Source organism: Nyctibius grandis, chromosome Z (genome assembly GCF_013368605.1).
Source record: "Nyctibius grandis isolate bNycGra1 chromosome Z, bNycGra1.pri, whole genome shotgun sequence".
In the NCBI taxonomy this organism is placed as follows: Eukaryota; Metazoa; Chordata; class Aves; order Nyctibiiformes; family Nyctibiidae; genus Nyctibius; species Nyctibius grandis.
Genome location: NC_090695.1, coordinates 97,737,108 through 97,808,362, shown reverse-complemented (window position 1 = coordinate 97,808,362; position 71,255 = coordinate 97,737,108). Strand labels below are relative to the sequence as shown.

General features: G+C 45.3%; 2 protein-coding genes across 2 annotated transcripts; both read right to left on the bottom strand.

Annotated features, from left to right (window-relative positions):
- Nucleotides 1-19,053: 19,053 nt before the first annotated feature.
- On the bottom strand, nt 19,054-26,037 carry C1QTNF8 (C1q and TNF related 8). Its single transcript, XM_068423562.1, has 3 exons — nt 26,029-26,037; nt 20,368-20,608; nt 19,054-19,601 (listed from the first exon to the last, which is right to left on the bottom strand). The coding sequence occupies exons 2-3, from the start codon at nt 20,591-20,593 to the stop codon at nt 19,054-19,056; spliced, it is 774 nt and encodes a 257-aa protein (XP_068279663.1). The 5' UTR covers nt 20,594-20,608; nt 26,029-26,037.
- Nucleotides 26,038-54,756: 28,719 nt separating this feature from the next.
- On the bottom strand, nt 54,757-67,189 carry TEKT4 (tektin 4). The gene is made up of 6 exons (XM_068423496.1): nt 66,646-67,189; nt 60,414-60,484; nt 58,735-58,878; nt 57,625-57,847; nt 56,473-56,627; nt 54,757-55,114 (listed from the first exon to the last, which is right to left on the bottom strand). Exons 1-6 carry the CDS (start codon nt 67,177-67,179, stop codon nt 54,901-54,903), a joined length of 1,341 nt encoding a protein of 446 aa, XP_068279597.1. The 5' UTR covers nt 67,180-67,189; the 3' UTR covers nt 54,757-54,900.
- Nucleotides 67,190-71,255: the final 4,066 nt, after the last annotated feature.

Below are 71,255 nucleotides of genomic sequence, written 5' to 3'. Positions count from 1 at the left end.
TACATCCATGCAAATCAGGAGCAGCAGGAAAACTATCTCGGACTTTCAAGAAAGGAGAATTTGGCTCTGAAGTCAGTGAAGGGGAGTTGATCACAGGAATTTTAGCAAAGTTTTTTGGGTTTGTGACAGGCAGGACTCATGGTCTGGCACTAACTTGGGTGCCAAATCCATCAGGTAGGGTAAAACCAAATGGGGGTCGTCCCATGAGACTTCAGCTCATAGAGACAACATGACTGCACCCAGAAGGAGGTGTAGCAGGAAAAGACAGAGGTGCAAATTGGTCTGGCATCATTGTAGCACCCTATCTAAAGCCTAAATTAGCCACCATGCAAGTACAGCCACACAAATCCAGCTTGGCTGGCCCATGAGAGTCGTTTTGCATTTCTGGGCAATATTGGTGTAACTACTGATTTACAGCACTATTTTTCACTAATATTAGTGAAAGTCCAGGTAGTGCTGAGCATGCTCATTGCTGTAGTGCCTGCGCACCAAGGACAGTGCTCCTTCGTGCTAGGAGCTGCACAAACACGGAGTGGGGCCCCTAAGCAGTGGGTGATGGAAGAAGCAGGGCACCCCAGGAGAGCAGAGCACTTAGCCAACATACAAAAGCATTTGGTCTTTACCTGAAAAAGATGTAAATGAGAGAGCACGGGATGAGGGATGGGGGATGGCAGCGAGACAGGCAGTTCTGGGGACTCCTGCGGCTTGTACACATTTCAGGTTTTCATCTTTCTTTCTGTGTCTCCACACAGCTTGTGATTAACATCAGTAACCTTCCGTCAGCTCATTCGGTATGTGCATAGTTTATGATGAGGCATGTCTTGAGATTCTAGGAAACAAAACAAAAATGCCTAAAGCCCTCTGCCTCGCAGCTGAACAGTGAGGGGGCTATTTTCCACAGAGATTTGTGAGAGGTGGTAGTGTCGGAGCCAACATTTTAACAATTCCCACCTTCTCCTGAGGACATTTGCAGACGTCAGGGGTTTGACTAATGGGGTGCAACTCAGCTGTCGTTTTGGGATGTGTCCCACTTACTCCAGCCTCCCCCTTAGTGTGTGCCTGCCTTTGCCCATCCACTCCTCCCACAGTGCTTCCCTGCACACTGGCCCTGGATTCTTTCTCCCTCCTATGCTCTACCTCATGATCCCAGATTTTGCTGCTCTGTAGGGAGGATAGGTTCCCATTCCAAAAATTCCCATTGAATTTTTTCCCAGTCCCTGCCGTTGCCGCCTCCCTGGCCCCAAGCAGTGCCATCCTACACCTCATCTTCACTGATCTCACCTAGGAATCCCCCAAACAGCCCATCCCTCCTGTTTTCTCTGATGTCTCTCTCTGACCTCTGGCAGCACAGGGATTTTGCAGCATCTGGGCACCAGATTTGGGGCAGGGAAGGCAATCCTTCCCTGCTGGCATTGCCAGAGTGAGCACATGGCTGCCGAAGGCAGTGTTACATGGTTCTAGATGATCACAAGTGGGAACTGAATTTGTAAATCCCTGAGTTTTGATATGTTTTTTGGTGTATATACCCAGCAGTGAAACCACAGACAGCTCAGCATCCATGGGAGACATCTGGAGAATGCAGTGGGTGGTTGGCCAGATGACGCCTGAAAACCCAGCTTGGAAGGAGCGACAGGGCTGTTTCACTGGCATTGGTGTGTAACTGCTGGTGGATTTTACCACCCACTTATCCTGGCTTGATTTATGAATTCAGCCAGGAACATCTTCTGCCTCGGAAAGAAAAAGGACTTTAATAAATTAAGATGTATGGGAAAGAATTAAAATCTGGCATTCCATTAGCAGAGCAAAGATTATTTCTCTCTTTCCTCCATAGAATTTGATCATATTTGGAATTAACCAAGAGAAGTTTTATCTGAAGGGAATAGTGAGACAGCTGAAAAATAGGCTGATAAAACTGAGATCAAAGCAGGGAGAGCAGGAGTCATGTCTGCCCTGTGCCCTTGTGTGTGCGTGGATGCTGGCTCGGTCTGTCCAGCCCTCAGAATCAATCAGGTTGGAAGAGCCCTCTGGGATCATTGAGTCCAACCATTGCCCTGACACCACCATGGCAACTAGACCAGGGCACTAAGTGCCATGTCCAGGCTTTTCTTAAACACCTCCAGAGATGGTGACTCCACCACCTCCCTGGGCAGCCCCTTCCAATGGCTAATGACCCTTGCTGAGAAGAAATGCTTCCTCATGTCCAACCTGAACCTCCCCTGGCAAAGCTTGAGGCTCGTGTGCGGCTGCCCCCCTCCAAGCCACAGTCTGAGGCTGGGGTGAGACCTGCCTGGCCAACCAGGCAGCAGCTGTGCTTGTGTGCCAGGGTTCCTCATTTTGCCATCCTTCCTACTGGCAATCACAGCCCCGGGGAAGCATCAGAAATCGACTGGCCTAACAGCCGTCTCCGTGTCAACCCGGAGTGTGGAGCTTTATTCCAAACCTGCTATCACCTGAGCTTTGAGTGCGCAAAGCTCTTGAGAAAACAGCTGCCTGTGAAAGGGCTGTGAGCACATTTGGGGGAACAAGAGGAAGAAAACAGCTTTTTCTCCCTTTTAATGTTTGCCTTCTAACAGAATAGGGAAATATAAGCAGGGTTCCCTCCGGCATAGCAATGTACCTGATACAATCCACTATTGCAGGAAGAAAACTCGTTCTTGCATTATCCTAATGGTGGAAACTGTCTGCCCCGCTTTGATTCACTTTCAGCCCTGTTTCCTCTGGTCCCCAGTCAACATTAATCTTAATTATGTCTCAGCTAACAAGCCTCTAAGAGTTTATTAAACAGGCTTTTGTGTTCCCTAATTGAAAATCTCAGCGCAAAGCGTTTCGGTGCTGCTTCTGACTCTCACGCTGCTTTGACAAATGGCTACGAGAGGCTGGCGGAGGGGAGAGGGGACGGGGGCACCGCTCCTAACGCCGCCGTTTTCCTCGCCAGCTGCTGCTGTGTCTGCAAGGGGAGCTGATGGGGAGAGCTGGGAAGTCGGTCTCAAACACAATGGTCCTCTTGGGAGGACAGTGGTATCTGAAACGCCACTCGTGGAAAGGCCTGATGTACGCACAGAGCCACACGCAACTGCTAAATGTCTCTGAAAAAGTAGGGCAGGACTGCCAAGGACTGTGCTGGGTTGGAGGGCTCTCTACATCATGAAATGTGTCCCAGATCATGTAGTTCCTGGCAGGAGCAGTGATGTCCTGCAGGGAGATGAAGCCTTTCTTCTAAGGATAGGAGATTTCTTCTCGATTGCATTTGCTGTGCCATTCCTTCAAGTCAGACCCAGTCTGACCCACAGGCATTCCCACAACTTCCCCCAGCTCCATCAACTCTCCTGCAACTTTGGCCTTTTGTACTTCTCTTCTTCTCATCCTTGGATCTATCTGCTGCAAGAATTTGCAAAGAAGGTTGGCCTGAAAAGGCATCATTTTGGATCCCAGTTTTGAACAGGAGCCAGACCTACCCCACGTCTACACCCACTACCCCTGGGTCAGGATTAGGGACCACAGTTACCAGAAAATAGATGTTCCAGCGAGGAGCCTGCCTGCCAACATTTTCGTTGATAATGTTGCAATGCATCATATTTAATGAGCAAATTTAGGGAAGCTTTCAATGCATCAGTTTTCAGATAAGACAGCCAAATGACCTTTCAACAAACAACCGTCTGGGGAATTCGGTTTCATAACGAATGCCTGTTCCCAGCTGGGGTTAGAGGAGGAAGCACAGTGGCAGTTGCAGCCAAGAGCACACGTAGGGTCTGCTTCCCACCCCCAGGGAGAATCCAGCCCCTGGGTTGGTCCTGTTGGGCTCTGAGGCACCATCTCCTCAGCGTGGCCCAGGTAAAGCAGTTCAGTGTAAATTTGGCAGCCCTTTTCCTGGCCAGGGCTTTTTTTCTGGGAGCAGCTCTGCTCCTGCAGGTCTCCCCCATGGCTCCTGCAGACCATCTGCCCCAGTGCCGTGCAGCCTTTGCCCCCCGGGATCCTCTCCTCATCCCAAGAAGCTTTTTCTCAGACTTGCATTGTGCCTTCAGAAGCTCCACTCGCTCTTTCCAAAGCCTATACACTGCTCTTGGGGAGACACGGGTTTCCCCAGCAGCTTAGCGGTGGATTTCTGAGGAGCCAGGCAAGCTGACAGCATCTCTGAACACATTTTATCAAAACATGTCATGTTTTGACAAAGACTGACAAATTCAGATGAAAATCTGTCCTCCCAGCCAGCCATTCCCAGAAAGCAAGAGGCAGAAGTGACACTCCCCAATGCCGTTATTTTTTTTTTACACATTTCAAATCCAGTCACTAAGCCTGAGGGACTGACTGACATTTGTAATAACTCGACAGACAATTCTTCAAATTAAAACTTCCTATTCAGCTTTAAATACTCCTTTCTTGGCCAACCCCTTGATTCATTAAAGTATTACAAATGTGAGCTCTCTAGCTGCGCTACTGAAAACAAACACCCACATGCACATGAAGGTCAAGGAAACCTTGCCCTGTGCCCATCTGACCTTCACAAGGTTGCAAAATATATTTGCTTGTTGCCATTCCTGTTTAAGTCCCCAGTTATGAATATTCATTGAGGTTCATGCAAACCTCTCAGTAAACAGATTTTCAACTGCTGGATACCAAAGTGCTTTGCTGAAGTACGTGTGCAGAAGTAAAACAAGCAACAGCTGGGGTAAAGGAGCACCTTTCTTAAGTGCATCCCTTTTTATTCCAATAAAAATGGGTATAAGTGAGGAGGAAAAGTCACATATTCAGTTTGTACAAGTGGCATTTGCAGGACGCAGCAATTCCAAACGGCAGCTTCCAGGGGGATATCTCAGAGGGGTCAGGACTGACCTGGGATTAATGTGCTTCTCCGATGACATCTGGCCTCCTGGGTTTCCAGGGTCACCAGTGGCTCCGCTGGCACCAGGATCTCTCTCTGGTTGCTCCCTCAGTGAGGCAATACCCAGGCGTGTATCTGAACTGTGGTCTGAGGCAGGAGTATATCCAGAGACTGATGGATTTACATCGGAGTAAGAGCAGAGCCTTATTTGTCCTCCTTCCCTCTTTGAGTTGCAGCTAAATGTAGCCTAACTCCCAAAATCAGTATTGCTTATGTGTGCCTTAATGCAAACCTCCCTGGGACTACCACAAGCCTAAGAGACCATCTGTTGACGCCAGATCTCTGTTCCCTGAGGCTTTGCGCACTCGTGGCCCCAGGGACTGGGTTGTCACTGGGATCCAAACGTTTCCTGCGATGTATGGTCCTGGCACAGCCTTCATACGTGCAGCAGCATCCTTAAAAATTGCAAGGCCATGTTTCTAGCATGTGCAGATGGTGCCTTTCCCCTGGTCCTCCGACCTGCCCATTACCTTCTGCAATCAGAAAGAAGGAAAAAGTTGCTCATTTTATACTACTGTGGTTTGTTCCCAGAATGGCTTATCCAGCTCCACCATCTCGGTTACCCGAAATGACTCAGTTGGTCACCTGAACCTCCACTTTGTTTTCATGTCACATTTATTCCTGCACATTTTTGTGTTGTTTGAATAACTCCATCTAAATCCAGCCTTGTTGCTATGAGATGGATGATGGTCTGGGGTTTCTGTGTTCTCTCTCTCTTTCCTGCTGTAATCTCGTAACACTTAATCCTCTGTATCTCTTCATCTTTCCCTGAAAAGTCACTAAAGGTGAAAGCTTTCTCTACTTGCTCTCTTACCATCTATACCTTGAGCCTTTAAGCTCTCCATCCAGGTTTCTGACCTCGAGCAAAGAGTCGTCCCAAACACCAGATGTGTCCTGTTCCCTTAGCTTACTCTCCATTTCCTAGGATGAACCTTTGGAGTTGCTTTAGTGTTTTGGTTTTTTCCAACACGGGTAATGGAAAGCAACAGCCCTTAAAAGCAGTGGGATGTACAGTCCTGTGCTCTGGTGATGTGAGGCCAACAGATAAGTTTGCATCTGAATTTAACTCAACAGCCCCTGTGCTGCAAACATACACAGCCCTGGACCTGCAGCTCGGCCGTGGGACCATCAGGGATAAGGGTTCCTCTATGCCTTTTCACATAGCTAGGCTGTCCCTCTGCCAGGCAGTCTAAGGTGCAAACTGTGGACCTGGTTTTTATACTCCTTGTGCAAGTGGAGAGTGTTTGAATGGGAGGTCCAGGTGTGCAGCCATCACTGGTCCAGAGCACTTGCTGCTGGTTGCCCCATCTTGAAACTCCAGAGGGAGATTTTGGGCTTCCCCTCACAGTGCTCCAGGGGCAAGTCCCACCATGCCTTTGTGGGGAGAATGTGGAGAAAAAAAAATTCCCTCACAGGATCTCAATTAACTTACGCTCTCCAGCTTTTCACAGCATAACATCCTCTTACCTTCTTGAAATTTGAAATAAAAGTGTGTTCCATCCCTGCCCTGGGAGTTAACAGCATTCCCTGAGAGCACAAACAAAACCAGGGTGGAGATGAAGGGCTCTTAGCAACACCACATAGAAGGTCCAAGGCTTCAGGAGTCCAGATACGTCATCCAAGTTCACCATCTCCCCAGCAGACAGCACCTTTCAGTCTGTGCTTGGCCATGATGTCTAGCCCGTGAACCTATAGCCACCACAAAATAATGAGGAGTGGGATCAACAGAAATATATTTACTCACATGAATATCACGACACATTGCACAGGCTCTTCCTTCTGTCTCAGATTGACACGTATCAGCCATGGCCATCACTAACACCTTGGGGCTGCAGCAGCTCTGCACAACAGGAGAGATGGTGCATGTCACACCCCGACTTCTCTGCAAAACCACTGCTTCAGACAAGCAGAACAAAGACAAGGTAGCACACACACCAGAGCAGTGCCATGTCACGGGAAGAAATGCTGGCTCTGAAGAGACGTGATGACAGCAGCTCCCATGGGCAGGGGGAATTAATTGTGCAGCTTCCAGAATTAATGCGATCATTCTGCTCTCCTGTTCGCACCGCTATCAGGGCTCACAGCACAGGCTGCAGCCACGTGTGTGAACCCAGTCCCATATGCCAGGTGATAGACAGAGGTCTGACGGGCCTCACATCTCAGCCTTGCAAATGTTTTATTTTCTGGCGTGCATGCGCCTGACTACTCCAGACAGGAATCATTGCATCTACACAGAACAAATTCATGTCACCAAATTGTATTTGGATTTCTCCGACACCTGTAAAATCTTACGTGGGGGAAATGTAATTGCATCACATTTCTGACCTGATGCAGCCATGATATAAAGGCAGAGCTGACCTGGAACATACAGACCAAGCCAAGCAATGTGAACAGGGGGTTTCTGCTCCCCTGAAATGGACAGTTTTATTGGCAGGGCAACATCAGCCCTGGTCCAGGCTGGGATTCTTGACCAGGTTCTGCAATGCCGGTAGCTGGCATGATAGATACCAGCTAAAACCAGCATGAATTTAGTCTCAAATCACTTCAGGCAGTTCATTTAGGTGAAATTCACTGCTGTGCAAGAGGCCAGAGTGCAGTCTATGAATGCCTCATGCCTCCCAATGGCAGACCTGGAGCTGGCTGCCTGCACGGGGGTGGATTTCATCCTTTGTGAATCCCTCGAGAAATTTTCCAATCGGATATTAAAACACCTCCGTATTGTTCAGCGAGCAGGAGCCAGCATTGTCAGAGATGCACTTAGCAAAGAGCATTTGCAATTTCCAGAGAGCACAAAAAAAGAGTGTGGAAAATGGAACTGTATGAAAAGCCCGTACACAAAGCTGGTTTTCTTCCTTTTTTCCCCTTTTCCAACCATCCTCCTTCCCCAGCCCTTAAAAGATGCAACTTGAAAGCTGAGGATGATCCTAATCATCTAATTAAAGTGCTGAAAAATTTCAAAGCACAACACCTCCTGCACATCAAGATGAAAAAAACATGATATTCTCAAGATTTCTGACCATGCGCCGCCAACTCTCCGATTCACTCTGGGACTGGGGAGACCTTAGTTTGAGCAAGATCATGATAAATCATCAAAAGTAACTGAGATACGTATGACACAGAGCTGAGAAGTTTAAATTCAGTCTGGCTGAGACAGAGTAGAGTGTGAAGTTGGCTTGGGGGTACGTATGTGTCCCCCAGTGCTGGGCACTAGGTGCTGTGGCAGCTCAGCTGGCCCAGCCTGGAGGGTGCTGCTGGTCCAGGCATGGGCTTCAGGTGGGCACAAAGTCCATGTTTCACGGGACAGCTCTCAACAGGCACTAGCTATTTTACTTTTAATGTGGCAAAAACAGAAAGGAAAAATGCAGGTTCTGCAAAATTTAGCTAAGAATTGCTCTGAACTGATTTCTTGATGTCGCACTGGTTAACCAGGCTCAGGACAGCTCGGCACACACCTGCACTTCTCACGTGGGCTCAGATCAGCATCGGGAATAACCTGCTCTGTTGTCAGCTGGGCTTAGCCGAATGGAGGGGGGGGCATGAATTACACTGTGAATGTTCCAGTTTGAACACTATTTTTTTTGTATTTTCATAAATCACAGAATCACAGAATCAATGAGGTTGGAAGAGCCCTCTGGGATCATCGAGTCCAACCATTGCCCTGACACCACCATGTCAACTAGACCATGGCACTAAGTCAGTGCAGCCTCTTTTGTGTCAAACACCTCATTTTAGCTGGGATGTTTTGTCCTGTTTGGCTGCACCACAGGTCTGAGTGTTAATAGCGACAAAGAATAACACTCGCTGTTATTAGTAAGTTCTCGTGAGTGGAAGCGTCAAGGTGAGAAGCACAAGAGGAGCTTGCATACACAGGCTTTCACTGATACTTTTCCAGTCAGACTGAAGTTCAGAGGGAAATGAAAGCACAGATTTGTGGCACTTGACAATTTAGCAAGTGTCATTTCCAGTAACAATCACAGCAGGTTCAAGAAGCCTGAAAGAAACCCTTCCCACAGCCCAAGGCTGGGAAAGCACCACTTTGCTCTGCGGCTTGTGACATGCTGTCATACCTGAAATCCTCTAAGGGCCTTTTTCTAGTAGTTCTGTGCATCAGGACTGACTTTGCACAAGCCACTCTGCACACAAAGTGGTGCTATATTTAATTGGGTTACAAACGCAAACACACAAACAAACTTGTTTTACTCGGCTGCTGGCTGAGGCTGCAACCCAGTAGCTGGGGATAAGAGACTACAGGACACTTCCCGAGGATCCGAAATAGATCCCAGGCAGAGATGAATTCTGCAATTAACTTCAATAATAGCAAGATCCTATTCACCTCAGAAATCACTTCGGACCAGTATTTTATCTAGTGCCACAGGGTATTGTTCAGTGTGAAACTAAAAGCATTTGGGGAATTTTATATCAAGTGCCATGGCCCTTTTTGCATTTTATAGACCTAATGCTTGACTTGCAAAGCCATTCTGCCTCTGATGAATGCTACCCAATAATAAAAGCTTTTGATATTTTCCTTTTCACTAGTATAGCAAAGAGACAGGCCATGAGTCAACGCAGTAATTCAGAGGCTGTTGCACCGCTGCGGGTTCAGCCTGCAGCACCGTCACAGCTTTTTCAACTTCACATGAGAGGAGCAGCCCCAATGTGCCCTGGGACAATGGCTCCTGCTGCAGGCGAATGGGCCACAGCAAATCAGGAGGGATGCCTGTGCCACTGCTGATTTTGGGGACAGATCACCTAGTTATTATTTATCCTGCCCATCACAGGGTTGTCCTGAGATGCTGCAGATTGACTTTGAGCTGCCCAATTCTCAATGAAGGCAGTGGGCGCTGAGGCTGAATAGCTTTTCATGGGCAGAAGAACGTTGCAGGCCATATGAAGGGGGCAAACTGCTCTGCCCAGAGCATCAGCAGGGAAGGAGCTTTTCAGCTTGACGGAGTATGTGGTGTGTGCCAGCTCTGAACACCCACAGCTTTCTTCCCCAAAGCCCCTAACAAATGACATCGCCAGTAATTAAGCAAATGCAGTTAGCGGTTTTATGGTTGATAAATTGTAAATGCTATTCTTAATGAGCAGAGAACTCAATTAGATGAGGTTAATATACCAAATAAATGCTATTTGCTCCACTTGAGAATCATCCAAGGTGAAACACCCCCGCGCTGGGAGATACTGAGCACAAAATACAACCGCACCAGAGACACTGATGATCAAACATTTGCTAACGTGCAAACCATTAGGAGATCTGTCACTAAATACCTAAAATCCCCAGGACACAATAACTTGAATCATCTCCAACAAGGGGCCAGGCCTGCTCAGTACAGGCAGTGCTGGCTCTACCACCCAGGCTCCATGAATTTGCTACATTCCAGCCAGGTTCCCACTGTCTGCTTGATTTTACTTCATTCTGGTCTCAGATGTATAGCTAGGGGAATGACTAGGGATTATATTGGGTTGAGTCACAACTTCTCCAAATATTTTAGCTGTGTAACCAGCAGCAGCCATTCCTCCAGCCTTCACAAACAGGAGCAGGGCTGGGGAGGAGTCCTTGACAAAATCCTGAGTGCACCAATACCCTTTCCTAGCCCTGGTCCACTTTCACTTTGGGTCTTCAGAGCACTAAACTCTTCTGTTTCTTAATGAGAGTTTATTTTAAGTGTCCCTGTTGTAGCATGGCGGAGAATAATTAAAGTTGTGTCCACTGTTAGAGCTAATGTTGTGCAAGGAACCTCTATGACTCAATGGTTGGACTTGATGATCCCAGAGGTCTCTTCCAACCTGGTTGATTCTGTGATTCTGTGACTCAACACAGTGGTTGTAGCATCCCAAATTACATATGCCTGGTAGGTTTTTTCATGTTTCCTGCATTACATACTCCTCCCAGCCCTGTATTTTCATTACCAGGAGAGGCTTACTCTCTCTCTACAATGTATAATAAAGCCAAGATGTGCAGCACCACTGCCAGACGGGCACAGAAAGTATGGCAAGAGAGAGCAAGGAGGAGCTGGCATCCACATCACCTATTCCAACAGTTCCTTTTGTATTTTGTTGGATCTTAAAAATAGCAGATGACAAGTTTTGCACAAAACAAGCATCACCGCGGCAGTGTTATGCTGCTGTCAGCTCATTTCTCCACCCTGGGGAACAACTGCCATTAGTGTGTGGTCTGAGGGAGCACTTCCTACAGAGAGGAGCAGGTTTCAGGGCCAGAACCTGTGTTTGTTCACAGTTGTGTGTTTTCAAAGCTTTTTACTGGAGTTTGAAAGTCTTGGCATTTTCCTTCCCTCTGGAGCACTTTGAGCTTTTCCCTCCTTGATTTTATTCAGGGCTGAAAGCAAAAGCAATGGGGATTCCTGCCCAGGCACTTCAGGGAAATTCTTCTCAACAGGATCCAGGCACCACAAATAAGAGTGGCAGACCCCCAAAAAGCAGGCAGACACTTTTTAATTCCCTGGATGCTAATGCTTCTCTGCACTTGCCATCCAAGATGGACACAGCAGTGTGTGATTTATACTTCACTGTACAGGTGCCTTTCAATCAATGGGAGAGTCAGAATTCCTCCTGGAAAAGGGATGAAAAGCACAGAGGAACAGAGGGAAGAACGACCTTGTCGAGTAAATTATTTGCATTCTTCCCTGCTTGGAAACAGTGTGATGTGATTCCCTGAGTATACGCAGGCAGCTGCTTGGCTGCTTGTGCAGTGCTGGCATTTTGCATCAGCAAAAACCCAAACCCAGTGGCGATTCCTCTGCTTCCCACAACAGAAGTTTTGCTCCTTAAATGGCCTTTCAGTGGCAAAGGCAGCAGGAGAAGATCTGCCACTTGCTCACACTGCAGCATTCAGGACTCCAGCAAAAAGGTGTCTGCTCACCCCACCACCGAGGGAGGAAGCAATTGCTTTGTGACTTGGCTTTAATGCAATTTTCCCTGGAAGAAAGGAGTTACAAATAGCATTAGGTTGTCATGCCCAACGTATGGCAGCAATTGTTGGGGTGCCCAGATCCTCTGCAGCAGCTTTTGGCTGGAGCATGACACAGAGCTGCTGTCAGGAGAACATCTGCTGGTTTGGGAGCTGGGAAGCAAAGCCCCCAGCACCGGATTGGCTCCACCACCTCACCCTCCCTGTTTGCCCATCCCTGAGCTGCAGCTGGTGCTGGCAGAGGGGATAAAGCTCTGCCCACGTTTCTGCTGTGGCCAAATCCAGCACTGCAAGGACAAGTAACCAGCTCTGAGCTCTCCCCACAAGAAGATAGGTCCTGCCCCCTTATAGTCACACAGTGTGTGAACTCTTACCCAGGGACTTCTAAGTGGCTGGTTAGGCAGAGGGCATATAAAATCTCACAAAATTAGGCAAAGACAAGGTGCCAAGGAGCCAGGTATTGTAAACTGGCAGAGAAAGCACACAGGTTTGCAGCTTCCAGGTGCTGTTGCTTGGACCTTTGCCATGAAAGCAAAAACCACCATGGAAAATGGGGGTGCAGGGGGAGAAAGAGGCATCCCCAGCTTCAGCAGGGATAGCCCCGGGGCACAGCATTGGAGCAAGGACAGGGAACCCCCCACCGTGTCCCAGCTCTCCCAAGGCAGGAGGACGAGGGGCTCCCCAGCCTGTCCCGGGGCACCCCGTGCTGCTCCGTCTGGAGCCCCAGCCCCATGGTTTAGGAAACACCATTCCCACCCTCCTACTCCAGCAGAACTAAAGGGCAGGGTGGGGAAGCAGACAGTGTTTGCACAGCCTGTGCAGGCCAAAGTCTCCAGCCTTTTAGCTCTGTATTGCTCCCTGGCTTGTAAGTGATTTCTATTTGTTTTAACACTTTCCTATTCTATCTGCCGCATTTTATCTGCTACTTTAAATCTTTGTTAGTGAATAGGTTCTTACTAGAATCATTAAGTTGCATTCAACTCATCCAAACGCAACCCATTAGCTTTATTTGTTGCCTGGTTTCCTTATCTGCATTGATGTTATCTGCCTGTTCCTGCTGTAAAATACAAGTTTCCTTATTGAGAGGAAGAAAGTTTGCCAAAGGCAGAGGTTCCTTTTGCTCTTACCCTGACCGACGGAGAAGGATGCTTCCAGAAAGCGAAGAGGGATGAGACCTCACCAGAAACAGTCTCCCTGCCCAAAAGAAGGCTGCAAGAAGATGGGATGCAGGATCTGATACCAGACCATTTAGTAAAAGTAAGCCTCAAAGTAGGCCCTAAAAGGCCTATTCTGTGTAACTTTTAGAAAGAATCAACCTTTCTTTCAGCAATTTTCCTTTCAGGAATGAGGAGGGTAATCAGACTTCCAAAAGCATCCAGCACATCCTCAGAGCAAACTGCTTAGCACCTAGACAGGTTTATAGCACAGCCTGCCCAAAGGCAGTGTGCCCAGCACAGGATCAAAGGAGCAACACTAACCTGCTGCTGGGGACAGGCGTGCTTGCTGTCAGGTCCCATTGTGAATATTTACAGGCAGAAAAAACACACGAAGAGCTAGACCTTCGGGGAATTTAACATTTTGAGCGAAAGTTGGCAGGATAGAGATTTTACCAGTCTCATTTGGCTGGGAAAAGCCTGATTCACATTAGCTCACAGCCCTTGCTAAGCTTCTGATGAGCCAGGAGAAATCTGTGATTACAGCAGTTACTAAAGGATGGCTTATTGCTGGAGGCCAAAACCAAACCAAGGAACTGGGCTATCTTTGAAGAGCACAGTTGAAAGGCTGAGCACAGAGCAGGATTTCAGGCTTAGCAACCCCAACCCTGGTTCAGAGAGCTGCTGCAAAGGAGGGAGCAGCAGCAGGAGAGCACAAGAGCCAGATTGCTTTAGTGGTTAGCACAGGGGACAGTGTCAGTCCTTCCAGCTCCTTTTCTCACCTGCTTTACTACTCATTACCATCATAGGGGTGCAAGCAAGGCAATTAACTGTGCTTCAGATTCACTGCTGAACCTACAGCAAGATGAAGACCTAATCTTCACCTGCTGCTCCATTTATTGAGAATTAGAAAGTGTGATAAGAAGGGCTCTCTGAAAGGAGATAACTTTTGCTTTGCAGCTCACCACAACAGTCTCAGAGAGTCAATGAACTAGTCCAGAAGTTTAATCACCTTAGGCAGGGCTGACAGCACAGAGCAGCAGGGTTTGACCAGCAGCAAGGATGCAGAAACAGAGAAATTAGAGAAAACAGGGAACACACAGAGGTTGTAGGTTCCTTGATGCTATTTGGCATCAAGAGCACTAAGCACCAGCCCAGTCCCCAGCCCTGCCAGGTATAGTGAGCTCTAATAGCAGTGTAAGAGCTATTAACCTGAACACTGGCTGTTTGTCACAGCCAGGACTATAAGGTCTTTAACATCTCTTTTAAGAGAATATTTCTGAGTAGTTACAGCAATACTTAAAGACCAAACAAAAAAAAAATATTAAAGCCTTTAAGAGCAAGGTCAGTGAAGAAGTTGCAGGACCAGCAATAGGAACAAAGAAAGCTTTTTGTAACAGCACCCTCACACTCAGTATTGCTACAGCTCATCACAGGCAAGAGAGAAGACATAAACACATTTAGAGCACTGTGAAATAAAGTAGTGCCTCCTCTAATTCTCTATTAAATACTAAATTAAAATTATCACTAATAATTTTGCACCAACACCTCACTCACTAAACCCACACAAAACTCACCTCTCCCAGCAAGTCCAAAAGCCACCCCCCCTTTCCTGCTGCCTTATATAGCCCCTCACCTTGTTAAGGCAGACTCAGGTGGGCTCCAATTAATTTGCTGCTTCTCCATATAAAGAGGAGTTCAGGCACCACCCTTAAATTCTGCTTCAGGAAAGGAAAAGGGGAGGGGAAGGAAAGTCTGTGCTATTTTTAAGCTTATAGGAGGAAAAGGGTCAGACTCTTTGAAATCAGATGCTTCTCTGTTTGAACTCAGAGAAGTGATTTTTTTAGGCTAAACTAAGGATTTTTTTCCTGTCTTATATATGCAAGGGTAAAAACAGGGAAAATGAGGAAAACTGAGTTATAGAGCAATTATATAGCTAAGTAAGGGCTCTGCAGAAATCCTACAAGTCATAGTGCAATTCTTTGTGTAGTGTAATTGTGTGAGGAAGGGGAGTGAATGAGCACATTGGGAAGTCATCAGACAGACCTAAGCACAGGATTTAATGGGGCTGATAGAGCCCAGTAATTACTGAGCTGTGCTGCAGGATTTCTTATGTGTGAGTTTGTGATATTGGAAGTTGCAGCTGAAGCATATTTAAAGCAATGTGAGAGCAGGCTTGGCTCAGTTTCTTTGTATGGGGTTTTTTAGTGGGAACTATTTCTTATGGCTTTTTTTGGGCTTTCCTCAAGGAAAAAAAAAAAGCTGAAACTTAAATCTACAGGAAGAAAAGTTTAAAGGGTCACTGTACAGCTATGTGGTACAGTGCTCTGCTCTAAGCCAGAGCTGCCCTTATTGCTCCTGGCAGATCCTAGGATGCCCTCGAAGGCTTCCTGGGATGGAGAGCTTCTTTCATGCTGCAGCCACTTGCAGAGTCTGTTTCTCCTTCTGCTTGAAGTGTTTTTTCCTTACATTGAACATAAATCTTGCCCTACCCCCAGTGGATATGGGCAGGTCATTTCCCTGCTCTCTTCCATTCATCACCTTTTTGGTACAGCACACTCTCCTTGTGGGGTGCTTTTCTAGGGCTCTGATGCCAAAGGAAGGAAGGAGTGGATGTCAGATGAGTTTACCTCCTCCCTATTGCAAAGTTTGGGCTAGTAAGTGTAAATCTTGTACAGCTTTGCAGTGAGAAAACAAAGGGTATGTTTTTTTAAAGTCTATTTTCATCTTCCTATGCCAACCAAAAGAGATTTTTGGGGGTTAGATGCTTCTCATCTGATGTTTTCCTTAATCTTTCTGTTATAGAAGGCTCCTGTTCTCTGTTTACAGCTCCTTGTATGTGATCTCAACAGGTTCCTCTGCTTCCCCTATTCCTGGCCCTGCCCCAAGGACAGGTAAGGTTCTTTTGGCAAATTGGTTTATTGGTGCCTTGTGCCATGGGGGCTTCATCTTCCACAAGGATCCTGGGGTGAGAGGGACCTACAGGAGAGCTAATGTTTCTTAATAAAATGCACCTGGGATTTAAGGCAGCTGAGGCAGTTTTGTCATTTCTATATAATACTGTTCACTGAAGGGTTTGGAAAAAAGATTCTAGCAGATCCCTGATGACTTGTTTCAAAGCATGAAATACAAAGTGCCAATTTAGGCAAATAATTGGAAAAACAAATACAAATTAAGTTTTTTCCTTTTCATTTAGATTTCAGCACTTAAACCTGCCACTTTCTTCTCTTCGAAAGAGAGTTTGAGAGGGTTTTTTTCAAAGTTTAGTTTCCAAGCCATATATTGCTGGGGGAAAAAAAAAGGATTTAAATTCTGTTCCTATAGGAGACACCCTGTCAGGCTGCCTGTATGTTGATGAGCAGATCTCAAATATTTGTGCTTTGGATTTGGCTCATTAAACTTCTCCAAACAGGGATGCTTGTCCCAGCCCTTGAAGTCGGAAAAAAATGATGGATGCATTGAACAGGTGGCAGTAGGAATGTCTTTGTAAATTAAGCTTTTTAGATATTTCATTTTTTTCCCCTCAAAGAACTCAGCAGGTTGAGGCTTCTAGTTCTTTTATGCTATAAATGTCTAATTTGAATAATGTGTGTGACCCAATAAACTTTTTTATTATTTGAAAGGTTATTCTGCACCTGAAACCAATGTGGCTTTAGTGATTTACCTGCTTATGCCACTGGCATATCAGTCATGAGCGTTCTGAGTGTATCCCATTGCTTCAATAATGAGACTATCCCTGACTGTGTGCCTGGGTGTTATGGAGATGTGCATATATAGTGATGTAGATGGATGGATTCTGCTTGCTTCCTGGTAGAAAGTAACTTTTCCAAAATCAGCATGGATTGAACATAAACACGTTCTGGGTGTGTTTTTTCCAGTGCTGGATTAAGCACTGTCAATAACCCAGCTGGGCATGACATTATAAGAGGGTTGGATCATTTTTTTTCTTTTTTAATTATAATGAACTACTCGATATATGAGGAATGTTAGACAGCCCTGTGACCACATGAGCCTCAGCAAATAATCCCTGCTCCACCACAGGCATCTCATGAGGTCCTCTGCCAGGGGTACCCTGCACCCAGAGTATGACTTTCTTCAGCCACAAAATGTAGGTCTGGGTGGGGAATCACTTAAAAGTAGGGACAAAGGAGGGGGGGGAAAAAAAAAGATTTTGAGCTCTCAAATGTGGTACATGGCTGGAAAAAACAGTTTGCAAATGCCTTCACTGTGTCTGGTGCAGTGGAAAGGTTTCTGCCTGTGCATGTGTTTGCTCAGGGCTGTCATCTCCCTGTGAGTGCTCTCAGTAGTAAGTGGTGTGCTGCAAATAACGCAATGGTTAGGGCTTTTACCATCACCCTAATGGAGACAGCTGATTAGGAAGCCTTTTTAGAAGGAGGGTGGGAAGGAAATGCTGTGCAATGGCCTGACCTAAGCAGCTGGACAGCTGACAGCAGGTCAGTGAAAGATCTGCATAAAATGCCCTTGGGTGTTTCTTTCACATTTCCCACTTTTCAGAGTTGCAGGCTGTGATGGAAGCAGGGGCAGACATGTTTCAAGGCTTGTAGACCCATTTTCATCATGCATTTACTTTGCAGATAGGTTACTTAAAAGTTCCTATCTTCACGAAGACTCTGAGCTCTCAAAGATTTGGTATTTATTTTACAGCAAGGGGTCATTAACATCCCTGTCTCCCCATCCTGATACTTGATGGTGGCTCTTTACTGGCCTGCAAGGAGAGGAGTTGGTGTCAGTCTGGTTTCTGGAGTCCTTTGGTATTAAAGTAACTAAAATTGCCACCTGAGACTGTTATATGGGACTGGATGTTCAGTCTACTGGTTTTAGCCCTGTACTGTGAAAAGGCATATGGAGATAAAATAAAACCATGGTACTCAGAGCAAGTGTACTCAAAGCAATACCTTTATTTCAGCTGCTTTTCCAAACAGCTGTGGATAGGCGAGGTACAGCAGTGAAGCAGTTTGCCTAGCAAGAACTTTTCATGTATCCTTCAAACAAATGGCTTGGGATGCAAAGAAGAGACTGGGGAATGGGCAAGGAGGAACTGGGGAAAACGATGTTTCTTGCTGCTGCATGTACCTTTCCACTCTTATGTCAATATTTTTTTAGGAAAAAAAGGAACCAAAGCCCCTAAAATATTTCTGCTTGCAGCAAAGCACCTTTTTTCTTTCCTGTTTTCTCCACTTTCCAGAAATGAGGGTGCTGTAAGATGGTAATTTTCAGACATGAGCATGGCCTCAAATTCCAGCTTGGCAATGAGCACTGTGAAATTAGATCTTGAGGCAGTGCCCAAAATTTTCCTTAAAAAGGGAAATACCCACATTCCCAGCCATGTTGGGTGTTTTGTGTGAGAAGTACTGCTAGCAGTACAGAAGTCTAGCAAAGTTATAGCATGTGTCTACAGCTGTACTTAAAACTATGTGCCTCTGAAAAAGCTTTGCCAGATCGATATGCTATTGTTTATCTACTCTAGCATTATGCTCTCAGAATGTAGTATTACATGAAATGGGATAAAAATGTAATTTAGGGTAAATGTACTGTGCAAAATATTGTTTTTAACATTGGTGCATTCTTGCCTACCTGAGTGGAGCAGACCTGGTGTAGGTGCTGGTGAGTGTGGGCTCTTATTAGCAATATTGCACATTGCAGAAATACCCAAGTATTGTCGTAGGAGTGATAACATTCCTTAACTAGCACCCAGATAATTGGAATCTGAAGAGGATCCTTAGATATAATTAAAATGTCTAAAGCACAGCAAAGAAGTTAAATTTTTGCTACGAACTTGGCAAACTCTTTAGAGATGTTACTGGGGATCTACAGAGGGCTGCAGAACTGGGACCTTTTGCGTGCGTCTTCTCCAGGGCACATAAGGTCTGAAGCCTTCTCAGTACTTGTGTAGCTTGCACCACCTTGAAACAGTCACCTCCATCCACACAGGTGTCCTTGGCATGGACAGACAACCCTGCCAGCAGGCCAGGAGGCCTGTAGTCCTTCCAAGTGGAACTAGACATATGCGTTTCTAAGAGGGAAGACACTAATGTATCTACCAAAGCTCTGAGCCTAAAGCTGATGAATGGCTACTCTACAGCTGGCTTGATTAAATGGCCATTGAAGATGATGTAAACATCAGACTCCTCACTATAAATGGCATTTTCTCGCTCCCGCTTGAACATCCTCACCCACACCTCCTCTCCTTCTTGCAGGTCCAGCATCAGGCTCTGGCTCTGCATGATGCTCCGATCGCTGGGCTGGGCATAGAGGATGGCCACCTCTTTCTCGTTCTTCATCAAGTGCAGGTAGGTCTCCTTGAAGTTCCAGGTGTGGACGTTGAGGCTGAAGTAGTAGATTCCTGCCACGTAGCAGAAGAACTTCCCGGAGAACATGTTGAAGTGCTTGTAGAGGTTCACGAACTCAGTGTCAAAAGTGACGTGCTGGAAGTAGTCGGAGCTATGAAGGGGTTTTCTCCGACCCACTGAGAAAGCAGCATAGAGCTGCTTGCAGGAGTGGCCTTGTGGGCCAGGCTGGCCTTTCTGTCCCTTCCGTCCATTAAAGCCACGTAGCCCTCTCTCTCCTTCCTTCCCAACTGCTCCAGGGTACCCCTTCTCTCCCATTTCACCCTTCTCACCTGTGAGCACAAAGGAAAACCTTGTCAAACATGAGCACATGAAGCCCAAGCTGCAGACACATCCTGCTGGAGACAACCAGAAAAGCAGCTGCTAAAACAGTGTTTTCCCAGCACAGACACCTGGAAGCATTGGTCAGACACCAGCACCTTCCTAATTCTCAGAAGGATAAAAATGCCAGGTGAAAGCTTGGCTCCACTGAGCTTGTAGTGCCAATGTTCAATGTCCCGTAGTGGAACTCCATGTCCTGACCAGGCCAATTACATAAATCCAATATTTATGAACCCAGCCCCTTCATGCAGAGGTTGGGGCAATAAAAGTTATTGGTTTTGCTGAGGTCTGATTTGGGCCTGGGAGAGGTGGTTGGGTTTGTCTGGTCTGCAAATCCCTGTTCACAGGACTCTTGGCACATCTCCTGTATTATGTGCTTAATTTTTGTTTGCTTGCCTTACTGAGACAAAAAATGTGAAATGGAAAGTGAGTGAGTGAATTTCTAATTCTACTGTTTAGTAATTCTGTGATAACATTTCATCTGGTTCTTAGCGTGACCTAACTTGAGCTTCTAGTGATTCTGGTTTTTGATGGATTAGGGCCTTTTGCCAACTCATCTCGCTTGCCCACATCTACAGCCTGTGCCATGTCACTCCTTGACCTTCTTTTGGGTAAATAAAGTGGATAATTTTCTTGGTGTAGGGAGGAGCACAGCTTGCAAAATGAGGGTGAGCAAGTAAGATAAAGGATGTTACCACCATAGACAGCTTTACCCACCTTTGAGGATGGTGATATCTATAGTGGGCTGGACTTTGGGTACCGAATAGGCAGGGTCGCTGCTCATCCTTGTGTATCGTGAGGAGACGATGGAGACGGGCTGCTCGGAAGGCCCGCAACACCGCACGCACGAGAGGCGCCGCGGTTCCCGTCTCGGCAGACCTTTTTCCAGCACGGCACCGACGTTCGCAGTGGACACCAAGAGCAGGAGAAACACAGCGCTCATCTTCAGCGAAGCCAGCTGGACCGAGCAAAGGAACAGAAATTATTAACACGGTGAATCAGATCAGAGCTTCTGATGGGCCATCTGTTAATGTTACCGCAAGGTGCATTTCTTGTGATTAATTATTAGCTTATCTCGTAGTGGCACCAGGAGACTCCAGGTAGGAAGGGTGCCCCGATGCGTACTGTTTACAAGCAATGGTAAAGGCAATCCCTGTCTCTCATAACCTACAGCTGAAATATCTGACTAGAGACACCAGGTAAACAAAAGAAAAAAAAACCAAACACAAACCCACAACCTGCTGAGATCAGAAGCTAAGGCTGAGATGCTTAAAGCTGTAGTAGCAAGTTCTGCTCTAGTCACACTTGCTGCCTGGCTGCTGTTGGAACAGCCCTTGCGAAAGGTGCTCGGTAAAAGACACCAAGTGTTGCCCTGTTGTTTGTTTGTTGCATTGCCATCCTGAAAAATCCAAAATCAGATACAGCAAATGAACCTTTATTTAAATATAGAGCCTAAACCTGATTTTTTTTTTTTTTGAGAAAAAACCTGAAGGGAAATGAAACTAAAAGAAATCAAAAGCATTTGTTTCTTTAGTCTCTGGCAGCATCTTGCTGGTAACCTCTTTCCAAGGTGATTTTGCCAAACAGTTTGAGGCTTTGACCATACCCATTTGCTCTTCCTAGCAGAATTTCTGTGTACACTTCCCATTTTTATTTTCCCATGTGCAGAATGGAAAGCCAAATAGCTGCAACAAACAGGCTGAACTGGGATTTGCTCTGCACAAATGCTAGAGGCCCTGAATACTGGGTGAAATGAACAGAGAGAAAATGTTTCAGGTGGTGCAAAGTAGGTGAGCTGAGCTCCACATCGTTGTCCTTCATAAGGAGAGATTTGGAGCTGGAGACAGGCAACTGCCTGCTCATACCATGTATAATTAGTGTCATTCTACTGATTGCAGTGGTGTTTCATACAAGACAGATTTTGGACCGATGCCTTTTTGGACCTTATCCAAAGTCCAATTAGTTGGATGGACTCTTGTTGACCTCAGGCTGGGAACAGCTTTTACAGCTCCTCTTCTGCAAGCTTTAATTCCTGGAATAGAGGTGGAAGGTAGTAGCTAGATGTCCTGGCTTTCAGAAAGAGCTCAGTGAACACACGGGTCCCATCTGTAAAGGGAGAGAGAGAGGGAATCCTGCCTTGGAGCTCTACAAAGGCTTCACTGGGCACAAAATGGACCAGCTGAGAAAATATGAAAAAAAAAAGTGTCGATACGAGGCAAGGTACTTGGATTGTAGTGGCATTCTTGGGAGAGGCTTTCTTCTAGTTCTTACCTGCCCCAAAAGAACTGTCATTCACACCTTTTATTACTTGGTGTAATCCAGCTCACTGGAAACCCGGTGAATACTTATTAGCAGCAACATAATAACTTTCCTTCTGACAGCAGTGGAAGTTCTTTCATCAAATCTGTCATAACTTGAAATGATCTTTCTATTCATAATTGTACCTCATTCTAGGCACAAGTCTGAGGAGGGATTAATACTCCTTTTATATCAGTGTTCAGGGCCTGAATTTCATTTTCATTAAGTCCTTTTTAATTTTCATTCACTTCTTAAGCCATCTTTGTGCTGCCAAACAGGAACAAAAATGCAGTGCAAGTCTAAATGGACAGCAGGTCATAAATAACCAGCCCGTACATGACCAGAACAGAAAGTTTGCACTGTGGAGAACATTTGGGGTTCGTGTAATGTTTCTGGGGTCTCGTCTGATGTGATTAAAGTCTGTCTGTATACATAATGGTCTAAAGAAGACCCACCAAGAAGCCAGGCACCAGGTGACTCCTTTAGGGCAAGCTGAAGCGGTCTCTGTTGATCTGGTTGAAGATGTCCCTGCTCATTGCAGGGGGATTGGACTAGATGACTTTTAAAGGTCCCTTCCAACCCAAACCACTCTATGATTCTATTTTCACTCAGAGTCCCAGGCAATCGGAGCCAATATATCCTCTTTGGGACTAAAAGCTATTTAGCCCTTCTCAGGAGTGTGGGTAGTCAATAACCTGGGGATAAAGTATAGGGTATTTGATTACATTATCAGAACATTAAAACTGGAGCACATAAGTGCTCATAATACCTTCATGAAGGAGAAAGAACATTCATTAAGAGAGGTGTTCGTAATGGGTGGAAGGGAAAGGATTCATAAATATGAAGAAATTACTTTACATTTTTATAGGCCATTATTCTCCCTAAGATGAATGACTTTCTTATTTTTAGAAGTGACTTAAGGAAAAAAAGTCTGGGTGAAAAATCAGTGTTCAGGCTGTGCACATTTCACATTACTATAATCCAAGCACCCACTGGAGAAATCGTGGCCACTTGCATGATTCATGAAGAACAATTACTCAAGTTATTGGCCAGAAATTGCATTTGGAAAAAAAAAACAGAGCAAACCAGGCAACAAACCAGTCAGTTCAGGGCATCCTAGAGCTGACACCCCCACACCACATTTTTCTTCAAAAAATTAGTGAAGTTAGCTCACTGAAGTGGCAGATACATTTATTTGGTCACAATATCTATTTTTAGGTGAAACCTTAATGATGTCTCTGAATAAAGAGTTCCAGATTTGTAGTCTGCTCCTAACAGACAAGAAAGAACAGGAGAAGTAAAATAGGAAAGAAGTGGAGAGAAAGGAGTCTGAGAGGACTGCAAGAAAAGGGTGATGAATTCAGAAGTATGAGATTAAGTTTGGAAGATATCCAGCAGAAAACCAGAGATCGGGTGAAGGAAAACCTCAAAACAGAGAAATAAAATGTGCAACAGGAAAGGAAACAAACCTGGTAAGGATTTCCTGATAACAAGATCCTGTCAATCTGGAGAAAAGAGGAGAAGCAAATATAATTCTTGTGGTGGTGGTGGGGAAGTCAAATCTGATGCCTTAAAAAAAAAAAGTTACAAAAAGGATGAAGCTCAGAATTTAAAACCTGTGAGATAAAGCGAGAGGTTGTTTTTAGCCGTTTGCTTTTTCCCTTAAAGATAATTATTGTGACCTTATTTTGTCAAATGTGGTGATGATGGATTTGACTTCAGCTGCACAGGTTTATCTTCTTCAGAAGACAGCAAACAACAAGCTGGGCTTTGCTCTGCTATGGCCATGACTCACCAGAGCCCAGGCCAGGAGGCTGCCTCTCCCGCACATCATTCAGCTCCCCGCACGGGAGGGACATCCATCCTCCTTCCCACCGTGATCCAACGTGCTCCTTACTGCCTGAAATGATGCATTAGTACCGCACTGAATGCCCCGAGGCTGCAAAACTGAGTATGCTCCTCCTTGGTCATCCTTCATGACACTTCTCTAGAGATGCACAGGAGCATCCTGAAAGCAACAGATTAAAACTGGTAGTATAAATTATTGTCTTTGTCTTCCGTACTGGGAACCTGCAAATCTCAACCTGGTTCGATTCAGAAATCTTGTTTTTCCTGTTGGGTAGAAAAACCCGGAGATGATGACAGATACGCAGACATCCTAACGGCTGGGAGGAAAACTGGTCTCCTGTCTTTGGAAACTTTTGGCCCGTTTGGTTGCAATAGGTCATTTCAAGATAAAATATTTGCTCTTCCCGTAAAACTTTCAAGCCTCCCGCTCCAAAGCCATGAAGCACAACACAGCCCCCAGCCTCTGCAAGTGGAACCAGGATGAAACTCAACAACCAAATGCGAATTTAATCTGATGCTAAGGAAGAAATTCCGCGTGTGCTAAATGGGCAGATCTATTTGTTGGGCAACGTCTTGCCAAACAAAATGAAAATTCATGAACGATGAAATGAGGCGTCTGAACCTGATGAAAAGGCAGTTAATTTCAGTGAATTTTAGTGATGAGCATGTCTGGTGGTTGTGTTCATTATAACATTAGGATATATGTTATTGTTGGAGAGCTGTTTAAGTGTAATGAAAGGTTTCTTTGACTGAAACAACCCTTTAGCTAAGGTTTAAAAAGACTGTGTTTTTTCTGTCCCTTTTCTTCCCCTCTGAATTTCTGAGTAGAAAGACAAGATTAAAATATTACCAAAAGGGATTGTCTGTTCAGGTATTTCTGCCTGGCCCAAAAAGCAAGTGAAAATACCAGTCTCCTTGCATTAAATTCAAACATTCCCGTTGTTCAGACCCTTTTGAAAGGGTGTGTCTGTCTTTCTGACCAGAGCTGGCAATACAAACCCTTTGACGGCTGCTGCCTCACAGCGCTGGTGAGGATGCAATGCCCAAACCAGGGACACTGTTGTCTACCATGCTCAATCCAAGGCCGAACAGAAGATTAAATAATGTATTTTTTGCTTTGCACTGACCTTGGAAGTACCCTGATTTAAATATAATCCATCAAGATTTTTATTTACGCATTTTTCACCTGCTGTGAATAACCTACATCAAAAGTGATGGTTTTCCAGCGACACCTGGGATTCCTGGTGTCTGCCAGCAAAAAACCCCAAATTCCTCCCACGCAGGGCTTTAGAGGTGCCACAGACCTTTGCTAGGGAAGGGCAGAAACCATTAGTTCCAGTTCAGGGAGGTAAATGATGTGATTCTTTCTTCTTGTGTGCAACTTCTTATTTAACTATATTTTCTTGACACTATTAGAGCTGGAGAGAGCACCTTGATTGATTATTTTGGTTCATGATTGACTTTAATCTTCTAGCTCAAGGTAGACAGCTTATGTATGAGGCCCATTTGCTCATGCAAAGCTTCTTAATCATTCTGTGTACCTGAAGAGTTTTAACACACTGATATAAAGCAACACATCTGGGCAATAGAAATTATACGAAATCCCCGTAATATCTGCAAAAATAGCTTACTTGCTCTGCACACAGAGAAAATAAAGTCAGAACGTCAAGCAAGTCAGCCTGGAGGCTGGACCAAAAGGTTTTCCCTGTGGTTGGCAACATCTTGGCCAAGCCATGACTGGTCCATCTGCACCACAAGCAGCCCGTGGGGTGCATAGGTTGAGTCAAAGGTACAGACCTACCTTAACCTACCCCAGGCCCGTGTTCTCACTGAGCACAGTGGAAGCACGTCCTTACCTTACAGGGATGCTCGAAGAATAAATCCCACTAATAACTGTGCTGAGCTCACACGCTGCAATATTGAGAGTTAACGAGGCAGAAATTGCTCTTGGATCCTTGAGCTGTGCTTTAAATTTCTGCTAACGTTTTCCTTCCTGTTATTCCTAGGACTTCACTCAGAAAAGCAATCTATGACTATCTTTGCTTCAAATTCACGGCGTGCAGGATGCCAGCCACTGCCCGTTTTAATCAGTGACAAATCTCGACTGAGAACCCAAGAGGGCAGTTAAGACTAAAACCTTTGCGCTGCAGAGATGGAAAACACATGGATGTGTCAGCCTCGAATCTCGGCATCATTCCAGAGACAGAAAATATTCCCGTTCTGCTTTTTTACCTTTTGTCTTCTTTCAAGCCTCGACCTCCGCACTGCTCCAGAGCTCCTTGCGTCGCCAGCAGCAGGAAACGAAGCACCGTTAGGGCTGGGTTTGTCTGGACACTGGACTTCCTCTTGGAAATTATTTGTTCGGGATTTTTTTTATTTGCTTCCCCTGGAGGATCTAAAATTTCTTCATGAGCAACTTATTGTAGAAAAGCCCAAAACACTGAAGGAGCGTGTGCGTTTTCCAAGGCAAAGCTGTGGCAGCTCAGTGGTTCCTCTGCCCGTGGTGCCAGAGCTGAGCGTGGGGCAGCTCCTCTCCAACATGATGCCACAGAGATGCTCCGCTCGAGCTGAGCATCAGGAGCCCGTCTGCAGCCATGAAGTGGCTTGAGGGCTCGCAGACAAGAATATTTGGATCCCGAAAAGCGATGCAGTTTAAAAATTTCCACTGCCTGTAGTGGTTTGCAGATGACCGGCGTTAACGCCCTCTTGTCCGCAGTGTTTACACAACGCGCTGGGGTGAAGCAGAAGAGGGGCTGGGAGTGCTGCTGGAGCCAGGCGGGTCGGTTCGAGCCCTGCACGTTGTGAGCGGGGTGGGAAGAGGCAAAACCAGGATCCGGCCATGGAGAGGTCCAGGAGTGTCGGCTGCATCCGTATTTGTAATGCACTGGGTGAACATTTGGTCTGTGAGTCTGTAGCTCCATTTCTGATTATCTCAGTTGCTTTTTATTTTCTCGTGCTTTTTTTAGTGTGTGACTATTTCTAATGTGGGTTAAGTGCCCTAATTCCTCTGTCCCGGGAGGAGCTGTGAAACACCTTCACCCCACTAGTATGTGGCCCTGAGCAGCAGCGGTTTGTGCGGTCACCACGTGGTCTCTCCAGCTGCGATTTCACCTGTCAGGCATGGGAAGAGATGGGGATCCGAAGGAAACATCCCTTCCTATTACCTGCACATGCTTAGCCCTGGGGGACTGTATGGATTTATCGCAGTGCCCTGCAGGCACCATGGGAGGAGAGGCTGTGCCTGTACGGAAACGGTCCCGTGCGCCTGGGCACCCGCATCCACACATGGTGCTGCCTTCCCTGGTCTGCGACAGGGGCTGTTATCGCACTTATCTCAGCACAGACAGGGAGCAAAAGGATGTTTGCTGGTACCTAAACAAACAGCTCTTCCCTCTCCCCTTCTTCTCTTCCCTTCCTGCCCCTCCAGCGCCAGGAACATGTCTGCAGTGTCCTGGACGTGGCCCTGCTCCGGGCTCTGCGGCTCCTTGAAAGCGGCCCCATCTCCGTAGCAAGCCCAGGCAGTGATTCAGCCCGGCGCTGCCGAGGCACAGGACAAGTTACAGTAAGTCATTCCCAGGGCAGCTTCTCCAATAGAGCAAATCATCCTGATGAAGCGGACGGCACCCAACCCTCCTTCGCCCTTCCCAGAGGAAAGGCAGCTTCCCCGTGACTTGCCACCGCTGACTCAGCCGCTCCGGGAAATCGGCTTTCTGTGTGCCGAAATAAAGCAGCAGCGGTGTCCCTGCAGCGGGTCCCACGCAGGGTGGGTGGGAGCACCAGACATGGGTGCTGGCAGCAGCAGGACTGTCCCATCCCGTCCCCGCTGCAAACCCCTGCTTATGGCTCGGGAACGAGCAGCACATTTCAAATGGCTGCAGTTCTCCGGCGAGGCTGAAGTGGAGTCCCCTGAAAGTTTCCACGTCTGCAGAGGATGCCAGGAGGCGGCTCTGTCCTGCCTGCATCAGATCGGAGCCGCACGGGACGAGGCACCATCCCCATCCCACTGCTCAGCCACAGCTAAGAGCAAAATCAGACTAGGAGGAAGCATCACTCCGGAGTGCTACGGGTGGTTAATGAAACAAGGAGTGTTAGTAGGAACAAATCAAAGCCAGCTCAGCAATAACCTGGCCTTGCACTTATTTCGCCTGCTGCAGTGGAGCAGAAAAAGCGAGACGAGGCAGCGCAGAGACCACGGCTTTTAATGACTCACCCAAGCAACCTGCTTCGGCAGGGCAGGAGCACTTTGTTTGCTATATAGTATTTTTTTTTTCCCCAGCTTATTCAGATCCATTTAACTTACCTCGTGACTCAGAACCCCGTCTCTTACTTTCCTTGCTGTCTCTCAGCAGGATGCATAATATGAAAGCTGCCGTTCATTCGGGGTTTTTAGCTCTCAGCGCCGGCTGCAGCTTCCTAGCTGGAGTCCAAATGAAACACTGAAAGTCAGACCGGCTCCTTCTGAAGCCCAGCAGCGAGGTTGTTTGCAAAAGCTGGGGTTTTTTTTCTTGTTTCTTTGCTTGCATCAACTTGTGCTGGGTGCCTGTGCTTTTGTCCTGCTACAGTTTCCTTAGGACTCGCAGCCAGTCTGTTGGGTTGCACGGTGCCTCTCACAATGATGACCAAAAAATTTGTGAATAAGAAAGAAAAATGTATCAAAAAAACCCCACAGACCCAAAACCACATCCAGTGTTCCAGCCAAAAGAGAAAGTGCTGGGATCACATGGAAATAATTATTCTTTGGGAGATTTCAGCATCTTTTTAGGCAGGAGGAAGGAAAGAAAAACCCAACAAAGGCACAATAAAAAGTATGGCTTTTGTGCATGAGCTGCAGAAGTGGCAAAAGCTTCTTGGAGGGGTGCAGCAATGGAAACTGCCCCTGCAGTGACGCTGGGGGAAGGTGTAGGTGTGTGTCCGGGTGCCTGGGGACAGGCCAGCGCCAAGGGACGACGTCACCCCCGCTGTCCTATGCCCATCCCTGCTCAAAGACAAACTGGTGGCTCTTTGCTTCTGTGTGAGCAGTTTGGGGCCGGTCTCAGGAAGGTGATGTGCAGCTGCTCTATGGTGTTTTCCCTCCCTGCTTCACAGGTCAGTCGCTCATCCCCATAGCTCAGACCCCTGGATCAGAGGCAGGGAGATGGCTGGCACGATGGGAAAGGGGTTTTGCATGTCTTTTCAAAACTAAATGAGAAACAAAACAACCTTTAAAACTGTAGGTGGACCTGGGTTATGTAAGGGAGAACTCGAATTGTTGGCAGATGATGTATGTTGGGAATGTTTTTATACTGGTGGTGTTAAATAAAACTAGCAGGTGAGTAAAACAGACTGCAGCATGATTATTTTTTTTAAATTCAAAAATCAGAGTGATGAAGAAGGGGAATAGGGGCTATTGGGGAGCGAGGGCTGCCCCCGTGTCAAGGGGGAGGGAAGATTTACACGTGCTGCTGGTGCTGTGCTGGGAGGCTCCGCCAGCAAGGACCAGCGAGGCGAAACGCGGAGGTTTGCTGCTGTCCTGGCACGAACCCGAGCAGCAGCCAGCTCTCCGTGAGTCACCCTCCGGTGCTGGGCTCCTCCAGCCCGGCCTTCCTGGAGCCCCCCCGTCCCCATCCCCTCCCGCAGCACCAGTGGTCCCTGTCCCAGCCCCGCAGGGATGGGCAGGAGCAGACTGTGCTGGGCAGAAGCCACCTGGTAACGGGCACGTGGAGCCCTGTGCAGCAAGGGGGGTAAATGCGGCTGCAGCCTCTCCAAAGCTGCCAGGAAAAGGAAAACCTTCCTCAAGCTCTTTTTGGAGAGACCTCAAACAGTATCTGAGAAAAGAAACTACTTTGCCTCACAAATGCCAACAAAAAGCCTTTCCTGTCATCTTCTCTGCTCTGGATTAAACACCTAATCTGGGTAACCTTTTCTCATCCATCATGTTTCCCAGGTACCCGGCTCCATCTCCCTGCTCTCCTCTTGGTGTTGGTCAGCACCTTTTGTGGAAGGGAGAGGTTCCTTCAAGTGTCCTGCACCAGTGCCTCCAAAGCCACCCCGCTGGAGCTGCTGCATCCATTTACTCGGTCCCACAAACCACCTGGACTCCAGAAGCAAATATTCTGCATTAATGCATTTGTGTCCCGGTGAGTAGAGGCACCACATGGGTGACGTGGGTGCCTTCGAAGGATTTGGGTCTATCTGCCTCCTTGTGTCTCCTGAGCACCCTGTGCACGCTTCAGAGAGTTTCTTTCCTTCCTTTATCATCTGGCAAACATTTATAGTTAGAACACAATTAGTAAATAATATCTATTAGCCCTGCTGAGCCACAGGAGCTGCTTTACATCAAGTATGTCCTTGCAACAAGAACCAAACGCAAACAAAAGTGCAAACGCCAAAGCACTTAGAGCAGAGGGACGGTGCCTTGGAGATGGGGGGTTGATTCCTGGCTCCGCTGCCGACGGCAGGGGGTTTTGGGAAAGCTCCCCTCCACCCTCCTGGGGACGCCACGTCTCTTCTCCCATTCTTCATCGCCTATTTTTAGACTTAAGTTCTTCAGGGCAAAAAAATGTACAATCAGAGTGCAACTGGGCAGAGTGCTGGTTTCACAGAGGGGTGTGCAGCCACCACCGAGAGCTTCCTTGCATGGATATAAAAATAGTTTATAGATGTAACTCAATAGAAAGAGTGTTTAGGGCTCTGAAAATTATCTTAGCTGGTCAAAAACTGTCCAAAACCAGTCTATATGAGGTATTTTTATATTTACTCTGAAACTTACGACAGAAGAAAAGTGTTATGGTAACCAGCACCCAGCATCAGAGCTGGTGTCTCCAGATTAAACAGGTTTTCTGTCTCTTAAAACGACAGCCTCCTTTTTTGAAATAAAAATCACATTCAAGGAAGAAGGATATTTCTGTTTACACAGTTGATTTATAAAGCTTGGCTTTTGTCCATGCAGGGAGCAAGGGAAAAAAAATCAGTTCTGCACAGTGCTGGAGGCTTGTAGCAAATAAATAAGAAACTTTGTGTGCGATAGAGCAGTGAGTTCAGGGTGTGTGGTGAGCCCGGAGAGAGCCAGGGCAGTTATTGCAGTGAATGCAATAAGGAATTAAACAAATCTCAGCTAGAAAATGGACACACCTACGGTAAATTTAAGGGACATAAACAATCATCTGGCAAAGCCATGGTTGTCATTGCAGCCCTGGAGTGCTAAAATTGGTCTGGTCTACAGGGAAGTGAATGTTTCTTTCTAATTAGTTAATTGATGAAGTTTTTAGGAGGGTGCTGGCTTGGTGCTGCAGGAAGAGGAGCTCTGCCTGTTTGTGAGCGTGTGCTCGAGGATGAGGATTTATGGCTGGGAAGGGACACCCAGAGGCACCCACGTGCACAAGCTGTGGCTCCAGGTGGCCAATTTTAGTGACCCTGTGCTGAACTGCAGCGTGCCAGGATGCTGGGGCCGCCGTGCTCTGCAAGCGCACGTCCCTGTGTGGCCAGCCTCTTCTCCCAGGCAACCAGCGATAGGACAAGAGGACACAGCCTCAAGCTTCGCCAGGGGAGGTTCAGGTTGGACATTAGGAAGAATTTCTTCTCAGCAAGGGTCATTAGCCATTGGAAGGGGCTGCCCAGGGAGGTGGTAGAGTCACCATCTCTGGAGGGGTTTAAGAAAAGACTGGCCATGGCACTTAGTGCCCTGGTCTAGTTGCCATGGTGGTGTCAGGGCAATGGTTGGACTCGATGATCCCAGAGGGCTCTTCCAACCTGATTGATTCTGTGATTCTGTGCTTCTGTGAAGTGGCTCAGCCAGTGTCCGCAGGCACGCTCAGCCTCTCTCCTTCTCTTAAGTCAAGGCATATCTTTCATTTTTTTCAGCTTCCAAACACACTGTATATAATAGCTGAAGTTATTTGAGTTGTAACCAGCTCTTTAAACAAAAAGGCATGTTTTATATGGATTTTTCCACCGCGCTGAACTCGGTGAGAGTGCTGGGTGTTTGCTCTCCCCTCCTTCTGGAGGCCGGGGCTCTGCCATGACAGCATCTGCACCACGTGGCAGAGACACGCAGAGATGATTCCTATGGAAACATCAAGTATTAAACTCAGTTTCTTCCTGGCTTTCTGCTGGGGTGTCATTTTGGATCACACCAGCCCCTGGCATTCCCAGACCTCTGTGGTGTTTAGCTGAGAGCCCAGACGATGCGCGGGGAGCCGGGAGGGTGTGTGCAGAGATATGATTAATGCAGCGGCTGGGCTAAACTCCAAAAACAAATGGAAAAAGTGAAGAGCAGCTCTCTGTGCTCTGCCGTGTCAGCCAGGCAGCCCAGGAGGAGTTTTTCAAAGCCTCTAATATAGTCATCCCCAACCGATAATATAATTTAATGCAATAAAATGTAAATGTATACGTGCATGTGTGAGCGTGCGGTGCTTTCAAGCGGGCAGTTGCACAAAGCCAAAAATAATTACGAGCTAACTGGAATTTAAACAGCAGCGTGTGAAAGATAATGGAGAACTGCTTAAGAATAATTTACTAAATAGCGTGAAAGCTATGATTTCACGACAGAGTGAGAAAACGTTTATGTCTGAAGCCTGGTTCTGAGGGGAACTGAAAGCTTTCTGGATGAGAAGAAATGCTGTGGATGATAGGGAAGGAGGAGAAGTGGGTGGCTTTCTCCAGGCTGCCGGAGCCTTCCAGGGCTGCTCACGCTGAGCAATATTTGCAAAGGGGAAATGAGACAACCTGGATAAATACAGGTTAATCAGCCTTACGGTGAACCTGTCACAGTAACAGAATTGCTGATGATCTCTAATGAAGAGTTGATGGAGGGTAACGCGACCAATGCCAATCAGCCAGGATTGGTGGGAAACAGATCTCGTAGACCTAATTTCTGTTATATATTACAAGTTTATTTGATGCAGGTACGTGGACTTCAGCAAAACACTCGTCAAAATCCTTTAATTAAAAAATGAAAGTGATACTAATTCAGGCTGGCACGGAGAGATGGGCGAGCAGGTTTGCAGCAGCATGTTGGGGAGGGATGACCCCTCCGGCTGTCAGGGCTAAGGGGCACGATGCCACGAGGCCTGAGCACGATGGACCGGGTCAGCTTTGCCAGGAACCTGCTGAATAACCAAGCAGCACTCTTAAAATTGGGTACAACTGCACTAAGCTGCAACATTGATTCATCATTGAACCTCATCTACAAGCTGTCAAGCTTTAGACGTTTAAGGCCTTGTTCTGAAATCTAAATGTGGAAATCCTGAAAGATTTGAATCTTGGTTTTGAGTTAAGCCTTTGTGAAATGGAAATGGGAGTTCACAGTGGTCATAAATAGCATATCCATCTCCCCTTGTATCCACCTTCCCTTTGCATAAAAAGCAGCTGTGTTTTTCTGAATAACCTCTTAGGCAGGACTTAGAGCACGAATTCACTTTAAACCCTGGGTTTAGTGTGATTAGCACCAGCTAATCTTACAGGGCTTTAGGTGTGTGCTGAGAATGAGATCCAAGCCCTTCGTGTGCATCACCATTGGGGAGAGCAGCACAGCTTTGTAGCCATTCTCATGGCTTCTGTCTGGTGGTGGGAAGAGTGTTTGCTCAGGTCTGTGGCACACTGTGGAATGTTCACATCATGTACCATAAAAGGTGGTTTGACTTATTTTGTGTATTTTCTCAAAAACCCCATTACTTAGAGTACCATTAGGCAATGAGCACTGTTCCTGCCTGTAGACTCACTTAAAAATCCAATCTGGTGACAAACCCAAACCAAAATAGCCAAACCCAGGAAGAAATCCTTGGCACAGCACAGTGTTCGGTGGTCAGATGGGTTTATCACACCAACTGTATTTGTACAGAAACCAAAATGAGCTGAGAAGGAAAATATTTCTCTTTGTTGTTTTGTTTCCAGGACAAAAAAGCATTTTGATTTTTCAATTTTGTTTCCTTTCCAGCGTTTAGATTACTTGTAATTATATGGTGCCAAGCAACTAGATGATGCTCTACCTTTTTGTAAATGACTTGGAAGTTTTCTTTAATCCCTTGGTAGGGTTCACCCGGTATGTCATTCATCACGCCGCTGCTCTGCATTCCAGCAACTAGGCTCATTTAATTTGCTAGGCTGAATGAAATAGCTTTACCATGCCTGCTTATACAGAAGTAATGATGGGTAGAACCCCGTAGCACATAATAATTGCTGTTTTCCACAGAGAGATGCATGTATGTTCTCAGAATAATCTTTAAAAAGTTAAAACTCATGAGCGTGAGACAGGCTGTGGACAACAGAGTAAAAATGATGGAGGATGTTTTTTCTTCCCAGATTTTTTTTTTTAATGTCTAGTTTTCAGCTTTGAAATGGTATTTGCTGGTTGAATCGCGGGGCGGTGGGACACCACGCTCTGCAAGAGCAGCTGCAGGTCCTGTGTCTCCCATCTACACCCCCAGGAACTGTTTCAGCATGTTCTAGGTTTGAGCCCCTAACACGCTCATCCCCCCAGAAAAATGTCAGTCTGAAACGCAGCTTTCGCCTAAGACCTTTTTGTCGGAAAAGGGAACTCAAAATAGATTGCAGTAATTTCTCACAGGGGAGATAAACATGAGGGATGGGTCCAGACAAGCCCTTTTCTCTGAGGATGTGTTGCCCAGCGGGCTCAGCCCAACCCCACCAACTCTGGCAGCGCGTTGACACCTGTCAGTCACCCCAGCCCGGTCAATACGCTGACATTTCAGGTTGTCCTCGCAGACCTTTCCCCAGCACAGAGGAGCTCAAGCTGCCTTTGCCCGGAAGGTTTTGCACCACAGCCCACCTCTCCCTCCCCTGCGCTCCCCGGGCTGAGCCGAGCTCCGGCAGCATCTCTGCTCTTGGCTGGCTCACGGCTCCTCTTGTAATCTCCCATTAAACACTCCCCGGCTATCGCTGCTCGGGCTTCACACTTATTTCCTGCGCCGTGGCAGAGAGGGCTGAAGCTATCGGTGAATTCTGATTCCCTGGTGGCAGCTGCAGAAGTAATGTGGAAGAGGTGGCTGTGATATCAATCAGCTAAAGCTGTCCCCTCCGTTCCTCTGAGAATTATTCTTCATTTCTTAAATTGAGGCTATTTTATGAAGTCATAGATTTTTTGCTCTGAACATATAAAGAATATTCAGCCTGAGAGTTTTCCAAGAGCAAGGACCTGTGATTTAATAGTGGGAGGAAAAATCACTCATCTGTGTGAGGGAATCAGAGATGAGGCAGTTGATAATTAAATAAAAAATTACAGAATGTGCTTCATAAATAGATTCAATGATAAAACTTTTGCTGTCCTCATGTTACTCCTGAATTGCCACAAACCCCAAGAGGAAAGTCTGTGCTTTTAAGAACTTGCAATTGAAGGAAACAGAGAAAGAAAAATCTTCAGGCAAGTCAAGGGCAGAGATGGGCACAGCAAGCTCAGGACAGCCTGGGCAGAGCGTGAGATGTCCCCTGCATGAACTGTGCTCAGATACAAGACTGAGAGATGTGTGTGCTCCTGGCTCACACCAAATGCAGAGCAAAATACACAGACTTGAATCTCTCCCCCTGGCATTTACTTCAATGCTTTCAGCCTTTCTTACCTGCCAAGGTATGAGCACTTACATGGACAACTCACGCAGCTCCACTGCCACCTCATTCATTGAACCATGAACACCTCAGACAGGAATCCATGTGTCCGTGGCAGCAGGGAGTGGTGCTTTCAGTTGGTCTGGTGTAGTTTTGGAGACTATTTTTTTTCACGTTGATTTAGGTCTCATTTTTAAGCAAATGCAACATTATCAGTAGTGTAAGACCTGATGAGAAGAGGTCTCTGGCCATTCAGCTGGAGCAGTCTGCTCGGGTGGACCCAGTACCAGGAACAACCACACAGACCTTTTTTCCATGCTGGCTGCCAGACTGAGCATCTCAGCTCAGTGCCCTGTACCTGCAGCTAAGTGGCCAAAAGCATCATTTTTCTTCTTGTGTCTGGAGAAAAAGAGGAAGGGCAGCATGTAACATTGATCTGCGGGAGCGCTTGACATTGACATATACCATGAGTATTTTTAGCATCCAAGCGCACTTTTTCTTGGCCACGTCATGACACCTGAGACCACCCCTACAACATCAGTATAAGGGTAATCATTTTATGACGGGAGAGCGAAGGCACAGAAAGGTTAAATGATTTCTCTCCGTCTGTGCAGTAGGACAGCAGCAGACCTGGGAATAAATCTCAGGATCTCCCTGCACCTCCCCATTGCAGCCTCGGAGGCTGTCAGTGGAGCAGCAATGGGTCAAGGGCCAGCTGCCACTTCTGTTGCTCTTTAGAAGGTCTAATGGAGACACCTTTGCAAGGAAGGCAGGCAATGCATCAGCTCCGTGACGGTGGCATTCCCAGTGCCCGCCCCATCTTGGCCAACGCGATGCCCATCCATCATCAACTGCATTTCAGCACTACACTTCCAAAAGAGGTTGTAGTACAATAACTTCTAGGCACAGTAGCAGCAATTTCAGAGCAGTCATAGGTAAGAGGTGACAGAGAGCACCAGGAACAGCCCCACAGGGCCGGTAACTGCTACAGAGAGGTCTAAGCAACTTGTAAAATCAGTCAGGTTTTTGGCAGAGAAGGGCACTGAGCTGCAGTTTTCCGTTCACACTGGCCTCTGAGGGAGGTTATTAATAGCTAGAGAACTGATAAGAAGCAAAGAGTTTTATTTGGACATCTTGCTACTGAGAATTTGGCCTTTGATGGGAATCCGGTCCTGTGAAATGTTTTTGGCAGTGGCAATGACCCCCGTTCAGGATCTCTCAGGTTAATGACTTCCAGGCTGGTTTATATGGGGTCAATGTGGCAATTGGGGGTTGATTTGGTTTTCTTTTTGGTAATAGCATAAGGGCAAAGCTGCTGGCAATGCTTACCAACATTATTGCAGCTGAAGGCCTCCTATAGACTGCCCATGCATTTTAAAATCCTATTCTTCCACAATCACCATGGATCAAATGAACGGTTGTGGCAAGATGCTTCTGTGCTGAGCCTACCTCTTCCTTCATTAAATAAAAACCACGTCTCTGCTTTGACATTTCACTGTTGGCCACGGATCAAATGCATAGGATGAAGACAAAGCTGTCCATTTGCGTGGCCAGGAAGCAAAGCCTACAGCTGATCTTAGTGATGCTCGTCATTAGGCTGGGTTCCTGTCTCAGGGTGGCAAGGGCTGATACAGAAACACATAGAGGAGAAAGTATCTGCCAAGATCTGCCAAGGGCATAATGTGGAGCACAGACTGAGCCAGAGCAGAGCTGCCCGACCATGAACAGCAGTTGCCAACAGACAGATGTTTGTCTGGTCTTAAATTACATTGCCTGCACGCCTGGAAAATATATTGTCTTATAAATAGCCGTGCTGCAGTCCTCCATGGCTTTGCATATTCAGGTCCCGCTGTAAGGCACACGGGTGCTAGTCAAAAGTAGCTGGAAATGGGCTGTGGGTAGGAAGTCTCTGGGGGGGTCTGGCAGTGGGGTGTCTTGAGCTTCTTCATGGGAAGTTTTTGGTGAGGGGGGGAGTTTCTGTTCTGCACTGCACAGGAGAAACCCTGGGAAAGCACCGTGTTTCTGTCTGGAAAAAAAGTTTTTAAGGCTTTTGACATAGAAGTGTTTCAGTGAGAGCCCGAATTCTCCATGAAAAGCAGACATTTACCATGAATATACAGAAGATCCAGGCTGTAAAGCAGCATTTCTCCCACTCCAGCACTGCCTTCATTTCCTGGGCAGGATCTCAGTGATCTCCGGCTGAGTAACAGCCCCAAAGAGATGCCAAGGATTGAGTGCTCGTTGCGGATTAAAGCCCAAACAGAGCCAGCTTCCCAGCCCTGAGGGGTGCTGCCAGGGGGATGTCCCCTGGGACAGGGTGTGGATGATCCTGTCGTTGCTGCATCTCCTCAGGTCCCACTTGATTCATGAAGCAGGGCTCACGACTTTCAGGGTTAGCCTCTATCTACTTGTAGTGTCAAACCACAAAACTTCATCTCCTGCTTTTTTCGGCGGCAGACGATGGAGCTGTCCTGATGCACCTGACTTGCACAAATGCCTGGACTAACCTGAAACATTCTGCATTTCAATTTGATGTGATGAAAAGCTACAATTAGCTCTAATTAAGGCAGCCTCATTGCCTCGCCGAGAGCAGAGCTGCTGTCAGTTCCATTTTCTTACCTTTCCACAACACCGACACGCTGCAATTCAGCAGATTAATACTCCCAGTATGAAGTACTCCCCACGTAACACTGATGAATGGGCGCTGAGGATTTATTACTAATACGCTGAGGAGGGGCCCTGAGACACCCCCAGCACCCGGCTCCCTTGGATAAAGGGTGTATTTATTCAGGGTAAAAAGTCAGAGCACAGAGAGTGCAGACGTGGGATGTGCCCGGGGTGACACAGTGCCCTGGCAGGGCTGGGATAAATCCACCTTCCTCTGATGTATGGACCCGTTAGAGCACAGAGCCAGCTGCCTCCAGACATTGCAAACTGAGTGTCATTCGCTGCTGTATGTCTTGAAGAGTCCCAGTGACATTTTTGAGCCGCATCTCAGAAAACCACTAATAAAAGGATAAAACCCAGAAGTTATTATAAAGCATATCTCATAAATTTTTGTCTCAGTCAATGAGCATCATTTGGCTTCCTGGAAAGAGATTTAAGGCCCCTTTCACATCCTTTCTTTCGCTGATCTCTTTGCAAACTATTTGATGTGCAGATAAGGTGTGTAACCTGCACCTCTGCCTTAGGGTGAGCGAGCATTTCTCTCCTCCTCCGTCGTGCAATAACAGCCGGGGCTGCTCTGCTCCGTGTTCGGTGCAGTCGGGAGCCAAGTGAATCATCCTCCTCGGTGATGCACTGTATTCAATGAGCGGGGATGCTTTATTCTTGCAATTAAATGTAATTTCTCTGTTGCCCTAGAGAATACAGAACTTTACCTCATTAGTGCAGCCAGGCTTTTACTGAGGCCAGGAGGGGTTTTTATTATAGCTGTGTTCCACAGGATACTGAGTCGAGACTTGTGCCATTTTGGGTCATGTTATTAACTGAAAAAAATCTCCTTTACAACGGATGGATTCCCATCAGCAGATATCTTTAATCTTTTCTGAAATCAATCACCTTCAGGGATTAATACAGCTCTTGTTATGAGAGTGTCAAAGCCTCTGAGAACCGTGCAGGATCCCTCTGCACACTCTTGGGCTTGGCCAGGAGCTGGATTCCCCCACGCAGGAACTTCTACCCCATTTTGCTTCTTGTTTTGAAGGAGAAAGGAATTAAACATAAAGAAATGTTGTGATTCAAATGCAATGCTTTATGTGAATTTCAAATTTAATAAAATGATAGAATAACAGACTCATAGAATCATGGGTGTGGGGTGGAAGGGACCTTTAAAGATCATCTAATCCAACCCCTCTGCAGTGAGCAGGGACATCTTCAACTAGATCAGGTTGCTCAGAGCCCTGTCCTGCGTGACCTTGAATGCTTCCAGGAATAAATATCAGTGCATAGAAGGAAACCATTTCATTTCGATAAGAAATGCACTCATTCCCTCCTGGGAGGGTCAGGAGAGGGCATTTTGACCTGGAGTGGCTTTCTCATCTCCTTCACAGAGCAGTGCCAGGGCTTGGGGACAGGGTCCCAGGTGCTGGGCAGCGCAAGGAGCTCAGTGGTGCCCGAGGCATTCAGCTCCATACAGGTAAAACATCCACCTCCCATCTGCAGAGAGGTGTGGACAGCAGAGGGATAACTATCTGAGACCCAACAACTGCACGTCGTTGTGGTTAACGGCTTATTGATGGGATTACAGCTTTTCTTTCCATCATTAAGGTGCGAGATCTGGGTTTAGATTTTTACTGATCTGTTTGTTCGTAACTGTTCAATAGATCTTTTCTGCAAACATGCTGCAGTCTCTGGGTTGCTCACAAGCATGTTTGCTCAATGTATTCCTGTTCACTTAATGAATTCCAGCTGTTCATTAGTATACCTATCATAAGATATTACTTCTGTGTTCCTGAATGGATGCAATAAATAGATACATTAAATAAAAAGTAAATTAAACTAAAGATGAAAGGCAGGGGGAAGTTTCATCAACATTTTCAGGAAGAAGAAGTGAAAAACACGTGGACTTTACACTGGAGAGGCCAATCGTTCCCCTGTGGAGGCAGAGCAGCGGCAAGGCAGTAGCAGATGTATAATGCAACCACCATGGTCCAAAGCCATAACCCTGAGTCACGGTGAGTCAAGAACATTGCAAAGCGACAAAGGTTCAGTGGTCACACCTCTTGTAAAAGCTAAACCTGCTCTCTGTGGCCTGTTTCACCCTGCACTGTCATCCTCACCATATACAATCGCAGTGTAAAGCTTGTATCTCAAGCAGAGCAGAATGGAAAGCAGGTTTCCTATTTCCTCAAGGAGCTTTTAGGATTTCCAAGTGGTTTTTCCAGCCTGAACCTGAGAGAGGATGGTAAATCACAATTTTTTTTGTGAACTGGAATCAATGAACTTTCTAATTTTGGCTTGGTTGACAAGCTGTATTGATTTTAATTTTATTTTTGTTTCCCTAGAAAATTAATTCTATTTTACAATGGAAACGAATTCACTTAGGAAAAAAAAAATGACCCCATGTGCCTCCTTTCCCAGGCCCCATTCAGGCTGCTTTGTCATGTCAGTCACATTTTCTCCCTTGGGAATTTCTCAAAAAGGGATATTTGTGGACACAGATTCTGAATCCTACTGTGCAATCTGTGTTGGCAAATTTAATTTTGTAATAAATAATTTTTTTAAATTAAATAAATCTATTCAAATTCCAAAAGATACCTGGTAGATGTGGGATTCATCCCACCTCAGTGGAGCCACACATACCCCAGCCACCCATGTCCCAGTCGGGATAACTGGGGCTGCAGACTGGGGAGTATTTCAGCAGGAGCTGTCGCATCTTGGCACTCTTCCACAAATGTGTTTGGAATATATTTTCAGTTCCTCGGTGCACCTTGTAATTGAATCAGATAAACACGTGGAAGGTACAGCGATATTCAGGCGACGCCAAGTTGTATGATTACAGCAAATCTTTCAGCTCCTCTGAGCTCACTGACAGTGACTTATTTCTGTATTTGTAACTGCTGCTGTTTATGATGGAGGAGTTCACAGGGCAATAAACAGGATAAAAAGCCAGGCTGAAGAATTTGATTACTGTAAAATCTATTTATTTCAAGTATACCAGTTATTTCTCTTATGGGACATTTTAGAAATAATTCTGTGTCTTGAAGTAGTTTAAAGAAGATTAATTTTCCAAGGAAAAAAGCCTTTCTCAAATCCATTTTATCTGCTTCTCGGACAAAGTGTGAAATTAGGAGCTTATCCTTAAATCACCGAAATCAAAGGCAGATCTTTCCCTTGACTTCAGAGGGTTATAAATCAAATTGGATGTGAATAGCTGAGCAGTACCGTTGTAATGGATAGCTGGTGCACGGAGGAGTGATGGCGCTGGAGATGTGCAGTGCTGATAAACCTGTGGGTGTCATCCGACAAAAGGCAGGGTTTCGCTGGGCTGGTGGTGGAGATGCCACCTCAGAGCCTCAGGCTTCACCCAAGACGTTTCTGGATTAAGATTATTTTTCCAAGCTTTGTCTCTTGTTATGTTTTCTGCCTAGCTAAATTACCAGAAACCTTGAAAAGTGGGGTGAAAGGGGACAAAATTGACAAAGGCACTTTTTTTACTGTGAAAAAGGAAAATAGGAGGGCAAACCCCATATTCTGGGAGGTGACAACAGCATCTTCCAATGCTCCACCAACACTCAAAAGACATCAGTTGTCCCCACCCATAGAAAAATTCGAGAAATGAGTTTTCAGGCTTTCTTCCAGTCTCCAGCTGGTTACAGGAGGCTGATGCTGAGACCGCTCAGGACGTGCTCCTGCAGGCAGGTACCCCATGGGATCTGCCCAGGGTTACTGTGCAGCCCGTACCTGAGCCGGCTGCTCACCACGTCTAGTCCCAGAGAGGGCTGGGAGATGCTGAATTTATGCACCAGGCAAAAAGCTCTTGGGCTTTTCCATCCTGTTTCTGCATCAGGACCCTTGCTGAGGACCCTTCTCAGGGGTTTCCCACAGATCTCAGGACTGTGCTCCTGTGTCTGCTGCCAGGGAGTAATATTGGCTGTGTCTGAGGGGTTTGAACCCAAAATCACTGATAGCGCAGCAGTAAGGTTGATCTGTTGGGATCCTATAGCTCACAGGGGTTTCTGATGCTTCCCAACCAAAATGTTTGCTTTTCAGTTACATCCTTCCTTTCCAAATACAAAACTCTTGCTAGTTAATGTTGAAATTATGAGGCTTTTTTTTTTGTCTGAATTCCCAGCATTAGCCCTGAAAAGAGTTGATGTTTTATCATGTTAAAACAGAAACCCTCATTACCGCACATGGACTAAAATCTCCCTGGATTTTTTTATTCTCTTTGATTCTCTGCTCTATTGTTCTTTATATTAGGCTGACCCTTTTGCTCAGTCTATTCAGTGTACTTGTTTTTCAGCAGCTGCCTGGAAATCTTCACAAAGAAACCACAAAAAAAAAACCCTCAATGCGTCAAAGAACACTTTCACTGACTATTTGAGAAAGAAATTAGAAGTAAAATTATCAAGAGGTGGCATTTAATAAAACATAAAAACGATCTTCCTGCTAAATGGTTCTAAGTTACATTTTAGAAAGTGACAAACATGGTGGCCTTTGCTCTAATAATTTATCCAAGGGAATGGATTATTTTGTATACATATTCAGATCGCTGCTGTTGCTGCTGCAGCAGAGTTAATTCTTGCTGCCTGTCAAGGAAAAAGGCTACAGTTACTTTCCTACTGCTGCAAGTGTCCTGTTCTGTATGTGTAAGGCATGGTCCTACAAGCAGGTCAGAAGAATTATTATTGCCTGGAAGGGCTCTTGGGGCTAGGTCCTTGGCAATGCTGGTGTTTCAGATCCTCTCACAAATCTAAGGGGCTGGTAAAAATATTTCCCTGGGGCAGCAGCAATGCACGGTGCTGATTCTGCCACCCCAATTCCTTTGGGTTTTCCCACATTGTAGCTGCTGATGTACCACGAGACCCCAGGCGTAGACACAGGCAGCTCTGTCTGTGTTTGGGGTCCCTGTAGAGTGTGAGGCTCCTGTTGTATCTCACCTTCAAAATTAGCCTACTCCTACTGTGCAACAGACTTGCTCAAACGCCTGACATTTACTCACCCAAAATGCAGGGCCAGCCACACCACCCTACGCGTTCCCCGCGGTGGTGAGCACCCGTGGGTTTCACTGAGACGATATTGGGGTGGCCTCAGGAAAGGGTCAGGGATCAGATGGATAAGCCTCCAAGCACCCACTTCAGACTTAAGCCAACTAGTAACATAGTAATTAAAAGAAACTTGGTTAAATACTTTCCCCCTGGGTGCCTGCTTTTGCTCTGTTTGGAAACCAGAGGCTGGATGAAGGGCTCGAGCACCACTCTGATGCATGGGAAAGGGTTCCTGCAAAGGGTTCGTGCTCTAAATGAAGGGAAAGCAGAAAGGGAAAGCAATCAGATGGCAAGATTTGCCTGTGGCTCCAAAACTGGTGATTAGCAGAAGTAGGAGAGCCCCGGTCCCTTAACCCCCATCCCAGAGCTGCTCACCCCTGCGGTTGTGCAGGGGTTTCCAGGGCATGGCCAATTTGTCATTACTTTTCCAGTTTGACTTTTTTACTATGCCAGCTCAAAGCTTCTCTCTCTTGCTGATCAAGTCTAAAATAATTATTATAATCTGAAAAATTGTGTCTGTCTTCCTGGGAATTAAATATTTAAACTCGCAGACAAATGGGCCTTGCTTATTTCTGTTAAAGGTTCGTGCTCTCAAATGTCACCGTAAGTTAAATGTGCCTTGAAAAATAATCTCATTTCTGGTTACTTTACTTTTCATTCCATTTTACCTCCGTATAAATTACCCACACTAATTCAATCAGAGGGTTTGACACCGCAGCTCCCTGGGTGGAGAGCTGGGAAAACAACTGTCACCTCTGATAGGGAAAGGATGAAAATGGTTTGGAGAGAAAAGCCAGAGGGGGTGAGCACCCCACTTTGGGTCACACACTGACCCCGCGGTGCTTCTCAGGCTTCCTCACGTCACTGCTATTTTGTTATGAGCATCTTCTCGGCCTGGGAGTTAACCCCTCGCCCCCGATGGACTTGCAGAAATGTCAGCACATTACAGTGTTCCAGAAGACCGGATAGTTAGGGATGTGCTCTTTGGGTTTCGCTTTTATAATTTAATGAGGAAAATTGAAGGTCACATGTTGTAAAGGCAGTTAGGCTGTGCCCACGGCAGCAGCTCTGCGGGTTTTCACAGTTGTGTGATGGTGAGGGCTGGCTGAAAGCTGCCAAGCCCCAGCCGTGAGCTTGCTAACCGGCAGCTCAGGGCTGGGAGAGACCTCCCAATGAGAAAGTCACGGCAGTCACTGTCACAAGCGGTGACTTCATGGCCCTGAAGGGGCTAAAGTGGTGCTGGTACAGCCTGAAAACCTGTGTGAGATTTGACTTCTGAATCATCTCATAAAGCACGGTTGGAAAGTCTCTAGTGCAGTGAAAATTGGCATGTGAATAGAATAGAAGAGAACAGAACAGAATCACAGAATCACAGAATCACAGAACAAAATAGAATAGAAATTTCAGTTGGAAGAGACCTACAACGACCATCTAGTTCAACTGCCTGACCACTTCAGGGCTGACCAAAAGTTAAAGCATGTTATTAAGGGCATTGTCCAAATGCCTCTTGAACATTGACAGGTTTGGGGCATCAACTACCTCTCTGGGAAGACTCTTCCACTGTTTGAACACCCTTTTTTTTTTGTTTGAAATGCATCCTACTGTCAAGTCTAAAACATAGACTCTGATACTCTGAACAAAGCTGTCTTGAAGCAGAAAGTGTGCTGCTGTGGCCCGCCATGTACCTTTAGTGTATCTCAGTGTACAAAGTCTCGTTACCAACAGTGTCTGTTGGATCTGGCTATTTATTTCTTTTACAGGAGGAAGGATGCTGACACTCAGCCGTGTCTCCTGGAAGCTCCCATGGTGGGATTTGGTGAGGCAGGATTTGCCCCATCAGTCTCTGGCACTGCCACCTGCAAGAGGTGTCCAGGCTGGTGGCCTGTAGCACATCAGATCTCATGACTGATTTGGACATACTTTGCTGGCAAAGAGCTCACGGGAAATGTTTTCATTGTGCTGCCACACGGTGCTCGAGGTTTGCTCGTAACAGACGTGTCATTGCTTTGATGCTTCGGCTGGTGATGTGCTCTGTTTCAGCTTGAAACGCTGCAAAATGTCCAGAGAAGCTCAGTGTTTAGTGACAGATGGAATGATCTTCAACCGAAATCACTAAAAAGGCACAGGAATCATTAAGAAGAAGCATTTGCAATCCTTGCTCCAGAGTCCTGCGCAGGTTTTTCCCTCCTGGCAATGCACAGCTCAGCACCTTCAACCTGCCAGTCCTACAGCGTGGCAGCAGTGGGGAAAACTGGTCCCTCCTGTTTCCAAGAACAGGCACGATGACAAATTACCCACGGCCGCATCGCCTGCTGCCACCGCGGCGTGTGCCGAGCTCCTCGGGAGCCGCTTTCCCAGCCCGGCACGGAGCGGGGAGCCGCAGCTAATTTTAGTCTCACCTTCCCCAAGCTGCCTGGGGAAAGGGCAAAGCAGATAAAAGTTCATTTCTGTGGGATGAGAAATTGGGTTGCAGGCGACTTCCCAGCTCAGGGGACCTTGGGGAGGTGTTTTAAGCAATGACCACTGTGGGTCCCTGCACAGAAGCCACCGGCTTCTCTACCTGGCTCCTGCTCTCCAGCCGTGCAGCTCCAGGGTTTGATGCCAGAGGTAGGAGTGCTTCGAAGGAAAGTCTTCAGAGAAACCCTGTGCTCAGCAGCTGCTCGTGTGTGAACAGGAATGGAAGAGGAAAGAAGCTCCGGGGGAGGATTGTAGACAGAAAACCTTGTAAGAACCAAAACTTAAGAAAAAAAAAAACCATCCATGATTAAAAGAGATTGTGAAAGTGGTAACGCTGCACTATTTCAATGAATTCATTTGACACCCACTCATTTCGAAGTAATTTATCACAATTAAGATAGGCATTGTAACACGGCGTTGAAATCTCTGGCAAATTACATGCCATTATGCTATTCAGTGATGTTTGCAAGCCTGCTTTTTTTTTTTCCTTTTTTTAATAAAAGCACCACATTTACATAAATCATTATTTTTGAGTGCTCACAGCCAGAGCTCATATTCAGTCAGGGATGTGGGCTCCAGGGAGGGAGAAAAGCCCTTTGGCTACTGCTGGTCCTTCCTGGGGCATTAAACTGGGATGTGGGGTCAGCAGGGTGGTGGGGAGCCATCTCCCCCTTTCATCTTCACACGTAATCGCTTCAGTCTTTGCTGCTAAATGCCTCTGAGAGCCCAAGCCCCAGCCCTGAGGGCCCAATCCAGCACTGGAGGATGTGCTCTATGCAATTCCCATCAAGGGCCAGTGACTGACATCATTTGATCCACACCAGGGACATAGAAAAGCCAGAGGGAAAACAGCCTGACGCATCCCCCGGTGCTATTCCTCTGCTAATATACCCAGGAGCTTTTCTTTTTAACCAGTGATAAGAAAATCCACTTGTTCCTTGAATGAAATGATATTCTGGGGCGCTGAGATGGGGAAGTTTAATAATTTCTGCTCAATCAAACAAAGCAGCAGTTCCCCGGGCAGCCAGAGTTATCTGTGAGTGAGTGATGGCAGAGAAAATTGAAAGAAGTCAGGACGTTTCATTGTGGCTTTTTCCAGAGGAAATATTTCCATCTTGAAAATTACTGAGTATTATTTTTTAAGTAGGGGAGGCTCAAAAAGGGTCAGGATCAGCAAACCAACCAAGGCATTTCAGAGCGGGTCACACAATGTATTCTGCGTGACTTGTAAAACAACACTCCCCCCACCCCCAACTTTAATTTCACTGAGGCAAACACGCTGAGAAAAAAACATCTCATATCAGCAGAGGATGACAAATGTGTTTTGATGCTTGGGGTTTTTTTTTCCCAGCACATTTTTCCATCTTCCTTTACTTATTATTAATTAAAGGCAGCAGTTTCCCACTCCATGGCCCCACCTTTCATGCCCTGATGGCTGGTGGCACGGGTAGGACTGACACTTTGCTGATTGCAGCCAAGGGAGAGATGGGGCAAATTCTCATACAATGTTTTCCCTGTCCTACCCATAAAAGTTTGGAAAATCCTTGTTGAAAAACCAAAAGTGAATGTGTCCTGGAGTCTTTTCAAGCTGTGAATTTGCTACTTTCTTTAAGTTTAAAAAGTGCCCAGGAAGGAAAAACATACCTGGACTTGCATGTTATTGCAGTTCTTGGGTTTGTTTGGTTTTTGTTTAATTTAATTCTTCCTCACCTACTAGGACTGTAAGCAATGAGAGTGGATAAACCAGGACAGCAGCATCTCAGTTGCTCCGTTTCTCTTAAGTGCTCCTCGGCTCAGCACTCAGATCGTGATGAGCTGTCAGGGAGAAAAATGTAACTCTTGTTACAGCATCATAACCAGACAAACAATTTGTAAAAAATAATCTTTTTGACAGATCATATTCCTTTTCCTGCATGAAAACAGCTTGTAGGCTTTTCATTCCCCTTCATCAATTTTTTTTTTTTCCCAAACACTGTAGATGAGTTGAGCGGATTTCAGTGCAGTGATTCAGAGATTAAATGGAGCTGTTTCAACTGGACACGTTGACAGGTGCTGGTTTCTCTGTTCCCAACCACATCGGTGCCAGGCCATTGCTAAACACGGCGCTGAGCAGACCTGAATGCAAACCTCCCCTTCCCAAACGCCATCCAGCACCGCCCAGCCCCGCACCATTGCTGTGAAGGCACCATAGGGACAGTGTCTTTAAGGAAAGGTGATATAGGAGCAGTTTTGGCCCGGGCAGACTGAACATGCTGCGTGCCATGAGCGCTCACGTTGCAGCTGGAGATGGGCACGCGGTGGTGGCCCTCCTGCATCCCTTGGGGATGGACAGAGGGACCAGAGAGCCAAGATATTACCAGGTTTGACCATGCACAGTGCACATTGTAGGTTTGTGCTTTACATGTGATGTTTTGCCCAGGGAGGCTTTGGGAGAAATTTCTTTGAGGATGACTGGAGCAAAGAGCCTCCTTCATGGTGTGTGCAGGGCTTGGGGTCGGGGCTGAGAGCATGGGGTGCATCCCCCTCGCCGGACCCAGCCCTGCAGGAAAAGCTGGCAAGGATGAAGGTGGAGAGATGCTTCTGATCCTGGTAATAAAAGATGAGTGGAGTTAAAAGGAAGAGGCTGAGGAGACAGCTCTGGCTTTGAACAGAGTAGCTGATAAGTGGTTTCAGCACATCTCCAGCTGCCTCTGGAGCAGCAGGTTAGAAAGCAGGGGGAAAGGCTTTGCACGCTGAGGGTTTGCTCATTAATAACTCAGAAATGGGCGTGTTGGTCAAGCTGGGCTCTCCCTGCTGCTGCGCAGAGCTCCAGCCCTCCAGCAAAGCCCAGGGAAAGAGCCCACGACTGGCTCTGCCGGCCACCTCTCCACAGAGCTCAGACAAGCACAGCTCGGGGTCTGTCCCCGATGCGCAGAGGAGACCCTGCTGGGGCTTGGGCAAGCACTGCCTGCGGTCAGCCGAAATCCAGGCTCATGCAAGAGATGTCTTGCTCCCAGAGAAATATTTTTAGGCCAAGCTCAGCACAGAAGTGGGAATAGGAGAGAGATTTTTATGATCTTTCGTTTACCTCTTGTCTGCACAGAAGTGTCAGCTGGGGCTGACGGTGCCCAGAGGTCCCCGAGCAGACCCAGGTGGCCTCAAACTCAGAAATATGCTCAAAAATCTTCCACCAGACACTGCAAACATAGAGCAGCGTCCTGTGGTACCTGTGTGCTGGAAGGTGTTGGATGGGCAGGTGAAGCGACAGGGCAAAGGCCACGTCTCTGCTACTGCTGGAGGAGGGCAGGGGCAGCGCCGGGTGCCCAGGGCTGGGTACCTCGGGGGAGCTGCCGCTCTCCCTGATGTAAAAAAGCTTTTATTTCAGGTAAAAGTGGAGCTGAGCATTCATCATTGTGAAAAATAATAGCTGAATCGATCATTTGCGTCAGCCTTAGGCTGCACAGTAATGAGTCGGGGTCAAACACTTAGGGAAGCATTGTGACCGTTTTAGAGTAATGCTGCTTAAACTTCTCAGAGCCACAGGAATTATTTGGTTCAAACTTAGGGCAAAACTCCAGCTCCATCTTTTTTTTCCCTTGAACTCATTTGTCAAAGAAAAATATTGTTTATCTAAAACTCACTTCCATTTGCAAGATGGCTTTTACCTTTTTGCACTTACCACGTCGGTGTACGAAAAGTGTTAGCAGTGATTTTGATTTAAAGAAATATTTCTTTTTCCTGCCAAGTGGAGTGTTTTGAACCTGGGAGACAAAGATGGTTGTGAGCACTCAGAAATCTCCCTCCCCTACGGTAAAACCCAACCCGACAGAGATGGAAAGATAGCTGGTAAGTCAGTATGGGTAACTAATGAGGATTTGAAGACAGTCTCTACAAAGATCCTGTTCTGGACAAGCCGAAGCTGACATTTATTTACATAAAACATATAATTGAACTGTCAGAAGAGAACAATTAAAAGCATCTACTGACATGGATGTCAATGGAAGCAGTACCGTGACGCTCTGCTTTCTGTGGAAGGGAAAGATGGGCTGGGGCTGGTTCTCCCTTTTCATTCCTTTCCTTAATCTCTTTTCATTGCACCAAACGTCATGATCTGCTAAATACAATGTGTGGCAGAAGAAACAGGTTTTAGCCTCAATAGACCTTCCTCCAGCAGCGTGGCCAGGGTCTCATCAGGCAGTGGTGGCTTCTTTAGGGTGTAAATGACAATTTCCCACATGTTTGCAAAGGACAGGAGGCGTCAGGAGGATGCTCCATGGGACGCCCCATCCTCTGCAGCCCCGTGGATGGCCGGGGCAGGGTTTTGCACAGTGAACTATTTGTTAACAACCATTTGCAAAGCGTTAATGCCAGAGCTGGCTCCCTCCGGGCAGGATTTCTGCAGCCCGAGGCGGAAGCCAGTGCAAGGGCAGCTCCGGCCCGACCCGGGGCTGCACACCCAGAGGAGGTTCAAGAGGTGTAAGACAAGCAGCAAGGACTGCAGGCAGGAGAGATGCACATTCCCTGTGGGATTTTAACCCAGCAGAGGTGTTTTCAGGTTTCTCCTTGATTTTTGTGGTTCACCCTCAGCTTATTCCCTCCTCTGTAGCTGGAAGATCCTCAGCTGGTCTCGCAGCAGCTGGTGAGACAAGGTCACGTAAAATAATTGCAGCCTGTACACAGTCCCTGGTCTCCAGCCTGTTTCTCTGCCGTAGAACATCCTTTTATTGTACCTGACCTTCAGGATGCAGTTGCAATTCTATGGCAATGATAACAATATTCAAGAGATGGTCCTTGTGGCATTTCTGATTGATTTTTCACACATTTCAGAAAAAAAAAAAAAAAAAGAAGCCGTTCTTACACCCAGTACCGTATTTTTCCAAACGGACACCTAATGAGACCATTAGCATGAGTGGTCTGTTTGTTTGCTCTACCACATAACTCCACACCAGAGCCCTCCTGTCATTATTCTGGTTTCCTTTACTGTCACAAGGAGATTTGCACCAGGCTGGTCATCAGAGGGCCGTAAATTGGGCCAAAAGCAGATGTTTCCCACAAAACTCAGTTCACAGAATCACCTTGGTTGGAAAGGACCTTTAAGATCAAGTCCAACCATTAACCTAACACTACCAAATCAAACCAGTAAACAATATCCTTAAACAATATCGCTAAGCACCACATCTACTCATCTTTTAAATACCTCCAGTTCACCGCAGCGTGCGATGAGCAGCGAGGAGAACACGACAGTAATGGGCGCTGGCAGCAAGCAGCGGAAAATGTATTTGTAAGAGCTTTGATTAAACTGTCAGCTGGAATTTTGGAGCAGATGCAAAGCATTTAAACACAGGCTGGTTAGTGGTGGGAGGCCTAATTCTTTTAATTTAAATGTTGGTTTAGGGGAAAAGCTATGGAATGCATTTACCTGTCGGTGCGTAGACACATCTTGTGCTGCGACACAAACTGAGAGTTAGGAGGATGTGTGTATAATAAAGGAAAGCCTAAGAGGAACTTGTAGGACTAAAGTGCATGTGCCTGGCACATGTAACAAGTCGTAGTAACCAGAATATCCCCCTATACACATGATTTTTTGAAATGAGGATGCGGTACTGAGGTTGTCATAGAAACAACTGCATTCATCACCCACAGGATGGTAAGAACAGGCTGTTGGTCCTCCTTCAGAGAGGGATGCAGCCAGGCTGTGATCCTGAGGGGCCCGTCACTCCTCCTGAGACAACAGGCAGTAGTGGGAATTTAGGGCACCTCAAAGGATGAGCTCTCATTCCCGAGCATGGTGTTTCAGCCTCGATGAAGAGGCGTGATGCCTGTTCCCTGAGCAGACTAAAAGTGTAGGAGTCCCACTGAAGCCTTTCTTCAGGAAAACTTTCTTTGAAGGAACTGGATGCAAAAAGGTTCGATGAGTTAAACTAGTTCTCATCCATTCAGTGATGAGCATGTTCCCAGAGAAGGGAGAGCGCAAAGCCTCTAGTAACAAAGGAGCTTGGAGTGAGCAGATACCATAAGGTGGTGCGTTGGAGGCAACCTTCCTTGCAGGCTTTCATAACTCCTTTGGCTAATTGTGGGCTTAAGCATCAGTTTAATAGCTTGAACAACAACAGATTAAAGTACAGTTTGCTCACAGTGTGGATTGGTCAGAGTCTGCTTGGGTACCTGGGCACATGAAATATTTTGTATATCTGTTAATTTCGTGTATATAAACTCTGAACCACTCTGTATATAAACTCTGAGGACAAATGACAATTAGCAGATAGCTATTTTCCAAACAAACTTCAAGGAATTTTCAAGATGAATACGTTTAACAAGTGCTACTTAGTTACTAAATAATATCCAGTGATGTTATTAATGGCAAGTCCAGCTCAGGTTGGTTGTTCATGGACATATTAGGCACAGCGACCTTGCGCTATTCAGCCAGTTCTCCTCATTCCTGCTCAGCTGGGATTTGTTTTTCAATGCTATGAAGACCATCCTGCCACTTTGGACATGGAAAAGGAGATCTAATATATGGAAACAAGCCTTTCAAACAACGTTGCAATGGTCCTGCAAACAACCCTTGCATGAGGAATTTTTGCATGTGCTTTAAAGGTTCTTCATTGCTGCTGTCCTCAGCCTGCCACGGACCCAGTGTGCGACCCAGCTATCAGACACGTCCTTGGAATAAAACAGGCCACTAATGAGCACTGTACGTGGCCATAAAGTTGTTACTGCGACTTTTATTACCACCAAGACTGATGTTGGGATGCAATTTACTTAGAGGGACCAGCAGAACTAAGAGACTACCCAGAAATTACTTGGAAAAATTGCTCAGGAAAAGATTTTAAAATAATTTCCACTTCTCTGCGGGTTATTTTGTAATTACTGTGAATTACCTCAAACAGAATCTTGAAGAACAATAGAAAAAACTGCCCATGTTCAGACCTCTTCTCCAAGACACAGCTGGTGTTACTGGCTGTCCTTGCAGCTCTTTACCATGTAGATTGAATTAAAGATCAATATTTCAAGCAGGTATTGTTTGTACCATGTGTCAGGGGTCCAAAAGCAGAGACAAGAGTCTTCTGAAAAATCTCACCTGGGCATCTCAGTGCTGGTGTCTGCCACTTTGGTACTAAATTTTTTAGTGACCTCTGACAAGGTACAAGGCTGAAATTATTAAACAGTTGTTCTAAGCTTCGGTCTTAGAGAAAATCAATTATTCATGATAAAAATCCTACATAAATATAATCTCCCATTTCTCTGTAACCTTCTTTGCTCCCCTTGCAGAAAGTCATCTGCTCTTAAGTAACAAATAAGGTTTTAATAGATCTTCACTCATGGTTTTTTCCTGCAGTCCCTGTACCAGGCATTATAAGGTATAATTTATCACACCATTAATTCCTTCCTCTACCTTAAGCAGACAAGAAAACTCTCAGACTTTCCAGAAATTAAACCTCCTCTTCATAACCAGAAATCTCTCAGGACAATGAACACAAAACTCCTAATGAAGTCAAACCAGTCCACACTTTTCATACAGGTGAGCAGGTGGAGCTCAGGACAATTGGAAGCTGTAGCTCATCTGTGACCCTAGCTCACACGAGAGCCAGCTAAAACATCACAACCCAATATGGGGCATAAAGTTATTTGTACTCAGCACAGTCTCAGAGAAGATGACAGCACTTCTCTTTTCCTCTCTCTAACGAGAAATTCTTGAACCAAAATAATAGTTTTGGGTCCTGGACTGCATATTCTCCTCATCCCATCTGCCATAATCAAACCCCAAATTCCACTTTTATTCCACATTTTTTCTACTTTAGTGGGTGAGTAAGGTCAGTTTGAACATGTTGCTCCTTTCTGTACTACTGAAAAGGTTTCTGTGAGTATTCCCATTAGTCTAAAGCCTGGTTCACTGCCTTATTTTTCCCTCTATTTTATGTGTACACCCAGAGATGTACATGCGACCAAACAAACAGCACTGTCTAGAGGTTGGGGCTAAATGACCAAAACTCTTTTAACACCACAGCTCTGAATATTGCAACACCCTTTAAAGCATTTTATTCTTCTGGTGCAGCTGAAGTCAGTTTTACACACAACTGTGCAGTGATGCAGCTGCATAAAAGGTGTGTGATCCACTGATGAGGCTGTCCACCGACTGAGCCTTGAAGAACAGGCTAGACTATGCTGCCAAGCAGAAAGGTGCTGAAGGTGGTTTAAGAAAGGTAGAATGAAGGAGAATGTTTTCAGTCTACAAAAATAATCTTTAGTAACCCTTTTAAGTTCTGTGCACAGAAAAGCATAGTAGAGCCACATTTATTTTTTTTAATCTACATGCCATCTCTCTCTAATAAGGATTCCACATCTGGACTATAAAAATATAATTATGAAGAGGAAATCTATTAAAAAGGCAAAACAAAACTTGAACACAAAATAGAGACTTGGGTCAAAAGCCTTCCCTGTTGCAGCTGGTTTTCAAAGGAATGGTAGTAGCTTTTAGCAGGAGGGCAAAAACCTGTAATACAGGAAACCATAATGAAATTCTGTTCTGTGTCATCTTTTCCCCTTTTTTGACACGTCACCTGTTTAACCAAGTGGCCTGCTAAGCTCATGGATGAATGACATTTGTTACATTGCTCTGCTGAAGCAGATGAATCTGATGTGCTCTCCACCATGGGTTATAGTTCAAACACATGCCTTGCTTCCAGGGAATGGCTGGAACAGATCAAGAACTCAATTTGACATCCCAGTGTTTAAGTTGAAAGTCGTGATTGCTATTTGCAAGCTGTTTAGGGTTTTTTTTCTGAAAAAAACCCTAAATTTATTGACTTGAAAGTTAAAAATCCTTGGACTTATATTCAGATTACAGAAGCAGGTGTCAAAGACTGGGAGTGCTTTTGCCAACAGTCAGATTGCCATCCTACCTGTGCAAATTTTTTTTTAACTAATAATGTTTGAGCAGCTTAAAAGTCTATCATCTGTTTCCTTGCTGACCATGTGATCTTCTGGCAGGCAAATAGTTTTATTGCACTTATTTCAGGCTGCCTGAAAATGCTAGAAAGCTATAAATGTTATATCTACATCTGTGTATATTATTATTCACCATAAATATTCACTCAACATATTCACTTATTAGAGTAAAAACCCCAAGTATCACATATTGTGCAAATTATGCATGTATGATATACATAAATTATAGATGTAATTAATTACCTTTACGCTGTGTTTTAGACTCACTATAAACATCTGTACCCAGACTGAACTTTTAAAGGCAAGACTCAAAGCCCACCATACTAATGCATTTTGCCCCACATAGAGGAAAATAATGGAAAATAACAATACAATACTTCTGTGTATAACATTATCCATGTATTTTATATAAAAGATTCTAGACCACGTTTTTCTTCCAGACTTTGCATAGTTAGTACAGAGATTACTCCTAATAACCTGCTAATTTCTGAACAACAGGGTAGTATATGCGATGGGCCATGCACTTTTGCCTATCAATAAAAATACTGTTTGTTTTCACAGCTATTTCTTTTTCTAAATTCATCCGTGTGTCTTCCAGGTTCCTCAGAGACTGTTCAGATTCCAGCAGTTTTTTCTTCAGGGATTCAATGGACTCTGTCAGTTCTTCAGCTTCAGCCATCAACCTGAACAGAATTACATTAAGTAACAAAAAAAAAAGAGCAGAAGCCAGTCAGTGTTTAAAAAGACATATGAACTGTAATGGGAATAAAGATCAACAGCTATAGAATCGTAACACTCAACAACAAAGGACCTCAAAGAGAAGAGAATTATAGGACAAAAATTGTTAGGTTAAGTCACCCAGTCTGACTGGATCAGCATTTTGTTAAGCCTGTTTTTTGATATCTGTTAACTGGTATAAAACTCAAGTATTAAAGATGAGACTTGCACTAGAGATCAGGAAACAGTCTTTACTCTAAAAGCATGTAAGCTTTTAAGGAAACTGCAGCACAGCATTTAAAAAAAAAGCAGCAAACCATTTTTAAAGTAGCACCTCATTTCAACTGAAAGTCAGTGAGGGTTAGGTGCAATCTGCCTGCCAAGAAGGTACATACTTACTTCCTGGGGAAACAAGATCCCTGTGTGCTATGCAAACTGAGTAACTACAAGCAGTGTAAGCCTGGCAATTAAACATATGTCCATTCAGCAAAGGACTTGTGTGCGTCCTTAAATCCCATTAAAGGCAATGTACATACTGGAAAGTCTGCACATGGATGGTTTGCTGAATCAGGACCTTAAATGAGTGTGCTGAGATGGTGTAAAGCGTTTGGATTAACTATAACTTCTTCCTCACTGTATGAAGAACAGCATATTGGCTTTGAATGGTAGGCACCTTTGCTACAAGGATATTGTAAGCCTGCAAAAGCTGATTCCTTGCTTTTCCTAAGGGCAGGAAAATGTGAAGGAGGAGAATCAATTACAAAGCTTATAATGAGATCAAAACTGACAAATGTGACACTCAGACCTTTAATTTGAAAGGATTTGTTGACCTCCAGTTTTAAAATGGATTATTACTGAAAATCAAATGCCACCAGCCTAATGCTTCGTAGTACTGAGGACTTGTCTCAGACTATGAATACGTGCAGCCCATTTACATTCTCAGCACTTAAAGCTTAATTCGTTCGGCACGCAGCCCACCTTGTGGTGAACCTCTGCTAACAGCAAAAGGGTTGCAAGTGATCCACATGCTGTCAGATTTTTTTGTATTCTCTAAATCAAAAAGAAACCGCACAGTTCAGAGAAGAAAGCGTAGAGACAAAAGGCAAAGTTGAGTCTATAGATTTTCTATTTGTCAATACATTAGGTTAAAATGATATTTTCCTCACAGTGATTTCAGTCAATTGAATTATTTCTGACTTATATCAGAATCAAACCTAGTAATAAAAGCTAAAGGCTATGTGTTGCCAACAAAAAGTGCAAAAACTGTCTAACACCACTTCTGGGTAGAATGGACACCTTGGAGGACTTGTTTAAAAGTGTTTACCTGAACTGTGCTTCGTCTCTGCAGAGCTCTACGTTGGGCCTAAAAGACCTGTCATAAAGCCTTGTTTGAGCAACTTTCATTGGGGCTTCTTTGTCTTTGATAGCTTGTTTGAGAGCAGCAATGTTAGCTTCTTGATTTCCAATCTCCTTAAGGACCTAAAGAGGATACCCACGAAAAAGAACTGTTTAAACAAAGATACACATTGTCTCTGTGCATGCTACACATCTGCTCACGGTCCTAGTGAACCAGTTATAGTTTTGACCTCTTATTTGACCAGAATATAGAAGAAATAGAAGTACAAATGTGGTTTTGACCTCTTTATTTCACTACTGCTATGAGAATCTGATGGTCGGTCTAATAAGAAGGAAAAAATATTCTGCAGCCTGTTCAAAAACTTTTCCATGTCTCCTGACAACACATCCCACCTCCATGAATGGCTTTTAATTGTAATCTTTTAACTGTAAATTATCCAAGAAAGTTATTATTCAAGTTATTTTGAATGAGAGATTGAGAACTGCTGATCAGCTTGGAAATGCATGGATTTCTGGCATTAGTGGAGAAAATGGAAAAGACAGGAAATTCTGAATCCCCGCTCCCTCATAGCCACTGACACACAAGCAAAAAATAAAGTCTACCCAGCTGTCAATACCCAACAGGTACTAAGGAATGACTATTTTTTCCACACCTGCCAATGGCCTAACACAGAAGTAGGTGCTGCTCCACACTGGAGAAGGGGCAGAGGCTGAAGACATCTCTTGTCATTGCCAGGAACTGCTGCTGCTGGTACTGCTGCAGCACAGCATGGTTTTCATTCCATAAAAGCCATAACCAGGCTAGCCTGGGAATCCTGGCCCAAAGATCAGCTCCTTGATCACACAGTTTTAGGTTTTAGTTCAACAAGACATGGAAGAAAGTGTTTAATTTCCTTCATATTTAAGTCCTTCTCTTGTTTAGAGAAGCACAACAGATAGATACCAGAAAAAGCCAAACTGGAGCCACAATCCAGCTCTGAACACTCTTTTCAGATATTAAGCTCACACAAAATAGTGTTCGATACCTGACATGGACTAAGCCATTTTTTTCTAGAGGATAAATGATCTTCTCAAAAGAGACTATCATGCCTGTAGCCCACATTCAAAAAATAACACTTACTTTTTCCAAATGATACTCTAGTTTGAGCTTTGTATCGTCCAGCTCCTCACAGTGTTTGGCAAAAGCCTCATTCACAGCAGCACATTGCGTCCTCAGGTCCTTAGATACGTCATGAAGAATATTGTCAATCAAGGCACGAAGATTGATGGAAGCCAGTTTTTCTTGTTCTGCCCTATAGATGTTGTCATGACTGAACTTGGCCCATGTCTCTGGTGTTGAGATACTGGAAGAAGAGGTGAATGGTATACAAATAGGAAACGTGCTCTTTTGTTCACGTTTCACTTAAGAAGACAATCTGAAACTGGTTCTCTCCCTGCAAAAGTGTTGCCAACTTCTACTTGTTTCTGCTCTTGCATGCAGTCTAGACTGACCATGAAGAAAGAAGACTAATACTTTATAAAATTAATAAACTCTCATTCATTTTGCAGCTTCTGAGGGAAATAATACATGACACAAAATCATCCAAAGTTCTTCCATCTTTAGCTAATACTACTAAGGCAAAAAAAGTATAAACATACTTTTTTCTTGTGCAAGAACAAGCAGTTAAGTTACCAGTAAATGAACACATGAATGTATTCAAGCTTTACAGTCTATGTTTACTTTGAAACAAAAAGAAACAAAATCTTTGGTTATACTTTGCCATATTGAGCAGCAGAAGGAACTGCATAGCACTTGGGATACTGCATCATACGAACACTGCCTGAAAGGGGAGGGGGAAGCAGCAAGATTTATTGTAATAGTAATCCTCTGTGTACAGAAAGCAGCACTTGCCTTTCCCAAAAGAATGGCATGCCTGCAGATGTCAGATGGTAAGTCTCAATAGGATTTAGATCAGCCTTTAAAAGTATAAAGCCACTTATTTCCAAGAAAAACTTCTACAAGCTCATTTTGCATATAGTGAACCAACCCTGGCATCAGTGATGCGCCATGCTGAGATGGTGGCACTACCTTTACTATCCACATAGCTATTTTAAAGCTATGACGTTGCATGCCCAAAGAAGCAGCAATCACACCTTTAATTCAGAGGTGCATTACAGCTTTCACAGATGCAAAAGACATATTGTATCTTACCAGGGTTATTTGTGGAGGATAAAGATAGTAACTACTCACCTCGCTTCAAACTTCACTGAACTAGGATGGAACTGGATGTTGGTGCTCTGGTTACTGTATCTTCCACAGTTACTATCAATGTTGTAGGTTTCAACTTTGTCTGACCAGTCCATTTCACAAACCTCTTTCTGATCTCGATTTAATCTGAAAAGTCATTATTATCACACATTGTTAGTGGAAAACAATACAATTAACAAAACTGACAGAGACATTTGTGAAGCTAGGCTCTGAGCCTTTGTCTTTCAAAGAGCAACGAGACCATAAACTTTCCTTTTTGTCTTGAAAATCCTAACCAAACTCTCTCTCCCACAACTACCTGCTAGAAGGACAGTAAGCCTGCTGTGTTAACCACTACCCTAGACCTTCAGCATTGTGCTGTGCTTGCTGAGGGCTTAGAGCTCTTATAGCCTGAGACAAAGGAGATGCTGGACTTTGGGTTTTACATAACAATCCTAAAACCCAGAGGATTTTTCAATAGTGGTAACAGCTGCAGTTATTATGAGGAGAATAGGTAGGGGGTTTGCCCAACAGAACTCTCCTCCCATGATAAGACACCAGGTATTGCTACTAGAAGACCCATCCTCCTCTTTCGCTAGCATATTTAGTCTGACTCAAACTTAAGACCTCCATAAAGTGACCCTACAGCATTCCCTGAGCCCTCCTATCAAGCCTTTCAAAGACTGTAGCAAGCAGACAGTGGAATTTGCCCTTGGAAGATACAAATACAATGATGCTCAGAGTTAAAACTGCTACTTTGTTGTCAATTAAATGAGTCAGACGTCACCCAGTTAATTAGACTGACTTCAGATTCCAGAAGAAGTGGGTCCTTATCAGCTGTTAACACCAGATGTCACTGTCACCTAAGGAATTAAAAAGGCTCTGCTGGTCAAGGATGCCAAACGATGGTACTGAATGGTACTGAAATGATCTTTAAACTATTATAAAAAGCGAAGACTAAACTCAGTAGACTCCTCTCATACTCTAATTGATGTAACAGATCTACTTTAAATTATTTTGCATTTATAGACATTCTTTCTAAAAACAATATTTCATTTTATCTGATAGAATAGCACAAATTGGAACAGATTTAAAAATTTTAAAATCTAAAATAATCAAGGTTTCCAGCAGTAAACTCCTTTATATTGATGCACCTTAGGATTCGGGTAACACCTTTCCAAAGGGCTTGTCAGAAATTAAAAGCAAATATTCCTTTTGAAATGCAATGAACATTCATACTGATAGAGAAGGTAGAATGAAGTTTCAGATTTTAAGTTCGCGCTGACATCTGGTGGCAAAAAACCCGTCTTGAAAAGGATCTTTGATCAGATAAATTAATTTAAAAGAGCCTATACTATAAATATATCACAAGGTGCCACAAGGTAGAGTGATACCCAGATAATACTTTTATTACACTGAATTTTAGTGCTGGAAAATTAGAGAACTGAATACAGATACTGGAAACCAGGACTGAAAATCTAGGGCTTGGCTCTTCTCTTACCTTGCCCTACTTGAAAATCCTGAAGTTTCATCCCTGAGTACCTCTTTTCAGGTTTAAATGGAATTCCCACGGCTCATAAGCCTGGCATTGGTAAGATCTTTATCCACCATTGTACCCCTATATGCCAGGAATTATTTGACTGTATAAATTAGCTACTAAGGTACAGTGAAAAATGTCTTACCGCATCTGGTTAGCAGCTTGCATCAAAGTTCTTTTCAAAAGCTCCTGGATATTTCTGATAAGTTCAGTTTCCTAGATAAAAACATTGAGACTTGGGTGATATCCAGAGCAGTACGTACTATCCTGCAGAGCAATTTGATTTCAAAGGTTGTGAATAAATACTTACGACAGTTCGTCTGACGTATGGTGATAAGGTGCTATTCAACACAAAGGAGTGGCAGCATCATCATCCTCTGTTGGCTGCCTCCTTTGAATGCTTTGTATTAACTAAAACCAGAAGTTACTACCCCATGATTTAAACAGCTATTGTCTCCTTCAGCAGGCGTAGGAAAGCTGTCGTAATATACGCCCAATGACACTTACAGCTTTAATTTTTTTATTAGATCTATTTATTCCAGAACTCATTTTGCCTCTGGTGATGGACGGTATTGAGGACTGCAGAATTATCTCAACTATGCGATGTTGTTTGAGGGGTTAATTCCCTCTGAGCTGCAAGACAGTGACTGCTCAAAGTCAGGCAGCTTTGCCTCACCTTGATAACGGATCCGATGGCTGAAGTTTCAGCTCGAGCTGGTTTTAGCAGGATTGTTCATTTCAACACAAACGTGACCAGACCAAAAAAGACCATACCTTCCAATAATCTCTTGTTGAACAAAAAGTACCCGGTGCTCATTTTTGACTGCAATAATGCTGCTTTAGGGATTAACTATCAATGCTCTATGAAGTGACTTTACTGACCTGGTGATTACATATAATTACATAAAAGCCAGTCCAGCAAGCATTTTCTTTTTTATTATTCAAAGGAATTTAATATTTGAGGCTCAGATATTAAAAAGAGCTTTTGTATATGAAAAACTCCTAATTAATTTTGCTGGTTTACATCAATGACAGTCATCCAATGACAGCTAAGGGACTATATACTTACTAATAAACCTTTATTCCCAGAACACTGCTGGCACTCATTGATCCTTGTACTGTGTTTGACAAATAAATGAGTGTGTATGTCCCTGCAGTGTCCGTTTCTCCATCAGAAGAAACCAACAGGGACCATGACAAAGATCATTTTATTCTAAATGGAAAAGGACAATCATGATTGGAAAGAAAATACCATTTTTAAGGCTCTAAAAGAGCACAATAAAAATAAATACCTAGCTGAAGGTATCACTTTACAAACTGTGAGAACACTAAAACTCACTTTCTACAGGAAGGAAGCACTACAATGGCTGAGTAGTCAAAGTACAAATTCAAAAGGATTTTAAAAGGTTAGAAAGATCCAGCACTCGAAATTACATTTATAGCAATTGATATTATTTTGTGCTGGGTAGTCAGTCCATGTAAATAAAGAGACAACCAGTTTCCTGAGAGTAATGTGCACAATTTTAAATGAGAAAAGCCTTCCTTCAGCGACTAAGGTCTCTCACAGGGAAAGAGTGAAATAATGCAAAAATAAAGAATTCCCTTGTTGAATGACCTAAAATAAAATTTAAAAATGGATTCCCTGTTGAGGACATATGCATTTAAATCTGACATTTAAAACTGAAGATACAGTTCTCATAACGAATGGCAGTCTAAGACTAGTTAGAGTGAATCAGCAGGCGTAAATGACAATGAATTTTCACACTTATCTGAGGCAGGAGCACAGCTCTCCCGGACTTTGTGATTTCAGCCATAAAAATGTGGGTGATTCCAGATTAAAATCCTGGAGGCAGATTTGGGTTTTAGCAAGTGGCAGAATAGATGACCTTTATGTAGTGTGTGCACAGAATTGTGTTGGAAACCCATTTGAAGGCCCAGTCTGCATTAAGAGAGGAAAAGCATGTGAAAGAGCTTTAGTAGGTAGCAGCATCTCTGGGTCGAGGACAACATTAGCTGAGATTTGCATTTCTTCAGCTCATGAGAGGACTGGCTGGATGAAATGTCTTTTTTTTCCTCCTTATTTTTCCCATATATATCTTTATGTGCTGTCTATTAAAATGAAATACTGTCAAATCTGAAGTGATCTTGGCTTCCCTTCAGCTGTCTTCTCCACAGTTAATACTAATAATAAACCTCTGTTATTATAAACGGTTGTTAATTAACAGGGAGAGAACATTTTATAGTTTAGCGTGACATTTATTTTATTACAGTATTTAATGTTTATGATGCAAAAGTTGGATTTTCCTCAAATCTAGTGATAAAACCATCCCAGTTCATGACTTTGTAAGTGCCTAATTAATGGTGCAAAGAAAACATTTAAGAGCAGATGTTTGTGCCTTCCGTGAATTTACAAATTCCATTTTTTTGCAGCCTTTTTACACCAGTGACTTGCAGATGTCAGCGATGTCTAAATAGAGCATCCAGGGCTAGAACGACACAGTGAGAGAGCAGCTCAGAGGAGCTGGGAGAAACCCGTGAGAGAGGCTGTGCAGTCGCCTGTGATTACAAACCCAGCTGCATCCATCCCTCAGCAACAACATGACACCAGATGTCCCACACATCAGCACAGCAAATAAAAGCAAGCTAGCTTACAGATTGCACTAGATTTAGACCCCCAAACTGCGTGTAACAGGAAGCCTGTTATTCATTACAGCTGGGAGTGAAAGCAGGTAACAGTCTTCAAAACCTCAGCTCTGTGACTGGCTTTTTTCCTGCTGGTCTCCAAGAGTCGTTTCAAAATCCACAATCTGCAGATGTTGAAAATAAGCCCTGCACTCTTAACTGAGTTCTCTATGTCCAGGCCTGTCTTATTGCGCACTGGTTCGCTTGGAAAAGCTACAGATGATGGTGTTTGGAAATGGTATTCTGTTATTGCAGTTAGCAGGAATACATACATATGTATCCTTTCTCCACTTTTTTGGACTTTAATTTTACACAGTTGACAGGATCTTGGCTGATGCCTTTGTCTTCAGCATCAGGAAATAGCTGGGGCTGACTTCATCATTGAAGCAAACACACAACAAATCAACACTCTGAGTCTAGGGTGAAAAAACAGCATGAATGTAAGTCCATCCACTTATTCCACAGTCATATCTGGCACTCAGTTAATGAGTCTGGACACCAGACATGTGGAGATAACCTTGAAAAGCAGTATATATGCAGCTGAAACCTGATTTATTGACAGTATACCACCACGTGGCAAGTCCTTTGCCAGGGCTTACATTTTCAATATTAAATGCCTGCACATAAACATACTAAACTATCATTAAATTGATGCAAAGGGGATTCAGAGGAGATGTCATGGGTTAAGAAAGTCAAAAGCCTCATACAAAACAGATGCATGTACTGCTTTTTATTAATTCAGCTATTTCCAATGCAGCAGCACAAAGAAATAAAATTATTCTGAGAGATTTTATCTTCTTTTTAGTCAAAGACTCTTTATTGGAAAAATAATTGTGCCCTCCTCCTTCTTTTTCTTAACCAAAACTGCATTAAGAAAAGGTGAATATGCTGTTAAGTGGAGTCAATGAACTTCTGAATAACAGCTGATCTTACTATGCATGTGAGGAGTTTTCACTTCAATACCCTCATCCCTCATGCCAGCAGTGGCTATTTAGTGCTGGTATGTATCACAATAAGTGATCTAAATATGACTCCATGCTGCAAAGCAAATAGGACAGATGAGCTGGAACCAAAACTCCCTAAAAGAAATAGATGGTGTGCCAAAAAATAGGAAAACCCCAAATATTATCTGGATGCATAAAACCTTCATCAGAGATACTTCTGTTTTCTTTGTGAGTCATCTGAAGTGATTCCTACTGAACAGATAATAGAAGTGCAACTACATGCAGAGATTCAAACCTGCTTGTATGTGTGTATTTGATGTTGTCTCTCTAAATGCCATCTGCCAAGGGGCTGCTGAAAGGTGGTTATCTCAGCAGGATGCTCTGGGAACTGGGAAATGCTCTTCATTGCTGCAGAAAGCTGAAGGCAGGAACAAAACCATGGAAAAGCTTTTCCATGACTATGTGAAAGGTAGATCCTTGTCCAGACACGTTTTTACCCCAGTTGCTGATTCCCCCTTGAACCTCTCCATGGGAGCTGGCAGGAACACAGCAAAGACACCAGAGAATGATGCCAACACAAGCCTGGGCTGCTAGTAGGAGAGGAGGAATTCCAAAGGAAGGACAATGCCCTAGAATATCAATTAACTGTGTAATTAAAACTGCAAGGAAAAGAATGTCTGTTTCCTAACACAGCTGACTTCTGGAAACTATTCCTTCTTTTTCTCAGTTTTTGCATGGGAAGAGAATAAATTACTCCCCATGTCCCCTGCTCTACCATTTCTTAAGAGAGTTAAGATTAGAAAGTGACTGGACAAGTAAGCAATGTTGAGACAAAGTATGTCAGTACTTTAGTGATAAAATTTGCATAACTCATCCAAATAAGCAAACGTAACACAGATCTACCAGTGAACTGGGCCATTAACTTGGAAATCTGCACAGTGAACAGTCAGAATTCATGGAAGAGCAGCTCGAAGTGTCGAGAATTATTAATCAGTTTTGGAGAGAGTAAGAAATACCAGGTACCATCTGATTTCTTGCCATGAAAGAGGTATAGAGTATAGCTGCAGCTTAAGGAGCTGGCAGAGCCACAGAGGGCACGTTTTAACAGCTATTTGCACATGTTCGTTCGTGCCATAAAATCTATTCTTCTGTGAAAATGAGAAGGATTTCCTCAGATATTATGTACTCCTCTTCCTTCTGCACTGCAAAGGTCATTGGCATGGCAACAAAATCCTCATTTCTCAAGAGTCCATCTGCTGCTGGTATACACGCCTCATCTGAACTCACATCATTCTTTTTTGATGACATCCTCCTTGGCTGTCGTCACAAGCACACAATCACAATTTCAGGTGAAGAATTAGCAGCGGCAGCAGCAGATGGACTTCTGAGCAATGAACAAACTATTCTCTGAGATCAGGAGGAAGAAATACAGGAGAGAAATCCTGCCAGAAAATGATTTTTTTTTGGTAAATCTTACATTTCACAATTACTCTAAAACATCAGTAGCTGATGAAAATAATTTCTCTTCTGTAATCTGAATTTTGTGACAATTCACACACTGAAATATCCTATACACTAACTCTCACATGTTTGTATTTTTGACTGGAACAATCTCTTAAATATTGATTACAGTTCAGCAATTGTACACAATTCCTATTCAAAATATTGCTAAATACTATCATGCTAAATACTATCATGCCATCAACTATGTAAGTCTCTTCAATGTTTTTCTACCAACAAATATTAATCATCTGGTTTAATCAGTAATCATCATGAATCAACTTTCACAGTATATTGGAGGCTGCAGGCAAATAATCATTTACTTATTTGTGGGACACTAGAATATGTATCATTCCAGTATGAAAAGTGACCCAGAATCTGTTCTCTGTAGCATGTGCAGCCACAATAATTACCCCTGCTTTGAAGGAAATCTACATGCAGTGTTGGATCTCAGTGACAGATAACAAAGTTTCAGCTGGAGTAAAGAGTTCTTTATGGGAGGAAAACGACCAAGCAAATTTCAGGAGCGTTTCAGGTTTGTTGAAGTCACACTGTCAGAAATACCATCTGTCTGTGCCCCTCCGCTTGCCTGGAGTGATCATCTCACACAGGTGTCACACCACTACATTGTACTGTTCCTTGTGCTGTCCTGCAGGACATTTAAAATGATGGTTTATGTTCAGACACTGTAGTATGGTGTTGGATCACCACCTCATCATGAACCTTGGCAAGACTACAGCATCAGACTCAGCAATAAAAGGTAATGGCAGAGACTGCCAGATTTGGACAGCTTGAGCATGGAAAAAGGCAAGGAGCACTTCACTGGTCCTGAACAGTCTGCTTATTGGGTACTGCATTTTTAAAGGGTAACCTGCAGAGATTAGGAGACTTTAAGCCAAGTGGAGGCTGGAAGAAGTTTAATGCCAGAAGAGGATGCCTACCTTGGTTCAGGACATCTCTGTTTTGATTTGTTTGGATCTGGTCTGAGAGGGGGATCTCATCTCCAAAATCTCATGCGATTTTAAATACTTTTTAAACACAGGAAGGATTTTAAACAATCCTTCTTAAACCTAGGAGTGACAGATATGTCCAGGCTGCCAGGAATGGGCACTAGGCCTCGGTGCATTGCCAGAAGATACCTTGATGAGCTGCAGTTATCACCTACTGACCGCCCTGTTCATCATTTCAGAGACCACAGCAGCACTAGGAGAGGGCTGCTAACAACCCTTAACATCCTAACGCCCTGCTCACCTTCAGCAGCTCGCTCTCCACCTCATCACTGACCAGGTCCGGGGGTTGCCTCCTCTCCCGACACTGCAGGTTATCGGTGGCAATGGCATAGGGCACCTCGGTGGCATCGAGCGCCCTTTCCAGCCGCAGCTTCTGGGCTGCCAGCAGGCCGGTCTCAGCATCGAGGTCCTCAATCTCCTTCTGGAGATCGGCCTTCCAGAAGCGTATGCCCTGCAGGCGCTGGCGAAGGACAGCCGTGGAGTCCTTCTGGGTACGCTGGGCGGCGACAGCGGTACGTTCAGCCAGCTCCTTGGCCTCGGTCCGGCCGCGCTCGGCCTGCTCGCAGCCGCCGAAGGCCTTGTGGTACAGACGGCAGTTGCTCTCGTGCCACTCACCGGGCAGCGACTTGGCAGTACGGAAGCCGGCCGCGGCCAGGCCGCTGAAGGAGTCGGGCCCCGCGTTCAGCACCAGCTCGCACACCTTCGCGGGCAGGTCGACGGTGGGCGCCATCTGCAGCACCGGTTTCTCGGCCAGCGGGACCCCGGACCGCGGCATGGCGGCGGCGCCTCCCGCAGGGCGGGCCCGGGCTCCCCGCTGGGCCGCGCCGCGTCCTCCCGCCGCCGGGGCAACGGCAGCAGCCAATGAGGAGGCGGGTCCCCCCTGGCGAAGGGAAACCCGAGGCGGCGGCGGGAGAACAGCCCGCCCCTCGTCACCGCAGCCGCCAATCAGAGCGCGGAGCCGCCCCGAGGGCGCTCTGGATAGGGGAACGCCGGCTGCCCGCACCCGCCTCCAAGCTGCTCGTTGCTATGGCGACGGGGACACCCAATGGGAAGGCGCAGGGCTTGGCGGGAGGCGCTGGCGGTGTCATGGCGGCGCCGGGAGGCTTCGGGGCGGGAGCTGCTGCCGCCCTCGGGGTTTCCCGACACAGGCCTTGGTGCACGTTTTAACGTTTGTAACTCGCATGTGCATGTGGTGAGAACAAAGATACGCTGAAGTCTCCGCACTGCGTTCCGGCTCCCTTTGTGCTGAGGAACTTCCCTTTCCCAGCCGCCGCCTGTGCACAATAACACCTTTTCCTGTTTGTTTTGGAAACACAAGAGCATCCTGACAGGACTTCAGCCCAGTTCCTGACCAGCAAGCGCTGGAGGCGAGGGGGAGGTGCTGCGTGCCCCTCCGTACTTGCCCCGAGGCCCAGTGAGCCCCTCGGGCAGCGGGCAAGGCCCTGTGGAGGCCTCGGGGCCTGTGCAGGGCCTGCGGCATCCGCTGGTTTTAAGCCATTCAATTTAACACATTTTTGCACCTCACTCTGTTCTTACACCCAAATGTTTGTTCTTAAGACAATTTGTGTGACTCTGGCCTGGTCACAGATTCAGCTACTGTGGCATCCCATTTAATTTTCACTTAGATAAAGACAGCTGATGCTTGAACTATATTAAATTTTTTGGGGTTGCCATCATTCTGCAACATGGAAAAGAAATGAAAGGAGAGGCTGCGAGGCTGAGGTGCCTCTTCACAGCCCTTGGAGGAAGGAGAGAAGGTGCTGGAGAGCACGGTGACAATAGAGGGCACTCTCGTTCTTGCACTGCAACAGATCCTCTGTCTTCAATGTCATTTTGATTTAGAAAATAAAAGGGAAGGAAAAGCCACGTGCACTGCAGCCCACCCAGTGTCACCCAGGCTAATCGGCTCCTTGGGTGTTGAGGAGAGCGATGCCTGAACTGCATCGAGGTGTGCACGGCGGATAACACACGCACGCCGTGGAGTAATGACTCCCCAGCTGCTGAGAGGTTCCATTTGCACCGCACAAACTTCTGCAGAAAACACTTTGCTTTATGAGAGTTTGCTCTAAATCCACAGAAGGCCAATGGTCATTTTTCTCTACGGGGTCTTGCACTCTTTAGAAAGATCAAGTGGTTGTCCCTCATAGCCTGCATTCAAAGGATGCATCGTGCATCGGCTGCAAGCTGCTGCCCACCAAACCTGTGCCGCAGCTGCCAGCACATACCCAGCAAAGGCTCCCTTTCACAGGGTTGAAAAAGGAGGTTCAATCCCAGCAGAGGTAAGAAATCCTTCGCCTTCCCTTTTGCAAATATTATAATTGGCCCTGCAATTAAACAGCAGCAGTGGATGATACCTTTGCACTACAGAAGTCACTGGAATGACAGTTTGCTTTCCTGTTGCACTTCATTTCTGTTTCTCTCCTTTTTCGTGCATCTTTCCTCTAACTGTAACTGTCCTATCTGTTCCTTTCCTTACGTTACCCCCAGCCTGTACCTTTCTTTCTCTTTCCTCTGCTTGTGGCCTTCTCTGCATGATGGTCTATGCAAATTTTCCATTTTTAAAGTACAATAAGTCTACAGGAAAAGCCCTGCTGAGCTATTCAGAGTGAAAGTCCTTGGCAAGGAAAATACATTTTTTGAAAATAAGGGCAGCAACTATTTGCTATTAAGTAGCATTTTTCTCTGGAGGTTTCAAAAGAGCTTTTCTTCGTGGCGTCTTGTCACAGCCCAGTCAGTGTCACCCAGGCAGTTTTGAAGGTGGGTCAGTTACAGCCATGATGGGATGTGGCCAAGGTTGCAAACTTAGCAGCTGAGTCCCAGGTGCTAAATGTTAGTAGTAAATTATAATCTTCTCCAACAGGGAAACACTGCAGAAAAATATGTAAATTCTTCCTGGTTCAGTGCAAGGATTACTTCCATGAGCAGTTTTATGATTGTTATCCCAACTGGTCAATGTTTCCAGGGAGCGGCAGATTTTGGAGAGCATTTTCATCAGGCTGGGTTTTGCTTTCGTGGGGTTTTTTTGTCCATCTCAGCCTGCTTTTGAGTGCTTCCAGACACATCATGTCCTAACAGGCTGCATATCACATTGTTGCAAGAAATAAAAGCAAAACCTTTGGCACTTGGGAGATTCAGGAGTTCCCTTCATTATCCAGGGCAGACCCAGGGACCCTGTGTTTCAAAGCCATTCCGACAGCCGAGTGATTTAATATGCCACTGTAACATATAAATTATTAACAGCTATTCAAGATGTTCCCAGAGCACAAGATGACAAAACATACTGGAAGAAAAGAACAGGAATGTTTTCCAGCTCAAATCTTTTGACATGTGATAGATCAAGATTTCTCGTGGCTGGGATCTTTTTTACAGGAAACAGGTTCCCCTTCCCACAGCAAATGCTCCTGTTTATGTCAGGTGCCCTGGGAGCTTTTTTGCTTGCTGCTGCTGCTTCTTTTTGCAGCCTTTCTTTCGTTGATTTTTTCAATTAGCATGAGTGGCCAAGGCAATGTTGTGACCTGGATCCAGTCTTCATCTCTTCACCTAATTCCTTCCATGCTGCCGTCTGTAGGACAGACTGCAAACTGCTCGGTGGAGTAGTACAGGTCTTGTGCATGGAGAAGGGAAAGGTTTCCTCTCACACCCCAGCAGCTGGGAGGTTCATATCTTGTCCACAGCACAGAAGTACTGGAAACACTTTCTCCAAAGAGGGTCCGGGTCTTTTAAGATATTTCTTCTCCATGTAAAGGCAGTCAAAAGCCTGAAAATGTGACCCACTTCTACCCAAATATCCCTCCAAGCAGAGGCCAACACATGATATAGTATTCTGAAAATTTGCTTTTCAGGCTATGTTGATGCTTCAGGGGCTGCCCATGGGGACCTGCTGAAGGGAAGAACCCAACTTACTTTGTTGTTCTGAGCTTAACAAAATCTCAGCACAAGAGCAGCTATATCATGGCCTCTTTCTTGGAATTAGTAAGCAGAATTACTAATTAAATGCTGTCCCATCAGCAATCAGAAACAAGACCAACAGGACCACTGGCCATATATTTTCTCGGAAGACAGAGCTTTGTTCTCATGTTTAATGTGGGGAAACCTTGCTAAGAATGGAGAGCACATCATAAACCTTTTATAGCTGGCCAGGTATAGAGATCTACACAAACAGGCTACAGACTGATCACCTGGCATAAATATAATTTACTCCCCTTCCCCTTCCAGCTCTGTCCCAATTTCCATGGAGAAAATACCTGGATGTGCTGGCTGGCAGGGAGACGTGGTGCCTCTGCATCAAAAGCAGCGCAGCCACTTTTCATATCTCTGTGGTGAAGTGCCAAAAGATGATTCCCTCTCTCTCAACTAGAGTAGTGGGATGGGCAAAGAGAGCTGAACCGCTTTCCTGGGCGGCTGGACTGGCTGCTAGGCTTTGAAGTGCTCACTGCTGACAAATAACCAGCCATGCACAAAGGCAAGCAATCAGTCACACAGTCAGGAAATACCATCTAGCATTTAACTGTAATTCAGCATTTTGCAATGAGGGGAAAAAACGTCACTGAAATGGAGTGGCAGTACATTAAAGTTTATAAGGTACATTAGAGGGGCATTGGCCTGAGCTGCCCGTTATCAGGACAGACTTGCTTAAAAATTGATCTCCCTTTTTTTTTTTGGGCACAATGGACATTCTTATGATGAATTGTCTGCAAAGCAGCCAGGGGTTTCTTTCACTGCATTTCGGATCCCAGACCCCAGTCCTGCAGTTTGGACTACTGCCATCACATAAAAATTCACACCAACGGCCCTAACTGGTGCACCGTTTTACACTGAAGAAATGCTGCATCTGAGGATCCTGATTTGCTT

Bases quoted from the DNA above. Each gene is read 5' to 3' on its own strand.
- C1QTNF8 (XM_068423562.1), bottom strand. From the start codon at position 20,593: ATGAGCGCTGTGTTTCTCCTGCTCTTGGTGTCCACTGCGAACGTCGGT. The intron at 19,602-20,367 runs GTGGGTAAAGCT...TTGTGCTCACAG, and splicing joins AGATATCACCATCCTCAAAG to GTGAGAAGGGTGAAATGGGA.
- TEKT4 (XM_068423496.1), bottom strand. From the start codon at position 67,179: ATGCCGCGGTCCGGGGTCCCGCTGGCCGAGAAACCGGTGCTGCAGATG. The intron at 58,879-60,413 runs GTAAGACATTTT...ATGACTTTTCAG, and splicing joins CAAGCTGCTAACCAGATGCG to ATTAAATCGAGATCAGAAAG. The intron at 55,115-56,472 runs GTAAACACTTTT...AATTCTGTTCAG, and splicing joins AGAGACGAAGCACAGTTCAG to GTTGATGGCTGAAGCTGAAG.